Here is a 59,127-nt window from a genome sequence, read left to right as displayed (position 1 = left end):
TAATCAAGAAAGTAACAGCAGTGTGCCATTGACAAAGAGAAGAGGATGCTTTTTCCCAGTTTCAAGAGGATCACACTATGCATTGAACATAGATATTATCTGAAAGTTACACACAAGGACACAAGCTACAAGCAAAGAATTGTATTTGTCATGACTATATATATATATATACCAAACCCCACCATACGGATCTAATCTAAGAATTTCATTCATACCCGATCGATATTCGTTTGAATTTGAAAATGATAGGAGCAATCAATCTTGTTCTAGTGGCAATAAGGATAAGGGTTGAATGCTTTCGACCAAAAAAAGGGTTGAATGCATGACGAATCTTGAGAAACATTACAAAAACGTGAAGCAAATTAAATATAGGGGTGTCATTTACTTACCAAATATGAGCAATGAATATGGTACAAATAATTTTTTCTTTATTTTGATTGATTCACTTAGAATGCTATATTCTTTCTTTGCTATATTAGGAACGAATGAAACCGTTTTTTTTTGGGTGCCGAAGTTAAGAAGGGGAGTTTGGTTTTCTCAGAGATAATAACGTCCGGACGTCTACATAGGAGAATTTATATATATAACTCGATTCATATGGTAAAAGTGTACAACACAAATGATTTCTTATGAGTGTTCAAACTTACATGTTGCACATGGTGTAATTATGGTCAAATGCAAATAATTGTGATAATGGTCTCATAATTGATGGGTTTTAGTTGTCATGCAATGCAAATACATAATTATAGACTCATCTTCTTGCGTGGACCAAAGAGTTCAATCAAGAGACTCCTCCTCCCACAAGTGGATAATATGTGATTACCCAAGTTGATCAATGTAGCTGGTCCTTTCCCCCATAATTAACTAACGTTGTTTCTTGACCTTAGGATACCTTCTCAAATATTTGAGAGGCCCAAGAAAGAAACGAGTGCAAATTTGCTTTATTCAATCTGGACAGAAATTTGGGTGTCGTTTGATGCAACTATGATGCATAAACCAAGCCTATATATATATAGCTTTCAAGACTATAGCCAAAAGGACGAAGATTCTCTTGCATTATCCAAGTGCCTCAGCCAGCAGCCGCGTTGACCCCCATGTGTATGCATGTTGTTGTAATGAGGTCTTCGTGTTCATCCAGCTTACACTTGCATCAAGCTTGGAGAGAAAATAATCAAGAAAGTAACAGCAGTGGGTAGTGGCAGACCTATTAAGGCGCAATGAGATGCAGTTGCACCTCCCCTTACTCGAAAAACCACTGTAGTTGCTTCAAATTGACCCTTTGCTCAGTTGCTAGTGGTACACTCCAGGTGTATAGATTACCTTATTTTCATTTTCAACATTTAAGTAAATGTCTCTGTCCTTTTAATTTTATTTATTTTTATATTACTCTATTTACTTAAGTTTACAATGTAAATAAAGAAGTAGCCCCATTTGGATTCAAATACACACACTAGAAAATCAAATTCTGACCAAATCAAAATATGAAAAATCGGTTTTAGTGCAAAATACGATTTAGGCTAAAGATGATGGCTCATTAAGTCAATATATACTTCATAATAAAATCCCATAAAATCAAGTTTTCTCATTTGATGTGTAAGGAATAAAAGCCACCAAAAATTATCTTGAGAAAATGATTATTCCGAAAAACAATTTTTCATACATAGTCAATATTTTTACATAAAACAATTTTTCATGTATGATATAAATGCATGAAGGGACCTAAGATCAATCTAGGTAAAAAGCTTTAGATGTTCAATCCACAAAGAGTTTTTAGCCTTTCAAAATTGCACCTCCGCTAAAAAATTCCTGGGTCCGCCACAGTGGGCCATTGAACATAGATATTATCTGAAAGTTACACACAACAAGGAACAAGCAAAGAATTGTATTTGTCATGATCACATATATATATCAAACCCCACCATATGAATCTAATCTAAGAATTTCATTCATACCCGATATTCGTTTGAATTTGAAAAGGATAGGAGCAATCAATCCTGTTCTAGTGGCAATAAGGATAAGGGTTGAATGCTTGACGAATCATGAGAAACATCACAAAAACGTGAAGCAAATTAAATCTAGGGGAGTCATTTACTTACCAAATATGAGCAATGAATATGGTACACAAAATTTTTTCTTTATTTTGACTGATTCACTATATTCTTTCTTTGCTATATTAGGAACGAATTAAAACCTTTTTTTTTGGCTGCCAAAGTAAAGAAGGGGAGAGTGGTTTTCTCACACACACTGCCAATGTGCCATGACAGTTTGAATCAGAAATCACTAGTCTACAAATCAATGCCATTTTTTATTGGGTTAGACCCGGTCGACGAAGAAACTCTTCATTTACTCAAATTCTAATTCGTTCTTCCACCATTTTCTTCTAATTGGACAAACCCAACGGCTTATGCACTATGGGCTTGTCAGATTGTAAACAGAAATGTGCCAATATATACAAAATTTGGAATGTTTTTAATATCTCTCAGCTTTGTGTTGGACCCTAAAAATGAATGGGCTCAAATTTATACTGAAAAGGTTACAGCCCAATAACTCATACCCTAGAGCAGAAATGACGTCATTTGAGTCTCCCCCCTCCTCTGCACTCTGAGCTCAGTTGAACTTGAAGCATCAACAACTACAAGTCGTTTCTCTGTGAAATTGGTCTGAGAAGGAGAAAGAGAGAGAGGATGGCTACGGCATCATCATCGTCGTCGTCTGGGATGGTAACAGAGCGGAGAGGAATACCAGGAGCTCAGTTCGTAGAGGACGTGCAGACCTATCTCACTCAGGCAGGCCTCGACGTTAACTCTGCCCTTGCCTTTCTCCAAGAAAGGTATGCCCGTTACGATTTACTTCTTAAACCTTTGAAGTGATTTAATTTAATCGCCGGGTTTTCGATTCATATGTTCTTAATTGATTTCACAAATTCAGAACTTTGCAAATGTTTAGGTAAAAAATGAATCTTTAGGTAACCGCATGTTAAGTTTTTGTTTTAAGGAAGCTTAATTAGATGAGGAGTTAGTTTTGCACAGTAATAATGCTCTTCCAGAAGACATGCCGTTGACATGGATGCTTGTTAATGTTTTTTTATGTATTCCTTTTGTTGGCCAATATTAATTGCAGACTTCAGCAATACAAATTGGTTGAAATGAAGCTTCAAGCTCAACAAAGGGATCTTCAGGTTTTCTCAGCAAATCCCTTTCTTGGATCGTGCACGTTCTTTTCTTTATTATTGATAAATTAGAGTAGCTCCATGTCTTCTTTCAAACAGTAACCAACACCATTGCATCTGAAGTATTTTTTCAGCCCATTTACAGCTTTCGGCTCATACTTATGAAGTTTGATGCTACTTGGCATAGTACCCATATTGGAGTTTGCATTTAAAGATTTTTTACCTATGGGATGGAATTTAGGCTAGGACCCGTATTCGTGCTAATTTGATTCCTTTTCACGATCCTCTTTTAGGCTAAATACTAGATGTGAGAGCAAAATGGTTGTAATGATTCTGTCATCATATTCTCAGTACCTACCTATACATGTCATGGAATTGTTTCACTCATGATGGCACCTGTGACTTAAGTATCTGACAAATTGGATTGCCTCAACTGCATTTCATATCAATTTGTACTGTTTCTCCAACTTTTGGATGCCTATGGTTTAATTTTGGATTATGATTTTTCCTCATGTTGATTATCAGGCAAAGATCCCCGATATTGAGAAGTGCTTAGATGTTGTTGCTACTTTGCAAGCTAAGAAGGGTACCGGTGAGGTTCGTTTTTTGTGGTTTTCAACCCTTAGAAGTATGTTTAATTAGTAAGCACACTGTACCTGGTCTATCTCTATTTGAATGACTTGTTTAGCAGTATGATTTCCCCCCTGCAATGTTCCCCATTTAAGATGTTCAAGCTCCTTCAGAACACTTGCAGTTTTACTCGATTCCTGACTTGAATTTTGCTTGTATATATGAGCAAATTTGAGGCAAAAAATAAATTACGGGCTCATGACTGATGCTTATTTTCTTCTCATATGGCTTATTTATCTTTCTCCATTTCCCTTTTTTGGTTTTCATTGAGGATCTCCCTTACAATATCTATTTCATGACTAAATGACTTAAATCCCTAAATCTTTTTGCCTTTATTCCCTGCAAATAGGTGTTCTTGTGGAACTAACTAATATCTGTGCTATGTAAGGAGAAACTTATAGGTCAATCATACATCTTTGAGGATCTGAGTTGTGTCTCTTATACAAAAGTGCTTTACAGAGAGTGGTGTGCGTGTCTCTGTGTGTGTGTCTTTGGGGGATGGTTTGCCTGGGTGGGTTGTGGGATTGGGAGAGGAATGATGTTTCTGTACTATATGTAACCTTTAGTAAAATCAATATCTCAATATAGTAGGTTCTCCGAGTCTTCCTGAAATCGAAGATAATTATTTCTGAAATTACCGAATGTCTTTGCATTCTGCCTTGCAATTGGGACACTTGGTCATTCTAGCGGTTACAATAAGAACAGTTGAAGCTGTAGTCACGAGTCATCAAACATGAAATTTGGGTTTCTAGTCCTTCCACATGTTAATGATGTCAATCGATCACAAATGCAGCATACACATCAATTCCTGAAATATCAAACTTTTCAGCTTTAAATTAATATTTTAAGGTTTTTATACTTCATTAGAATATTGGTTCGATCAATGCAAGTGTTCTTAATTTGGTAATTTTTTCTTGGCTCTGTATTCGGGTTACAGGCACTTATTACAGATTTTGAGGTATCTGAAGGGATATATTCGCGAGCTAGCATTGAGGATACTGATTCAGTGTGTTTATGGCTGGGAGCGAACGTCATGTTGGAGTATTCTTGTGAAGAGGTATGCCTCTTCTTATAATAGCTGTTATTACTTTTGAGTTAAGGACACGAGCATCATTTTTTGTGTAACATTTTGATGCAGGCTACTGGTCTTCTACGAAGAAATCTAGATAATGCTAAAGCCAGTTTAGAAGTTCTTCTTGCTGATCTGCAGTTCTTGAGGGATCAAGTGACAATAACCCAGGTAATGTCTTTTAATGAATCAGTTTCAGATCATCTGGGTCTTCTATGCATAGAAGCGTGCTATATATCTTGTAATTGTTGATATTAAAGAGTATGAAATTTGAAGGGCTGATGTGTAAGGTCTATAACAGCATGCCAGAGCTTGAAAGCATTCAATTTGTAACTTATTTGCTTTGTTCTCATTGGAAATGTACATCTAACAATCCTAGTCTGTAATGTGCTTGTATTGTTTAGATGTCTCAATTTAGGAACTGTTATATATTCTTATTAGTGGAAGTCCTTGATGCTTTGACTACTATTAATCAGGTAACTATTGCTCGGGTGTACAACTGGGATGTTCATCAGCGCAGACTTCGACAAGCTTCCCCTAAGGACTCATGAATTGAATTTTCACTACCACCCAGTTCGGAGTATGGTTCAATTCTGAATTCTCTCACGACTGAATTGATCGTCATCTTTATGTTTGCAAGAATTGTATGTGCTCTCTTCAAATTCGTGCTTCGAGTTCCATACTCTGTTCTGTCGGAGAACATTTGTTGTGGTAGAAAATGTTATATTACTAGGACCATTTTTGGTACATGATGGATTATTTCAGCTTATCCTGTAACGTGTGGTCTCACTCCAATTTAGGTTGATGGGCGTGTTTTGCTGTGTAATAGATTGGTATTGAATTTTCTTGTTTAAAGTTCCATTTCTTTCTTGTCTAAATCACATCAGTTGTTTAAAATGACCAGTTGGCTGGCACCGGCACTAAGCAAAGCCTACTAATTTAAAGTGTGTTTTAAATTTGAATTTTTGGGATGGAGAAAAAAATGTTTATGGACCCACGGAAGCTTCGATGTGAAAGTAATTTGTCGGTAACTCTAAACCAAATGGGGTGACAAAGGTGTGGATTTGCTTGGGTCTGTGGTGATGTCAGTGCCCATCTTATCCTTCCTCAAAAGGGTCGCAGATCTGGATGCTTTCTCAAGTCAGAAATGGCATGATGTTACACCTTAACGTGTGATCAAGTCAACTAATGAAATGATTTAATTTTTGAAGCAAAACTTAGTTGGTATGTTACCTTTAAACAAGGATAATTTATCTTACTGTTTGTATAATAATATAGAAAAAGTTTTCTTTTCAGCAAACATAATTCAGCTAAGTTAACTAGAATGGATGTGTTTTCTAGTCTGCATCCGAGTTCGAATCTTTCTTCCCGTAATTTAGATTATATTAAAGTAGAATAACATTTGTATAGTATAGATTAAATTGGTGGGTTTGCACTTGATGTGTAGTAGCTTGACACAGTTGAATCATGAAATTGGCAGGCAGAAGTCAGAGTGATGTTCTTATCGACCTTGGTTTTAGCATAATCAAGCATGTCAGTGAACACCGAATGTGAAAAGCATTACCAAGTTAATATATTTAATAAAGAACACTGTTAATGGGAAGTTGGTAACGCGTAAGTAGGTCTCACATACATCAATGTCTAGAAATTGTTCATTCGCTCTGAATGCCATACCTTGCTGAAGGCGATTCGAGTTGGAAACGAGAGATCCAATTTTGAAATTTGTTAAAAGAGTCAGCTGATAGTTTTCTGTTCGTTTGCATATTGTAGTTGAAGTGCCCTTATAATACAAAGTTATAAGAACACTACTAAGACATATTTCAGCAGAGAATAAGAATTTGAAACAGGCTTGGAGATATTTTGGATTACTTAAATTGAAACAGGATCTGAGTCAGCATGATTAAGCAAGCAACGAGAAAACTTTCTTGCCCTAATTATATAAAAAAAACAATTTGTGTGGTCTTGTTGATTAGTTTAGCATAACAACCCAGAGGACCTACATAAATTCCAGCGGGCCACACAGTTAAGCTCCCGTGAACCACCATTACCACGCAAATTAAACATCTCCCAAGTTGGACCTTGAGGATAGTCCAAGTCAAGATTCCATGTCCATGGATGATGAACCAAGCTTTCTTTTTCTTCTTCTTATTTAATCTTTCGTTTACGGCAAATTAAGCATGAAAAGAACCAAGTTGGAAGCATTGGTTCATTTCATGGAGGGTCAATTTTCACGCTTAGTTGACCTTGCAAGGAGAGGGACCCAGATTAAATAAATGATCGTTACCATTGTTGATTTGAATAGTCCACCAACCAACCAACAACAAATCTCACATTCTTTCTTCCTCCCATTAATTCTAACATTCTCCCCCCGCTGCTTAATTATATGTTTGTAAATTGTAATATAGGAAACTAATAAGGGTCCATTTGGACTTAAACACAGGTTGATTCTTTGTTACTCTTGTGTGTGATGATGACTTATGAATGAGGAGGTTTTGACTTCATGAAAATCCGCATTCCAGCACGGGTTATTTTTTTTTCTTTCTCTTGCCCATTTGGGAAAACTAAAAACAAGTTGCAAAGTTAGACCGACGACCAAACTCATTGATGTGGAGACACTCGCCTAATAGTCCCCAACGACATAGCCCGATTTTTGTGCTACTTTTCCTCAATAAAATGCTTTTTGATCGTCTTAGCATCACTACACACACAGTGTGACATATATCTTTCCATACCCTAGTTTTTGTATTTCTCTCTTTTATGGCCAAGACCTTTCACACGTACAGTTTCCTTTCCAGTAACATTTACGTAAATGTTTGATTAAATTTAGTAATTGAGATTTGGTGAACAAGTGTAAAAACAAAGAATAATTAAGTAAGATTGAAGAAGAGCGGGAAAAAGAAAGAGGGGTTTTACGTGGCAAGGGGGAGGGGGAGGGGTAATAATAATATGCAATGCAATCATGGCTGGGAAAGGAGAAGAAAGGAATCACACACCTCATTTGAAACAAGAGGCGTGCACGCAAACCCAGGCGGATTTGTCCTTATTGCCCTGTAATTAAAAGTCCCTTTGTCGTTTTGTTCTAGACGCGTTTTAGCATATACTTATATTTGAATAAACAAAATTGTTGACTTTGACCTCCCATGTGCGGCCAAGATCTTTAAATACAAAAACCTAAAATGAGTCTAAAAATATGATATAAAATTTGGGGTCTCAAAGTGAGTGATTAAAATATTTGCAAAGAGGGATTAGAGTAACTTCAAATTGCCGCAATCATCGTTGGGAGTGTTCACTCTTTCAGACTGTCTAGAAGTATAGATAGACAGTCAACGGCTTGGATTTGGCTCTTCCCCACCCACACTATTAACCTATAATATTTTATCTTGCATTCCTTTTTTTTTTATCATCAGAATAGGTCAGACTGAGAAATTAGGGTTTTTGTAAAAGCTTATTTGCGATCAATAGTTAAGTATTGTATTTCTACTATTCATTAAAATGAAAATTTTCTCATTTTATATGCAAATTTTAAGGAGGGTTTTGTAAGCTCGTGTTCAGGGTTTGGGTAGTGTGTCCGCCTCTTTTCAGTTAAGTCTGGATCTATTTCTAAGGGGGAGGAGGGTTTAGAAAAGTTATTTTTGGGAGCGATTCTCTCCCGGGTTTAGGTATAGGAATGACATGTATGTGTTTTGGTATGGCAATGACATTTTCTCTAAGGGCTTTAACTCTGCTTGATCATTGGTCCCGGAAAAAGGAGATGACTTTGTGGATGTCGGCATCACCAGAATTTATGATATTGTATGGTCAAGGGTCATTAGGTGGACTATCAAGATCTCTAGACAACAGTCTTCTGATGGTGTTGGGGGGGTTTAGAGAGAGAGAGAGAGAGAGAGAGAGAGAGAGAGAGAGAGAGTTCTAAGAAGCTATTGACCTTGTGAAAGGATAAGTTCAGAGTCTACAACTATATATTAATTATTCATAATGATTAATCTAATATATGTGTTTAATAAAAGAAAAATCCCTCAGGATCCTACTTAACTAATCAATATATATAATGAAGGAAGAATAAATGGTAGTTCACTGTATGATTAAAAACAATGGTCTTTCGAGGGATAGGGTAGCCTCCCCGCCCCCTAAATTTATAATAATAATAATAAACAATGGGTTTTCTCAAGAATCTAATTAAGCTCCAAGTCTGGTTTGCTGCGTAATATTGGTGGTCCATTTTCAACATTAATCTAGAAAACGAATCCTAGAATGCGACATGTAAACCAAATAAATATGATTTGGGTTATGCCTAAATGATCAGCATTAGTCATAATAAAACATTTTATTTAAAGCACCACATTGATTTACTTTGATATATTTATATTCTGTCAAATTGGGAATCAAAAGGGCATTAAGAAAATTGTAATTTAATTTCATGGACGTCGACAGACTAACCTAATTAATAAGCTGATTCCAAAACTTGGATTTTGAAATACATATGTTCTGTGACTGTCACAGATAAAACCAATAAAGTTTTTTAATGCATGCACACCACACCCATTCATTTCCATATATATATTCCAAAAAAAATATATATATATAAACTGACGGTTGCCCATATGCATGTCAATAATTCGTCGAATAATCTATCTGCTGTCAGAAAAGAAATATTTGAAGCCATACATACATAGCTTATGAAAAGTTCACACCTTAGCAGCAACTGAAACATATATATATATATATATATATTTGAAGTTTAATAAAGTGGTCGGTGATAAGATATATGTTGGCCGTTTTGATAGAGCCGAACTGGGGCAGTTGGAAGTTATAATTTTAGACTTGGATAGACCGATGCTGCCTAGAGAAAGAAAAGCTAGACAGCCTCAGCCTCACAAGTAAAGTGCATACATAGAGCTGAATCCTCCTCTTATTCAAGGGGCCAACTGCATGCGATATCTGATTCCTTACAAGTAAAGTAGTTGAAGATAATGAAATGAATTCATTTTAATTTGGGCAAACAAAGCTTGTTTACTGTTGCTAATCACATACATACATTCGAGATATAATGAATTATACCTCTATAAATCCATCCTAATTCATAAGAGAATTTATACCTTCTGGAATTCAGGAAAGTAAAATATATGATACATTTGTACGATCAAATGGTAAAAAGTTTAAAAGCCTTTTTCACACTTTTTATGAATACTATTTCAACACGCAAAAGTTCTTATGCATTTGTTAGGAAAATTCTCCTACTACATCTCTCTTTCCAATTAAAGAGAACTTGTATTTGGACCAGTTACTTTATTCTTTTAAGGAGCCAAGTCATACTCTTCTTTTACCGCAATATCTGTCATTCTCCTCCTAATAAATTTGGCCAATTCACATTGTGTCACGAAGGACCTAAAAAAAAAATAACAATACCAATATATAGAGAGAGCATGACATAAAAGTGATGTAATTGGCATCAAATATATTTTTATGCCAACAACCCAGGAAGCACATTTAACTCAAGGATAAGCCACACCCCCAACCCCAGGAAGCTGTTTTGTGTGTTGCAAACAAAAAATGAAATGAAAAGAAAAGGAAAAGATAAAAGGGACTACGCTGTTTTGTGTCCTTGAGCTAACATATATTCAAAGGTTTGACTATTGACCTCTGCGTTTTTTCTTGGAGATTTTCAGATCCCCACACCCGACATATCGCCGGGTACAGCAACAGACTCGGAAACCCCTAAACCCTCTCTCTCTCTCTCTCTCTCTCTCTCTCTCTCTCTCTCTTTTGTCAAAAATTAAATTATGGGTCGCCTTCCCCTCTTCGATATGTCCTAGGGGATAGGGGAGTTTAAGAACACCACGCCCCAATGCATCTCGTGCTCTGCACGCTCTCCAAATAGCAGGATAGATATGGCATGTTTCCTTCCATTCTTATTGAGCTGCATGTGAAAGGAATATAAACACACAAACCAAACCTACTCTTGTAAGTTATTTAGGAATTTACCTCTGCTTTTGTCTCTCACACGCACACGTACTCCCAAACTTACCCACCAAGCAAAACGGAGTCAACTTCAACCCAAAATATACTAGGTTACTTAGGCCATCTTTACTCACAGGACTAAATATAGTCCATAGCTAAAAATTTAGTCCTTCAAAATATTAATTTTTTAAAGAATAGTGCAGGGTTAAATTTTTTTATCTCCAGCCATGCATGGCTATATTTTAGGATTCTTAATATTTTATTATTTTGAGAAAAACTATGGTACAACACTCATACATTCAACAACTATGTATTGTTTAATTTAATTAAACTACTTTTTAGAGACAATATTCCATATATGACAAGATTTCTGATAAGATTTTGTGTCCACGTGGCACGTCTTATCCTGAAAGAATCTTAATAATTTTTCGGGCTATGATTTTCGAGTAACACGTGTTGATTTTTTTTATAATTTTTCTTAAATAACATGAATTGAAACATTTAAAACATTTAAAAAGTATGTGTGAAAACATGAATTGAAAACATTTAAAACATTTTAAAACATTTAAAACATTTAAAACATTTAAAAATTGAAAACATAATTTTTCGGGCTCCAACAGTCATGACCAATAATTTTTTATAATTTTTTCTTAAATAACATGAATTGAAAACATTTAAAAAGGTGACCACACTTAACAAAAAAAAAAATTATGGGTTTCAATGGTCTAACCTCCAACGGTCATGACCATTAATTTTTCTTAAACAACAACATTTAAAAAGGCTTATATATCTATATATCCAGCTGACATCATCGATGACATCAGCACTTTTAATGTTGGCTATTAGATATGCATTTGCACGAGATGATTCGTGCTCTTACTCACACTTGATAATTTATCTTCTTCAACAGTATATGCATGGGGTCCACAAAAAATTTGGCCTAGGCCAAAGCTAGGTTACATGTGACCCGGTTGGAGGGCTAAAGGGCCAAATTTGGCCAAAATTTTATTTATCCCATGGATGAAGATGGTTTTGCATTATTTTAGAGCTATATTTGGGATATAGCCCACAGCTGGAGATGGCCTTAGGGCTCGTTTGGTATCCTACTTTGATCAAATTTTATAAACTCAAAAACAGATGCCCCAAAAACCTGTTTGGCAGGCATGTGTTTAAAAAGCCAAACCCAACAAAAATTCAAAAACACCTTTATTATTAAAAACAAAAAAAGTGAAATTTTATAGTTTTCTCTCTCTCTCTCTCTCTCTCTCTCTCTCTCTCTCTCTCTCTCTCTCTCTCTCTCTCTCTCTCTCTCTCTCTCTCTCTCTCTCTCTCTCTCTCTCTCTCTCTCTCTCTCTCTCTCTCTCTCGCACCACCAAAATTGATTGGGCTCTCTCTCTCTCTCTCTCTCTCTCTCTCTCTCTCTCTCTCTCTCTCTCTCTCTCTCTCTCTCTCTCTCTCTCTCTCTCTCTCTCTCTCTCTCTCGCACCACCAAAATTGATTGGGTTTATGCCTCACATCCTTTGCCTTTTCTTTTGTTAATTTCCATTTGGGGATTAGGGTTTCTGATTTTCTGCTTTTAATTTCAATTTTTTTTAAATCTTAAAAATTGTTTGGAGTTCGATACCAAATAAGTTTTTAGATATTAAAATCACTATTTGAAAACTTATATTTTTAAAAAGAATCATAGTTTTTTAGTTTACTTTTTTTAGTAGGATACCAAACAGGGCCTTAACATCGAACTTCGAACTTCTTTGCGGTGATTAAAATTTTTTTTTTTTGTTGAAATTATTTAATGCTAAGAAGACGAGCATGTAGACAAGCTGTAAATTCAGACATATTAAATACGAGCATGGAGTGTTTTAGTTACCAAACAAACACAAAAGCAAGTTTGGAAACCTTGTTAAGTAAAAGGAGATCTATAATGAGGGTAAATATATTAGCTATTACTCTTTATGGAATGATGTTTTCAGTAGTCGTAATATCTACCTTTTTGCTGCTTGATCCCAAGCCTCAAAGTACCACAACTTTTTATGATCTCTCTTATGTCATAACTTTAGAACTTGGCTAATAAAAAGTTGGCATGGCCCTCCTTGTAACAATTTTGTTAGAAGCATATATACATATATGGAATTGCTTCTGGATAAAGATCTTAAGCCCCTGCGCCCATGGTTTTCAATTAATTTTAAGTTTTTTTTTATAGGAATTAATTTTAAGTTGAATACTCAAATTCTAATAATTTCCGTATGCACCTAGAAGTTGGAATAAACATGAAGTCGTGATTGCGTAATAATAACAAAACTCTAACTAGTCAATATATATGTGGAAATATTTGAGGTAAATTCATTAATGTTTGCATAGTCTAGATGAACATAAACGAAACCCCGATTGTCATACATAATGATTCATGTATGGAAGAAACGAAACGGAAAAGAAATTCCCCAGAAGACTAAGAAAAATATTATAGAAAACGTGACATATCTAATTAAATACTGAAACCTAGATTGATATGGAAAAAGCAAATGTAAAGAAAAATGAAAAAGCTGTATCTAGAGGTACTAGAGGGCGTGTAATGGAAGCAATCGTAGAATATATATATTTACTGAAACCGCGTAAAGTGCAGGTGCTTTCAAATGCCTGATCGGATAAAACTGAACCTTCCGATTTGACACGTGGGATCCCAAAGCATCTGTGTTTTATTTATTTATTTATTGCGATTTTATCGAGATAAATTATTGGAAAAACCCATGTTTATACTATTTTCACCTTGATATTTTAAACAAAAGAATCCAAGAAATCTTAGTATTTGCTTTATTCAGTTTTTTCATGTATTTATTTACGCGTATGGAGGCAGAGGGACCAGCCTTCATTGTCTCACATCGACTTCTGAACAAAGGGGCCCTATGTCGTCGCAAGGCTGGTTTCACGACAATAATAATACATTTCCTTGGAGAATTATTTAGTAATTTCCTTCATGAAATTAAATTGACGATGAAGTTCCTGTAATATTTAATTTTATCTATTAGGACCACATAGTTTGAGATTATGACACTTCTTCAAGCTTTGAGATATGCAAATTAACGTCCGGACGCTTCTAGACGTCTGTATAGGAGAAAATCTGTATATATATCTAAATTATACACGTTTGAATGAAAATAATGTTTCTAGTGATTGAAACAAATGGAAAAGAAAATAGCATGAATGGGCCAGTGATACTCTGAGGAAAAGGATTTAACCTTACCACCAACCAATCCGTGCATTAATCTCTTCAAGAAAAAAGAAAAGAATAGTTTGCGCACAAAAAGTAAAGAAATCTTGGACTTTGTCTTTTAATCAATAAACAAGACAACAAATGGATTCACACCAAAAAAGTACAAGTTTTCTTATTATCATAAATGTCATATAAACTGAGGGAGGAAATTGATGTTCATCGTACAATAACCGTTGTCATCTATATTCTTGACAGTTTTTTTAAAAAAAAATTTAAAATTTGCATTATTTTCTCCAAAAAATCATTTTAGAAATAAGGGTGATAATTAAATAATTTTTTTTCCAAAAGTTTAAGTACGTAAGTTTAGGTTTGATCGCATTTTGATTTGTGGGAAGACCGAAGAGGTGAGAGACACATGGCTCATGTGCCAAATTATAAGTTAAAAATAAAAACGTAAGAATTGATGGCGTGAACCATGAAGACAGAGACATCCATGGAAAATAAAAAGAAAATAGAAAACACATCATTAACGAAAAAGACATGCATAATATTTTTTTTTAAAAAAAATTATTATTTACTTTCATTTCATGGTCCTCACTCCTCACTCACTATAGGTCATTAGGCATGCATCAACCGTTGAGTCCAAATTATTCAAACATGTTAATTCATTCCTAAATTTAAAATTTATATTTTTTTCAAACTTGTTGAAGCAGATGCTCTATAAAATAGAACGAGAAAAGATAGCGAGAAAACAATCCAAAAGCTTTTGGCGTGAAAAGTTAAAAAGGCAAAAGCCGCGAAATAAAATTGAAAAGGGTGAGGGATTGAGAAAAGATATATGCACATGCATGCAGAGAAGCGGGACCTTTTTTAGTAGGCCACGTGTACTTGCAGAGGCCAAAGCCCTCGTCCACATTCCAAATTCCACATTCTACATACAGACACAGACTCAGCCGGTTCACCGGTCAAAAACCCGCGTTAAGCGAGGGTGGCCCCCCACACCGGGCGGGGCCCATCCATGCACAGCAATTAATGCTCGGCACCGTCCCATCGACAGGTTTCCGTACGCTTGAATGATAACCGACACGTGGCGGTCGTCTCCATCTTCTGGGTGGGAAACGCCTCTGAGCCAAGCTGTTCTCCAAAATCCCAGCCCAAGTCCATTCACACTTTCAAAAACATTTCCATTCGTTTTATATATTAAACCAAAAAAAAGAGAGAAAAAAAATATCACTCACTTTCTCTCTATCTACCTTTCTCTTTCTCTTTCTCTTTCTTTCTTTCTCTCTCTCTCTCATCGCTCAGACTTGGAGAACAAGTTCACAAATGAGGAATATGTGCTCTTGATTTAAAAATCCATGGATGGTAGAGAAACAGGAGAGCTAAAGACGACCATCGATCAAATTAGCATGGCGAATTCCACTGTTTTTTCGGATGAGATTATTCCAGGCAGCAACTTTGCTTCTTTTGCATCATCAGGCGGCAGCATATTTGACATGTCTGATAATAATCAGAGAGGCTCTGGGTTCATGGACTTGCTTGGATTTCAAGACTTCAACATGCCCCCTTCTTTATTCGATTTCTCCTCTTCCCAAACGACGTCCTCCTCCTCCTCGATGATGATGGTGATGATGCCACCTCACCACCAACAGCAACAACAACCACCACTTGCCTCTCCGGCTTCCACCCCTACTGCAGTTGCTCTGCCGGAGAGGGAGAGTACGGCGTCGGAGGTGCTGAACGGTAGTACGGCTCCTACGACGCCCAACTCCTCTTCAATCTCTTCGTCGTCCAATGAAGCTGCTGGCAATAAGAATGAGGACCAGACGACGACCAAGGCTCAGGATGAGGAAGCTGATGAGCAGAACCAAGATCCCGAAAAAACCCAGAAACAGTAAGACTAGCTAAGGTTTTATGTTGTCCTTTTGTTTTTGTCCTTTTTTTGGTTTTATGAAAATCAAATGGATGAATCAACTTTTTTGCGTGATGTTGTGTGTGAACTAATTAAGCATATGGGAAGATGATTTTTTCTTCTTTTTTGAAGGGGTCAGTTCATGTTGTTGTTTCCTTTTCTGATTTTGATGAATTTTTATTATTTGTTTTGTTGATGAGATGGAGAAAGTAGTAACAAGTTGCGTTTGCTTTTTGTGTGATTGAATCACAGATTGAAGCCCAAAAAGAAGAACCAAAAAAGGCAAAGAGAGCCGAGATTTGCGTTCATGACCAAGAGTGAGGTTGATAACCTAGATGATGGCTACCGATGGCGCAAGTACGGCCAAAAAGCTGTCAAAAACAGCCCTTATCCCAGGTCAATATCCATACACTACCAAACCCCATCTTCATTCTCATCCTCCTATTCATCTTCAATCAATCATTCATGTACTTATAATAAATACAAAACTTGTATTTCGATGCAAATTTTCTTTGTTAATTTCTTATGGGGCACGCAATAATTACAATTAAAAATGTTAATATCTATATGTTCATGTGTAACAGGAGCTATTATCGTTGCACCACAGCGGCCTGTGGTGTGAAGAAGAGGGTGGAGAGGTCCTCCGACGACCCTTCCACTGTGGTCACAACATACGAAGGCCAGCACACCCATCCAAGCCCCATTACGCCACGTGGCACCATGGGGATTGCACCTTTGCCTGACCAGCCTTCTGCCTTCTCCTCATCTCCTTTTGGTGTTCAACAGTTATTACCTCATCATCATTATCAACAACAACAACAACAACTGCAGCCGCAGTATTCGTATATTTATAGCTCAGCCCCTTCTTTGAATATTAGCTCACCTGGTTATGGGGGTGGTGCTTTTAACCCCTCCTCATTTTCTACTGGTTTACTTCAAGAGAGATATAATTTTGGATCACCTTCTTCTTCTTCCTCTGCGGCTTCTAATTTGCTTAGAGACCATGGACTTCTTCAGGACATCGTGCCACAGATTCGAAAGGAGGCCAAAGAAGAAGATCATCATCATCAATAGATCCCCATCATAATATTGATTGTTTTATGTGTTAAGTGCTGCTGCAGGCTTGGTATGTAATTTTCTAACTGACTAGACTACTACTTAATTGGGTTCATCTTTAGAAAAGAAGAATTCACTTCATCACCATTTTGGATCGAATAGCTAGCTTAGCTAGTGTACCTGCGCTGCGCACCTTTCAGATTTTAATTCGCTTTGTAAAATCACTACTAGCCTTTTGGCCTGTTGGGGGACTGGTTTATTCGTACTTGAGCTTTTCATGTTATTCTTTGTACTTAGAATATATATCTTCATGGAGTTGTTAACTGGCTTTTGTATATAATTTTTCCTTTTTTTTTTGTTTTTGGTTTCTCCTCATTAGCTGTTCATCCGTCTTCATCTACTTCTCTTCTTAGAATCAATTAATCAAGGTGGTAAAGTTGTCACGATCACAACTAGGTTAGGGTTTTAGTATTAATATAAGCGAAGCAATCAGGTTTGGAGGTTTTTACCTTGTATTCCATGTCTACTATTGTAGGACTTTATGGGAAAAAGGTAGAATCTAGAATGAACATGGGAACTTGATCCTATACTTTTCGGTCAGTAATGGTGGGAAACCCTAAAGGTGTAGTATTAGGATGGTTATGAAAACACAGACTAGATCGCAAAGTAAATGCAATTAATACCTTCGAGCATGCATGGATATGGATGATGGATTTGTGATTATATACGTATGTATATGCATCATGAATACACTAACTTTGTTATTTAATGACATTCTCTTCCTCTTTGAGTAATAGATATGGGTTTGTCATTTAAGAATGGAGTGAACTTCTTGGCAAAGAAATAGGATTTGAGAGGATGGTGCGAGATTTTGGTGTGCAATGTGGGTTGCTTTTAGGATTGCTGAAGATAATATGGGGTTTTCTTACCAATTCTAGTTCATCAAGTCCTTGTCCATATCGTGCTGTCTTTGCTAGCCAGGGATGGTATTGAATTCTTGTGCTACTAAAAGCCACACACGACTTAAAGCCACAGTGTTTATGTCTCAGCTATATATATAAGAGAGATGAACTTTAGATGAAAAACTATTTCAATTGCACCATGCATGCATTATCTCAATATTCCTCCGGATGCCGTCGCATGGAGAAAAGTATAGGAAAATATACATATCAAGTGAAGATTTGGGCGTGCCCCGCGTGGTTTCCGATTTTAATTGTTTTTCTTTACTATAAAAAAAGAAGTGAAGATTTGGGTTAGGAAGAGCATGATCTGAAGTTAACCTTTTCTTAGTGGCATTGCTTCAGACACAGCTGGGGAACCGTACGCGTGTAGCAAAACGGATATGTTGAAAAACTTGTAGAGGTCTTGGGAAAAAATGTCTCACTCGTGCTTTTCTATGTGTTCAAACCCAAGAAATCAAACTGGTGAAAGTTTTTGTCAAATTTACTATAGCTTTTATACAATTTTCCAAGTCTTTGAGTTTTGGTTTCATCCGGAATTGGACATTTCTCCCTGGATTTTCTGCACCCATTAGTACATACATCGATTTCATGGGTCAAAAAATATGGATCACATATATGCATGGTTACCATTGAAGACCAGCAACTATATATTCAATGTGTTTGCAATTTCTTAATGTGTAAGATATAGTATGAATTCAATTCCCCCTCCCATCCCCAGTATCGTTCGTATAAAAAAAAAAGATATAGTATGAAATGAAAGAAACATCTTACCAAACCAACCAAATATTATACAGCACGATTATAATTTTTACTGCAGAAAAAAACAGAAACCATATTTAGAAAAGTCGGTTCCTTAATTCCTTCCACATGCAGCAGCACGACAAGCTAAATGCCACCCAGATAATCAGATGCCTAAAGGAACCCCAAAGGTCTGTATATATTGAGAAAAAAAGGCCCCATTGGAGATTCTTTGTGTAAATTGATTCAAACACCACTGGAATATGCTCAAGTCTGATCTCTCAGTTCGATGCCCATTAATTTAATTCACTGCTGCATGCCACCTTTAACCAATTCGAAGAACCTCTCGAATTTGAGCTAATTATTGTGAGTGCGTCTGCACAGTCCAAAATCATGTCACAGGGGACCGATCATATCATATAGCCTTGATGCGTGACATCTTCTATTGATATTGATTTGGAAAAGGAAAACCAAATGCTTTTTTCAAGTTACAATTCGTCAAAAGTAGATCCCCCCCCCCCCTCCCCCTTATGCCAAATTATTGCATAAATATAAATCCATCGTTGTACTTTATTAATTGTTGAAAATAGACAAGGGCAGTGCCAATAGACGATCGATATATTTTCCATCACTTTTATTCTATATAGCAACAAAGAGTTCAGCCTTCACTCCATCTGCACATATGTGAAGCTTGGCTACAGTTACAGTCATGGGCAACCAACCACTCTTTTCGCAAATTTGGGCAGGTCCTAAAAATTAAAAGCCCAAATCCACAACCAAATGAAGAGACCAAATATACAGCCCAAACCTACTACTGCTAGGTAGTGTCATTTGATGTTTCATAGTTGCTTATTCATTGAAACCACTTTACTTCCTCTTAGGATCCCATGAAAGGTCTGGGTTCGAGTCCTAATATCCGTATAGTCCATGTGAGTTTAGTATATTATCGCTTCCCTCAATAGGAAATGTCCTTTAAAAAAAAGGTTATTCTAAACCTGCCTTGAAGGGTTTTGTTTAGCTAAGAAATGTTGCCACGAAATTTTGAAAATATCCAATTGGAATGCATGAGTTCATGTTTCCACTTCATGATATGCTTTTAACGGCAATGGAATGATTATACTTAAATTCGTAGATTTGTTAATTTGTAACCCAGAAGATGGTATTTCCATCATCCCAAAATAATGACATAAATTTTAGGTTCCTAAAATTGCAAAGACCATACTGATCAATAGAAACAACCTACACTGGACGATTGAGGAAACTCTACTGCCTCAGTTAATGCATGATATATCTAAGAATATCAGAGAGAGGCCTGAAAAAAGGGAAAAGCAGCATGAAGAAGAAGCACATGGACCTCTTCTAAAAAGGTTAATTGACTATGTCTTCTTAACTACCCCTCTGCTCATTTAACCTCTTTTACCCTCTCGAAAACCAAACCTCAATGACCAAGTCTGCTTTTTGTTACTGAACAGATTCTCATTCAACTTCTATATAACGCAGAAACTTGTACCATCCTGACTCACTTTTTCACTGCATACCAAGAGAAGAGAGTAGAAGAAAGGATACAAAAATGGCCATGAATAAGTTGGCTCTGTTTTCACTATTGCTGAACCTTGCAATGTTTCTTGCAATCGTTCCGAAAACCACGGGTGAAGGATATGGTGGTGATGATGATTGTGGTGACCTCTTGGGGAGTGATTTGTTCAAAGATATCTGCCCGGAGGCAGAGGCCATAATATTTGCTCGGGTCAGATTGGCAGTGTTTCAGGACACGAGAATGGCAGCCTCTCTGCTTCGTCTCCATTTCCATGACTGCTTTGTTAATGCATGTTATCTCTTGTTTGCACTGTTTATATATGTGTTATGTTGTTATTATTATTATTTGAATGAGCATATAAATAATAATATTAATATGTTGTGTGCTGAATTGTGCAGGGGTGTGATGCTTCTGTGTTACTAGATGACAGTGACAACTTTGTTGGTGAGAAAACGGCAGCACCAAACTCGAACTCTCTGAGAGGTTTTGAAGTGATTGATGCAATAAAACAGGAACTTGAATTTGTTTGCCCTCAAACAGTTTCCTGTGCTGACATTCTGGCAACTGCTGCCAGAGACTCTGTTGTTGTGGTGTGTGCTCTGAGAGTTTAGAATTTAGATATTCTTGCAACTGTTGTTAACATGGGATTCTGACTAATAATTTGAACTTCAATTCGCAGTCCGGTGGACCAAGCTGGGATGTCCAAATGGGAAGGAAGGACAGCTTGACTGCTAGCAAAGCACTAGCAAATAACATCATCCCAGGCCCGAATTCTACCATTGGAAACCTGGTTGCCAAGTTCCAGAACGTAAACCTTAGCTTGAAGGACATGGTTGCACTCTCTGGTACTCTCAACTTTCCTTTATTGATCTCTTGCATTGTTCTTGATTGGAAAACAAAACAAGATCACCATTTTTCTCTTCTTGTTTGGCAGGTGCACACACAATGGGGAAAGCCCGGTGCACCACCTTTGCTGCTCGCCTACAAGACTCCACCAACCCAAATGCCCCGGAGGCGTCTCTGGAGTTCATTCAGTCACTGCAGCAGCTATGCTCGGTATCCGACGGCAGCACACTGGCAAACCTTGACCTGGCAACCCCAGAAACGTTTGATAACCAATACTACGTTAACCTACTTTCTGGGCAGGGTTTGCTTCCATCCGATCAGAATCTCGTGACCAGAGATGAGCAAACGCGTGAACTGGTAGAGACCTATGCACAGGACTTGTCTACCTTCTTCCAAGACTTCAAAGATTCTATGATCAAACTGGGAAGGTTGGGACCAGTTACTGGGACGAAGGGAGAGATTCGTCGGAACTGTCGAAGTGTCAATTAATCTTTTTAGCCTACTGTGGTAACCACTTTCTACAGTGGGACGCAACAGAGGCATATCAATGGTGTACTCAAATTAGGAAGCTTTGTACTGCTAATGGTGATAATGGAAATAACATTCTTAACCAAATGTTTTCCAAATGGTATTTGGTAACAAAGCTACCGTCTTCCCCACCATCATTTGGTAACATAAAAAGGCATGGAGCCCATCAATTATAACTCAAATGATGTGACACCATGGCCACCTTTTCGTTTCAATATAGGCTAAGCTAAATATCTACTCATTATTGTATTTTATGTTATACAAATATATGCTACATCTCATTCAAGGCATTTGGATGCCCAGTACTAATGGTACACGTGCTCAATTCAGTGAGCCAGTAACTGTTGCCAGTAAAATCTCACAAAAAAGAAACTACGGGGCTGAAGAAAACGTTCCCATTACACATCCCACTGAGCATCTTCAAGCTCTAATAAGGACCCTGGCTGCCATCGTCGCGAAAGTTTGATACAGATCCCTCACTCAGCTTCCTCCGAGAATAAATACTTTTGCCAGTGTGCCACCTTAGTCTCTGCTCAACCACTTCATGCCCCTGGAGATTGAACAGAAAAAAAATGTTCACTGATTTTGAAAGGGATAAACAGTAATAAAAGATAGACAATGCTCAGTGCACATGAAGCGAGTCTAGTGTTTCAGTTTGTATGCAAAGCACAATCAAGCTGGGCACAGAAGACCATGAAGCATCTTAAAGGCCCATGCTTCAAAATCAAACATCAACCGCTCTAACGTGGCCCAATAAAAGCGAGTCTTATGACATACAACACAGATGAATTTTTAAGGGCACAATAAAAGCCCCAGGCCCCCAAGAAATCCCTTTCTAGCAACCTCCATTTTAACCCTTACAAACCCCTTTATCTTGCTAGGTCGGCTAGTAAACCAAAAACGGACATCATAATCTCAACCAGAAGAATTTATCAGAACCTGTTCGCTTATTCTTCCACATCCACTCCTGCGCAGCTTGAAGCCCCTGGGAAAGAAACAGAGAACTAAAATTAATGTGATACACAAAATAAACTGAGCAATAAATTTAAAAACTGAATACCTGTTGGAAGCGTGTAGGATCACCAACTGAACTAGTTGTAGGTAATTGTGAATAACCAAATTCCTGGAGACCCAAATGATGAAAAAAACCAATTACAAAACCTAGAAGTATATGGATTGTTTAGCGAGAATCATTATATAATTGCAAATTTCTTGTAAAATGTGAATATCCTGGTAACAGTGAGTGAAATTTACCTGAACATTTTGGTGACCTATAATTCCAGAAGCCTGTGAAGCCTGGTACTGGAATTCCAAATTAATGAGTTATTAACGAAAGAACCAAGTCTTTAATAAGTCGGAAACCATGAGAAAACACTTACCGATGCAGTGAAAGATGGCTGTTGTAAATGCAGGTTAGTTCGAAGATGTGGTTGAAGATGCAGCTGTTGATTATGAGAAACTTGCTGCGCAGAGAGATTTTGAGGGAGTGATGGGGTATGAGCCTGCTGAACTGATGCCTTTTGTTGCTGCTGCTGTTGCTCAAACAATATAAACTCGGCAGGTTTCTCCCACTACAAGTTCATATAAGCAGCATTAGCCACATTGAAGTCAAGAAATAAACCAGAGGTAATGAAAAAAATCCTTACCCTGCTTTCACCAGTAGCATTATTATAATAGTACTTGTATCCATCTGGGGAGGTGTGCTCTGTCCAAATACATTTTGCAGGAGCCGTAGTATGGGTTACAGGAGCAACAGATGTGGCTGAAGGCACATCTGCAGCTGGTGTGGCAGCAGCAGTGCTGGCCACTGTCTGTGGTACAGCCCCAGTCCACTGGGACGGCAGGAGCAAAAATAAAATTCAGCTTATGAGTTTAAGAGTTGATAAAAACAAGGGGGTTTCACTAAAACACCCAAAATGGGGGCTGAAATTATAAAAAAACCCAACACCCAAAACACTTTATAAACACACCCAAAACCCATCATTACACACACTCAAAACCCATTTATAAACACACCCAAAAAATATACAATTGTTGATTTTGGGGTTGATTTTGGGTGTGTTTCTATGTTTAAATAGTGTGTGGGTTTTTTTATAAATACATGCCTAGGATTGGGTTTATTTATAATAATCTATAAAAACAATTAAAAGTAAAAGAACATCACAGACAATTTGCCTTCTACAAATGCAAAGATGGTATAGGGCGAAAGCTTCTAGATTTGACAAATAAGAAAGGAAGCTTAATATCAACAACAGCCTGGTCAAAATGTTTTATCCATTTGACAGGCAACCAACATCCATCAATAGGACATATGCATGCAGGAGCTAAGATCCATCACTTATGAGGCCCAGTTACAGATGCCAGATAAATCCCAAGCCAAAGCTCACTAATGTGAATGTACATTAAGTTCAACTTCCACATCTACTTCTCACTAACTGGTCACATTTTTTTTCAATCTATTTAACATTGCTTCTGCAGTTCTAGAGCCACAGCTCATGCAATTGATTTGTTTAAGCAACTAAGACAAGACCATGAAAGAATAGCTAAAGATTACATCATCATGGTATCACATCTAGCACATCCTATTACCATATATTTCTACAAGATCACAATATTGTAGCATCTAATGTTTGAATACCTGTTGCTGTTTAGTAGCCTGGGAAATCTGATGCAGTGCCAAACCCTGATTTGATGGTTGCATTAGCTGCAACTGTTGTTGGAGCTGGGAGAACGCCTGCCGAGATGATTGAAAGCTTGCCTGCAGAGTTTGTGTCTGTTGTGATAGCATCTGAGCTAACTGAGACGGTGACTGCTGAAGAGGCTGAAGCAGTGGTTGCTGGACAGGAGGAGCAGAAGAAAGCTGCTGCTGATTTGTTGTGGAGGACATGGAGTGGCGTTGTAAGTTAATATTCAAAGGAGCTGGTAGTGTTGTAGCAGAAGATGCATTCTTTGGGACCTCAGGCTGAGGGACAGACAACTGTCCGCCCAAGCCAATAAACTGTTGTGATGGTAATGCTTGACTAAATGGTGTTTGACCAGAAGAATGAGAAAGTTGTGCCTGGCCAAGCTGCCTTACTGTTTGTGTGTGTGAGTATGATGCTGGAGTTTGAGGGTGCTGTTGAAGGTAAGGTGGCAAATGCTGAGGTGACTGAATAGGCTTCTGTACTGGAGATATTTTCTGGCCGACGTGTGGCATAGACTGGTTACAACTCTGAAAAAGATTCAATATGTCATTTTCACTATGAAATACCACGAAAACTGAAAGATCATTGTTTTGATTTTTGAGTCCGAAGTAAATTAAAAGAAAATTTGATCACCTTATACCTGTTGTGATGTTAAAGAAGATGAAACTGGCATCCCAGGAAGAGGACCCTCTGCAGAGCCACCATGGCCACCCTAAATATTTGGGGAGCAAATAATAAGACTTTTAAAAGCATAAAACCACAAATTTATAACTAAAATCATAACAAGAAACTAGCATCATATACAACATGAAAATTATAAATTAAATAAAAAGGAAAAATTCAATGCTGCAGCAGCCATCCTTTCATCGCTTCAGCTGAAGATGACATGACAAGGTCATTGTAATACTATTCAATCAAGACTCCATTTCAATGCCAACAAATCACTTAATTTGCAGCCCAATCATTACAGATAAGTCAAATGCTATATGCCTTTGATGGATGTCTTAAGAGAACGCAAAAGATAACAATAGATAATGGTTTCTCATGGCAAAATGTTGCAGGACAATCATTGAATTATTCTTACCGAATTCAAGGGTAAAGCCATGTCAGCCCTAGGAAGAAAATGGCCCCCAAAGCCACGAATCCCAGCATTGGGGGATGGTCCCAAGTTTGGTGGACTCATTGGATGCCAAGCATGAGTTGGAATTTGGTCGTTCATAGGATCACCAAAGCTAGGGACTGGTCTGTTTGGAGTAAGTTAACAACAAAGTATGTAAATAACTACAGCGAATAAAATGAGAACACAACGCAATAGCTTCACCAAAATATTCAGAGAATGGTGGGGGATTACCTCGCCCCAGGGGCTTGAAATCGAGGACCAAAACCTGGACCTCCGAATGCCGGAACCCTGAACAAGAAAGATGCCAGAAACATTTAGGATTTTTTTTGGGGGGAGGGGAAAGGGGGGGGGGGGGGGGGGCGCGTGGTGTGGTAGTCAACATAGATAGGATGTACAAAAATCTACACTTGCACATGCTGAATATATGAAAGAATCAATTAAACCACTCCAACAAAACAATAACATCAAAATTTACACTTCAAGAAGATTTAACCAGTCACCAGAGAAAATAGTAGAAGCCTTCAGGCAACGGTTAAGAAAAGAAGCCACGAAGAGGAGTAAACCTTGAATCTGTAGACCTAGGCCTTTTAGGATCAGCAAACCGGACAGTGAGTGGTTGATCACATCCCTGAGGCGCAGGAAAAGAAACATATGTGTCTCATATAATTAAATAGCCTTTGATAACACGAAAAAAATTGTAACATAATATTATATTAAAGTTATTTTGCAACAATAGAAATAAATAGATTTAAAATATAAAAAACTCACTCTCATTGTATAGCGCCCATTAAGACCATTTATAGCTGCCAACGCCATATCTCTTTGGGAGTACTTTACAAATCCACATCCTAAAAGATGAATTGTAGTTTATTCAAAGATGTATATATCTAATATAGAGGACTTTCTTTGTGTTTAAAAAATTAAATAGGACTAGAAAACAAACCGCGACTCTGCTTCAATTCATCACGCATGAGGTAAACATCTTCAACTCGACCATATGGTGAAAAAATCTGCAAAGAGAAATCAGCTATTGGTTTTTTCTTTTTCTGATAGCATTTACAACTTCCATAAGTACCACTTACGCTATACCAAAATAAACAGAAGTTAAAAGTAATATGCATTAAGCTGAGAGCACATTATTCTCCGCTGGATTAGAAAAAGTACATATCTTTATGCCAAGGGAAAATGAGTTTTCGTTATAAAGTAAAGAGAAAAGCTTCATTTTGTGTCAAGATGAGAAAAGAACGGTGGAAAATACTAATCCTAGAAGATTACAGATAATTAGGGTACAACATACTTCCTCAACTTCCTTTTCCGTAGCTTGTTTGTTCAGTGATCCCACAAACAATTTGTACTCAACTGCACCTATCATTAAAGGGATGACATCAAAAACGGAAAAACTGTATAAAACAAAAAACAAAAAAACAAAAAAATATTGAACATGCATGTGTTTGCAAACACAAAAAGATGAAATACAAAATTTCCTGCATACCGCCCTGTTCACACACTATGGTCAAGTTGACAAAATATAAAATGGAAGTTAACATAATTAGTTGAGGATCGCTTATAGGGAAGTAGGGGTTTATGAGAGCAGAAAAATAAATCAAGCACATGAGCATTGTCTGTTGAAAGAGGTCATTTTCACTTATCATGTTCTTTCAGAAATGACACCACTATTTGAGATAGTGTATCTAATCTTTTGGAAAAATAAGTGCCTAAAAAGGTTACAGATATTTCATGAATAAAACTTGCGAATACAATGGAACAATCAAACATTCATGCCAAGATGACAATTACCAAGGCGTTCTCGTTCCCCATCAGCATATCTGACTTGGATAGGACCTACTCCCTGGAAAACAAAGTGTGTGAAACAACTACAGGTTAGTTAAAAACAGAACTGAAAATGAAACAGTAAAAAATAAAAACTCACCCCAGGAAGGGTATGTTGATTATGCAGAGCTCTAATGGCCCTATCAGCTTCTTCTGAGGTTGCATATTTTATAAAACAACAGCCTGCATATGCAACTTACACCCTTATAAAAATTCCACAGATAGGCTTTCACATCCACAATAAATTCCCATTAAAAAATTAACATTAAAAACGTCAAACCTTATATTTGCAAGGTAATAAGCTATTAAAACAAACAATTTCAAAAGAAGCAACTAAGAAGTAAAACAATAAATCACACTCTATGTATTCCTTAGTGTGAGCACAACACAAGAAGGGAGAGCATCTGTTAGAAGAATCTTCTGAATACCCATAACCTTAAGCCACACATATAGCAACAACCCAAAACTTGGAAGGACTCCATGGTTTGGCTGCAAACAAGATTTCCATCTTAATAATGTCGCTGGCTCATTCACAAGGGCATATTGATTGAACCGAGAGAGCATTAGCTAGATGGAAAAACTACAACACAAGGCTTCATACATTTTTCCATACGCTTCTCATATACCAAATTTGGCTCATAACAGTAGGAAGCTTGAGGAGACAAAAGAAACCATAACATCCAAACATAAGGCAAAAATTCAACCTTGATTTCAGGATCTTTGCCTCTAATTGGAATAAAATCACAAACATACACATCAAACCAATATATCTATATTCCATTGAAATACACCATTTCTCAACAGTTTTGTGGATCACAGAGATAGATGAATATATATCCCGTGCATATCACTTTACATAACATCCCTAGAAAGAAATCCCCTGAAAAAACAGCCAACCACACATGCCAGCTCATACTAGCTTGGCTGCCTCACTAGTAAGCACTTTCATCAGACCCACCATGTCAAATCTAAATAAATTTCAACGAATCAGCAAAAAGTTGAATTCAGAAGTGAATTTCAATGCTTATACAACATTCTATTGAGTCATTATAAGCAGAGTCTGTAAAGGCCCCTGCTTAGTCTACCGAAAACTATCTACCCATGTCTTGGCCCCTGCTTAGTCTACCAGAAACATTTACCAACGTAAAGGCCCTGCTGCTTAGTGTACAATACTACAATGAACTAACAGACATGGTCGGAAACACGTCAACAAACCACATCGAGAAAGAATAAGACATGAACTCTCCTTAGGAATAGTTTAGAACAATCAATCACAGGTCTCAACATACACATGTGTCCATACGATGACGGATCGTGATGATACCTACAATTATGAAGCAGCATCTGGGGAACTTAGAGGCTACATATATCATCTTCAGAAGCCGAACTATTGAAATTAAATGTTACATCAAATAAACTTGCATAAAAGCTAGTTGAGTATTGCCCTGTTTCTATGATGTTGGATTAAGTCCAACCTCCCAGGTCAGGTAACCAGTCAAATCTCTCAGACAAGCCAACAAGGAGATACGCCTTGCAATAGTAAAAGGTGATAAGATCATTCCAGCAAAACTATAATCGTATGAAAAAACAACTCATTATTTACCATGAAGAAAAGCTTTGTTCAATCATACCACCAATCCCACAGAAAGAGAGTTCATCTACACCTTAAATAAAGAAATATACCAGCCAGCCTACGCACCATGACTAAATTCATCACCAAATACATGATAAATTTTCACATTGTCAATAAGTTGACATATCCAGTGCAAATCTTGACATGAAGTACCACATAAATAAAAACTAAAAAATAAAAAAAAGGCTGATTGATGCCCATTCACATAGCTGGAAATTTGCAAATTCAAAATACTCATGCATTCACCCACACTTTAAATAACATAAACAGAAAACAAAAACTTTCGACTTATAATAACCATAGCATCGAAAAGTGTACAAGATTTGGTGCAATATTCCAGGGCCTAAATCTTCACAAGTTTGTTTTTGGACACTTGCGAATATATGAGAGAAGTAAAACTTCAACATAACAGAGAAGCCGCTATGAGGAAATTATAGAGGTTACTGACTGGCGAAGATTCAAACATACGAAATACTTGGTCAGTGACCCCTATCGTATGAGATCATCGGTCACGAGATCAGCTCAGGCGTAGTAAACCCCCTACTTGAGAAGGAATTCCATAACCTAAGCAACTCAGTTGAACTTCACACTGAGATACCTCAAGTCTCCATTTAGTTCTACACAGAAAAAGAAAGCACTGCGAACAAAGACAAATTAATATAAACATCCACAAGGACAATCAAAATACTTTCCCTAGTAAGTTCACATATCACAACCACTCAATTAAGAGGACCAGTTACAACACACAATCACATTTTCCTTATGGTCGCACATCAGCATCACAAAGAGGCAAATGGGTCAAATTTTCAACATAACACATCTAAATCGAGTCGGAGTCTATGCTCTAAAAGAAAGGAAGCATTAGCCCTGAATACAACCATCCTGAGACCGTGTAGCAGAAAAAAGTGAGCTAGTTCCGCAGCGTAGTCAAGCAAAAACAGACTTACCTACTTACTTAAACATGTAAACAAAGAGGGGGCCATACAATCACCATACAGAAATTTCCATCCACGAGCACGTCGCAATAATATCCAAAACTCAGATAGTGAAAGACATAAAACCAAAAAACTCATGCAAACCATCACACACAACAATCATCCATCTCTCACTAACCATCCAACTTCACATCTATCACATTCAGTCAATCTCATAAAGTGACACGTGGCATTCCAAGTCATTCAAACAAACCACTCCCGTGTTCACCAAGATTAGAACAGACCAAAGAGATCCTCCAAATTACATTGTGATTAATACTATTGAAAAGCAATAATCCATGTATTTTTTGAGTCATTTTTCTGTACAATAGTAGCACTTCTTAACATCCTAACATAAACAATCTAAAGTTATGGCAACAGAGGCCCCACTGCTGCAGCCGCTATCAGAAGGGCAGGACCTAAGTGTCTTCCAAGATTCCAACTGCTATTCGGAAACTGGTTTTTAGTTGGTTTACATGTCTTGCCTTCTTCTTCTTTGAGAGGACGGACATGAAAAAAGGGTTGCAAGCAAAACCAACAAGTGTGAAACTTGTTGCAAAAACAAACTGAGATGAAAGATGAGCTTTCTCTTGCTCCCATCTGGCTCTCAGAGTACCTGAAATAAGATATTACAGATCACAAATATATCATAGAAATAAGCACACACACATACCTTGCTGCTGTCCTGTTTTCCTATCTTTTATCAGAGCAACCTCTATCACTTCTCCATGTTCTTCAAACAAAGGGCGAATCTGACATTAGGTAAAAGTAACATACATAAACACCATGAAGTAAATGTTTCAAGTTGATGTAGCACCATTTCTTAATAATAAAAAGTCCAACATCAACATATATCAGGCATTTGTATACTGTAAAAATTAGAATGACTTACATCTTCCTCAGTTGTTGTCCTGGGAACTGATCCAACAAAAAGTTTAGCAAAACTTCCTCTACCAAAACGATCTGAAAGGTATTCAAACTCATGAGTAATGCAGAAAGTAAATACGGCGTACACAAAACACGAGGTTACAACCCATTAGCCAAAAATAAAAACATACTTGCAGCAAGATTTATGGCAAAATCAAACATTAATTGCTATTGACATCAATCCGTCCAAGAATTAAGCACCTTGAAATTACGTAATTAACTTGGCTGAAGCACAACAGAATATTAATGCAACCCAATTTCACCAACGCTGTAAAAAATAATTTTCATTTTCACCTACTTCTAAAGTGTTTAGAGACTCGTAAAGGCAACATGCAATTTTAACAATAAATATCAAACAAATAAACAACAACGCACCTGGAGAGCCTCCACGAGAAAAGCCTCGTTTCTGACCCGAGAGAGGAGGCGGGTCCTGGTGGTTGGGGCCAAACCCTCCACCACCGGCACCCCCCAATGGCCGGAACCCGCCGGGAGAGTGACGTGGCGGGCTGTCGAAGGCACGGTGGGGAGGAGGACCACCACGACCACCGCGATAGCTGGGAGGGCTACGGCGAGGGTGGTGAGTTTGATAGTTCATGGGTGCATCGGAGAAGCGAGAAGGATGACGGAAGGGGTTGGAGTCCTCGTGGTCGTCGTCGTCGTCGTTGTTGTCGCCATAGCGGTCTACTCTGTACCTATCCAGCTTTGCGAAGTTTGAATACCCTAACCCTAACCCTAGAGGCAAACCTGGGCTTAGAATTTTGGAGTTGGAGGTTGAAGACAAGTGAAGTCTTCGTCGTGAGTTGTGAGCACGAGTAAAACTGAGAAGCAGAGAAAGCAATTGCTGTTGCTGCGTCGAGGCGTTCGAGTCAGAAAAAACATAATAAATGATTGGGAGGGAGGTCCGAGTCTGGCCGGGTCGGGACGAACGTTCGCAATAGATCCGACTTGACCCCTAATGGGATCCAAACGAACGGGCCAACGGTGTGTGATTGGGCCTCTAACGGTGGGCTCCCCTTCGCCTATACTTGTGAAATTTCCAATTTTACCCTCAGTAATATTTTACCTCTCTTTTTCTTGCATTCACAAAAACTAAAAGAAGTCAAAAGCCAAAAAAAAAAAAAAAATCTCTCACCATGCACGTCCCCAAGTAATCCCTGACAACTCCCACTGCACCAATCACACCAACATCAGATATATACAACCATCATCTTCGGAGATTGCCACTAAATCCAAAATCTTTTTAGTTTGCATATTTGTATGATTTTTATGTTTGCATCAACCAATTTGGTATAGATATGTGTACTGATTTGAGAAGTTATAAAATGTATATTATCTCCTCAAAAAGACTATGTTTACTAAATAGGAGCCTAGGATACGTGCTTGGAATATTTTGGGCATTTCTACTTATTACCGATTAGTTTTGAATTTTAAGCGTCGATGAATTAAATACTTACCTAATTATTTAAAAGATTTGACTTACCAATGGGGTTTTAATTCTCCTCTAAGAAAATCTGGCTGGCCTTTTGACATTCAGTTGCTTTTGCTATAAAAAGATGGGAAATTAAATTGTTATTCTTGGATGAGATTGGATTGGACCCTCTCTAATATATACAATAAAGGTTCATGTATGGTGGTAGGTACACACACATACGTTGATAACTTTTATTTGTTTTGGTAATTAGAGCGTACAAAGAAACTTAACTTAGCAATACATATCCATTTACCATTAATTGTTTTCACACCAGGAGTTTAGAGATAATCATATCCAAAATCTCTATAAAAATGGAGCTTGCAACCTAAACCTCTCATTTCTCAAACCCTTCTTGTTTTACCAACATGAAGAACTCAACATCTCTCCTTCAACTTGTTTGTTGTACCCTACTTGTCTTTCTTCTTCCAGTAGCCCTCTGCAGCAGAGTTGTCTTCCCAACAGACGCCAATCTCATCGACCAAACCTGCAAACAGACACCAAACTATGCTCTCTGCGTCTCTTCTCTTAAATCGGACCCTCGGAGCTCCACCGCAGACGTATCGGGCTTAGGCGTCATACTGGTGGATATATTGAAGGCCAAGTCGACCGATACTCTGAACAAAATCAATGCTATGCTTAAGCAGAGCCCTGGAGACCAGGCCTTGAAATCTTGCGCTCGGTTTTACAACACGGTTGTAGAAGCTTTGGTGCCTGAAGCGCACCAGGGTTTTAGCTTAGGCAACCCCAAGTTTGCAGAGCAAGGCATGAACGACGCTGCCGGTGAGGTCGAGACGTGTGAAGATGGTTTCTCTGGCAAGTCTCCTCTGACGGATAAGAACAAGGCTGTGCATGATATTGCGGTTGTGGCTGCAGCAATTGCCAGGACATTGCTTTGAAGTATTTGTTCAGATTGTTATGGTGTTTTGAATCATGTTACCTTGATAAAATTAATAAATCGTATTATTATAATTTTGTTTATTTACCATCCAATTTTACATTTCCAGAATATATTGAAGGCAGAGGGTCTAAATAGATATTGTAAAAAAAAAAATGAAACTAATAAAGGTCATTAACAACGTCGAGAAGAAGGCTAACAAAATTTCGTGCCACTAATTCTTGTTCCAATCAAGTGTTTTGGCATTTGTATAGACGATGAAAAATAGCCCTAAAGCAGTCCTCCGTATTTTGAAAGCTAACACAGATTTTCGTTTTCCTGTGGGTGTCCGGAAAGATCTTAATTCTTTGGTTGCAAAATGTTGGTGGAGTAAAGGAAATAAAAGAGGGATCCATTGGAAAAAAAAAAAGGGAAAGCATCTGTAGGCACAAGGTGGATGGTGGCCTTGGTTTCAATAATTTTGAATGCTTCAATCAAGCTGTAAGTAAACAGGTTTGGCGGCTGCTGCAAACCCAGGATTCCATTGTTTTTCGTATGCTTAAGGTGAGTTACTTCCCTAACTCAGATTCATGCGTGCTACTATTGGTTCAACTCCTTCTTTTGTTTGGAGTTCTATTTTGTGGGGAAGAAATTTTTTAGATGCAAACTTTTATTGGCGTGTGGGTGATGGTAAGATGATTGATGTTTACAAGGATAAATGGATACCTAAACCATCTACTTTTAAACTATATTCACCTCCTTCTCTGCCAGAGGGTTCTAAGGTTTGTGAATTTATTTAAAGCATCCTTTTGAGTTGCAATCCACGTACAGATCAGTAGATTTAGTTCTTTATTAAAAATATAAAATATTTTGTTCAATTCGGTTATCAAGTTGCTGTGTATAAGAAAACTAGTGATCTTAATAGTGGTGTTGGTAGTTCCAATGGTGCTCAAATGGCATTGTATTGGGAATTGATTTGGAGCCTCCATATTCCAAATAAAATTAAGCATTTGTTGTGGGGTGCCTCTCATGATATCCTTCCCACTTGTGTCAATTTGGTGAGCAAGAAAGTAATCCCAAAAGGTATTTGTTTTTGTTGTGGCAAGTCCAATGAATCTCTTATCCATGCTTTATGGGAGTGCAAACTAAGCAAGAAAGTATGGAGGCTTTCTATGTTGGGATTTGTTGTTGTTGAGCAGTGGCATATGTTGAGCTTCATTGATTTCTTTGAGAAAGCTAAAATAGTTTTGCCTTTTATTGAGTTAGAGCAATTTGCTTACATTTGGTGGATGCTGTGGAAAGCTAGAAATGATAATCTTCATGGTCAAGGTGTGCATAATCCTACCCATCTTCTTGAGAGGATTTTTGAGCTTTATGAAGAATCTCATAAATCTCAAGAACAACCACGTGCTTGTAGGGTTAATCAGAATGAGATTTGGAGCTGTCTCCTTGAAGGTTTCTACAAGCTCAATGTTGATGGAGCTACTGACAGCGCAACAAGGTTGCGTAGTATAGGTGCAGTTGTTCGAAATGATTTTGGAGTTTTTATGGGTGCCCTAGCCATGCAAAACCCTCGTGGGGCTTCCATTCTAGCTACAAAATTGCAAGTGATTTATAGAGGAGTTTTATTTGTTACAAGTGCTAGTTTTTCCCTCTCCTCATAGAAATTGACTCTTCTGAGGTTGTTATGATGATTAATTCAGGGGATACTATTTAGGCTACTGTCGGCAACATTGTGGATGATGTGAGAGACTTGCTCATGTAGTTTTCTTTAAAGAAAGTCCAATTTTGACCTAGGGAGTGTAACAAAGTAGCTCATGTTATTGCCCGTTTTGCTTCACACAAACAAGGTCCTTATTATTGTTAGAAGAATGCCATGTGTGGCTAATGAATTGTATTATTGATGACCTTATTGTAACCAAGGTCTAAAATATCGGTGGTATCGGAAATATCGGAAGTCCAAAAACACGGAAATATCGATGGAAATATCGGGATATTATCCGTATCGGTAAAAATTGAATAAAAACCACGGAAATTGTAAGAAAAACTTGGAAATTTTTATTGAAACTTTGCAGGATGTTTATTTAGTCAATTATCTATTACTTTATCACAAAAAATTGGAAGGAAATGCATTGCATAATGAATTTAACTGATTTAAGTTGATTATATAGCGAGCTAGCAAACACTGTAAGTGTAGAAAATATGTAGTAATTAATTAAAGAAGATTAAACACACCATAATCATTTATATATAATGAATTACTACAATATTTTACACTTTATACATTGCATTGTAAGATACATAAGTGACTTAGTACCACATAGAAAAAATTCCTATTAAAGTTAAAACTCAATAGTGAATAATAATACAACTCAATATTAAAAGAAAAGAAAACGTCTGTTAAATACTTTGAGTAACAATATTATAAACCAATTTTAAGAAAAGGATATTCAAATCTTACACCTACATCAATTTTGTGATAACACATTTGAAAAATAAATTAGAATACAACAATATTGTTTTTACTTTACTTTATTTAAAAAATAAAAAATAAAAGCAAATGGGTGGAAACTCGAATCATCATGAAATTGTCTTTTGATTTTACTCCTTACCTGCTTAATGGGAGGCTATATATTTCACATGAAAGAATTGCCAAAAAAGGAGGACACGTTACACGTATATATAATTGCTTCTAGTTTTGTCAGAGTCCGAGCCATGTGGCACAAGCACGAGCAAAAAGGGCGTTTATTCAATTAATGGGCGTTTATTTTTTTTTTTTTTTTTTTTTTTTGGGTGAAAACCAAGGTATCCCCCGCGCGATTGCGGGGACTAACCCTCGAGGTACTGTCGGGCGCAAAGCGGGGACCTCTCCCAACAAAGTCTGCTCTATTCGCAAGAGCCTGGGATCGAACCCAGGACCTCTTGTTTAAAGGGCGTTTATTCAATTAATGGGCATTTTTTTTTTATTTTTTTTTATTTTTTTTTGGTGAAAACCAAGGTATCCCCCGCGCGATTGCGGGGACTAACCCTCGAGGTACTGTCGGGCGCAAAGCGGGGACCTCTCCCAACAAAGTCTGCTCTATTCGCAAGCGCCTGGGATCGAACCCAGGACCTCTTGTTTAAAGGATCCAAGCCCCTTCCACTTGGACCAACTCATGTTGGTTAATGGGTGTTTATTCAATTACTCCTTAACTATGATAATTTAATTCAATTCACACCGCATTTTTCTCAAGTTACACGTGGAGTTGTGTGATTGGCCAAAAAAAGAGGAAGTGTGAGACTGCTTGCAGCAGATCCCGCACAAATTATTTTTGTTTTCTCTACTTCGATCCTCGCATAGCACCACAACCATCTATCTTCTGTTTTCTCTACTTCGATCCTCTCACTCTCAGTCGATCAGCCACCGCGCCTCTCTCTTTCGCCGACCACCGCGAGCCAGATTCGCTTTCTCCTCCAAAGCCCCAACGACGCCAACTCTGACTCTGTGCTCCGAGAGCTCTCTCAACCATCGCGAGAATATCGATATTATCGAGATATTATAACCGTTTTGTGTTGACGTTGCTCGATAATATCGGGATCGATATGTCGGTGCTATTTTCGGCGACAATTTCGATATTTGGACGAAAAATGCTTGGTTTGTTCCCAGATTATCGGCTTCCAAAAAAAATGAAATTATCGCCGATATTTCGGCGATAATGTCGATTTTTTAGACACTGATTGTAACCAATGCTTTTAGTTAATGAAATTTACTTATTTTCTATATTTATAAAAAAAAATAAAATAATAATTGTTGGCGCTAAATCTTGAATAGATAGAGATGAGTGCAACTTACAAGTGGGATGGACGATCAAGAGATCGATTGGGTGTTGGATGCCGATTCTTCCTGTCCTTGGATGCTGATCCTGAATAGAAGATAAGCGAAGCTCGTGAGGTCTATGGAACCGGTGTGGAACCAGCCTAAGACTCTCCGATGCTCAAGTAAGATTGTTTTTAAGAGCTCTTGCTGTTGACCATATAGAAGTATAAAAGTCAAGCTGAAAAGTCTTACCCCTGTATTGTAGTGGGAGGGGCATACTTATAGAGGGCATTTAGTATGCTCTTAGCGCTCATTTTCGATGTGGGACTCGTGGGAGGGCCCTATGAGGTTGACACGAGTCCTTAGATATTTCAGGCGGGTGCTTCGAGGTTGATTCTGCAGAATCGGTAGGGGATACCGATTGTAGGCTGTGTTGGGCCCTGTAATGATCTTTTGCTGCTTTGAGACAATATCATCAGTAGCCTATGCCGATTGTCCGAGGCCTTGGGTGCTTGGGCGAGTTTATGAGATCCACGTGTCGTTGTACGAGTGGAGGGTCAGATATGGTACAAACAATAATAACACGGATTTTTAAAGAAAAACGGAAATAAACAATAAGAGACAAATTTGGAAGATGATTGCCAAGTTATTTTTTTTTTATTCCTTATGAAAAAGTATGAAATGAAAAGATTGATCCATAGATATGGTGGTGGTTTTGCAAAAATAGGTGAAAAAAAGAGGCGAAAATAGAGATGGGCGCGATTTAGGGATGTAGGCATTAAATTGCACACCGATGGGCGCGATTCAGATTGGTTCAGTTTTAGTTAGCGATGTAGTTCGATTATTTTCGACCAAAAGAAATCGAACAATTGTTGATACATATATCAAAAGGAATTTGAAACTTCATAACGGTTAAACAATAGTTGATAAATCTTCCATCACTTAAAAATGAAACATTTTGGTTGCCTATTTAAGTGCTTGTTCCCTTTTTCTCTTCAAACGGTGTTAATTATAGTTTCATCGTCCTGACTATCAATTAGAATAATTTTTTATGTCGAATTATGAATGCATGGTCATGAAAATATTCATTAAAGAAGCACAAATCTTGGCAAAAAAAAGAAAAAGAAGAAGCACAAATATGGTTAAAGGCCCAAAATTGAAACCCAAACAGGAGCAGAGAGTTGAGGCCACACAAAATACAACAAACCCAAATAAAAGGCCCAAATTCAAAGAGTATAGTGTTGTCGACGTTCGTCGTTTGATGATCATTCTCAGTCCGTTAAACCCTAATATCCCAAATAAGCCGAATTATCCTGCTTCAAAACCTCGAATTTCAATCTCTGATATTCATTTTCTTCTCACGAATTAGTGTCATATTCAACTCATATATATCAAAGTCCACTCACAGTCCTCTCATTTCCCTTTCGCGCAGCCCACACTCCCAGTCCTCCCTTCCATAAACCCCGCATAAGCGGTGCAGCCCTACTCTGAACGCCGACCACGACGCGCCGACCCAGCAACTCTCCTTCACTCAAATGGACATTGATTCTGATTTCCATAAAATGAATATCAAACCACAAGAAGAAGGCGATACAACGATACCCATGGACTCTGAAGGCTCTTCTACCGTTCAGGTACTCATTCTCACCATGCACCAGGGTTTTGCTTTTCAAGCTCTCAATATGTTAAATACAAAACCTAAAACTGAACCACTTATTGGGTTTTATTTTATTTTCCTTTTATTGGGTATTGAATATTTTTAGCACAATATCAAATTAGTCGTACTTTTATTTTCTGTTTTTGTTTTTCCTTTTGTTTCCTGTATTGTTTTTCATTAAGCTGGAGTGTTTGATTTTGTTCTGAAGAATGACAAGGGTAAAGAAAATGAGGAACTTACTAACTCAATGAAGAAACTGCAAGTTGAGGAGTCATCTTCGGGGCAGGCAGGGTCCAGCTTCAAGAAAAAACCAGTTATTATAATTGTTGTGGGCATGGCAGGTAATTTTATCAAGTTTAATCTGATTTTGTTCTGTTCATTATAGCAATAGGGTTGTATTAATGATACATTTCTTTTCCAGTTTTGTGAAGAATTATGCTATTGTTGACTGCTTGAAATCGAACTGTTTTGTGGATTTTCTTAGGGAGTGGTAAAACAACCTTTCTTCATCGGTTGGTTTCCCACACACGTGAGTCCAACATACGTGGCTATGTGATGAATCTCGACCCAGCTGTGATGACTCTCCCATTCGGTGCAAACATTGACATAAGGGATACTGTTCGCTACAAGGAGGTGATGAAACAGTTCAATCTTGGACCAAACGGGGGAATTTTGACCTCACTCAACTTGTTTGCTACCAAGTTTGATGAGGTAAAAAATTTGCTGTGAATCTTTGCCTTAAATCATTTCATACTGTATAATGTTTGGAATGCCCTGTGGATGAGACATGATGCCATTTTTTACCATCGTAAGTAAATGTTATAATCATTCAGAAGAGTTTTGTATAAATTGCATGTAGCTTTTGTTTGTGGCAACTTCATTCAATTTGTTTTCAACATGCATTGCATTATTGGGCTTAGTAATGGTTCTATCCTTTTGATTGGTTTGCACATGTACAGTAGTGTTGGCTTCGTATTGGTTCTATCCATTTGTTGCGCTCTTAATGTGTTCTTTTAGCTCATGCTTTGTGCCTTCTTTTTATTTTCCCTCATTTATTCAAAATGAAATTATCACAAAATTCTCCAATTTCAGGTTGTCTCAGTCATTGAGAAGCGCGCAGATCAACTTGATTATGTTCTTGTGGATACTCCTGGTCAGATTGAGATATTCACTTGGTCCGCTTCTGGTGCTATCATCACAGAAGCATTTGCTTCAACATTTCCTACTGTGATCGCTTACGTGGTAGATACACCTCGTTCAGCTAGCCCAGTCACTTTTATGAGCAATATGCTTTACGCTTGCAGTATCCTTTACAAGACAAGGTTGCCTCTTGTGTTGGCATTCAACAAGACTGACGTGGCCCAACATCAGTTTGCTTTGGAGGTATGCTTTATATATGTGTGTGAATGCATGTAGAGCAAAGTATATAAACATGTATAAGCATTTAAGAGACACGCACACACATTCTGGAATATGCTTGAATATGGTGGGTCTGGAAGCTTTTAGGGTAAAGCCAAGTTTTGTAAGGTTAAGCTGACCAACCTGGAGTTACCCACCAAGCTAGCTATAGATGGTTCCAGAAATATACTGAAAGGGACCAGTGGTAGAATCAGTCTCAAACTTGGATGGTTTATAGGTATTCATTTGGCTGTGGACTTAATAAATCTTCAACTGTGTTGCATAAGGTGTTGATGCTTCATAGGATGCATGAGCGCATCCCAAGTTTAAATTACAAAACCGCTGTAGAGAATGGGGAAACAATGTTTATAAGGAGCAGTTTGTCATGCCAAACTCTAGTAGTAACAGTGAGCAGAACAAAAATCAATGTGAAGAATTATATAACTGATTCCATTGCCAAGAACTCTACTTTGCAAATTAGCCTGATTTCATGTGACATTTTTATTCTAGAGTTGGAATACCTTTTCTAATTCGTATATGTCCAGACTGTAGTAGTTTGATGAAATATGTATATTGAAGTATTGTAGTTGAATGTATTTGTGAATCAACTTATTTTGGAATATTTGATTTCTTCTTCGTAACCATTTTGATTGTGATGAATGTTTCAACTTTCTCCTTCACCCTCTTAGGTTCCAAAATTTTCTCCATTATCAGTGTGAAGTGAAATATGTAATATGCATTCTTTGGTTTTTTATATTCATTGTCTTAAAACCTTCTGTTCGTTCAGTGGATGGAGGATTTTGAGGCATTTCAAGCAGCAGTGAGTACAGATAGTTCATACAGTTCAACTTTAGCTCAGAGCCTCTCTCTTGTGTTGGATGAATTCTATAAGAACTTGCGGTCTGTTGGAGTGTCTGCGGTTTCTGGTGCTGGAATGAAGGATTTCTTTAAGGCCATTGAAGCAAGTGTTGAGGAGTACATGGGCAACTATAAGTATTGCCTGAACTTAATGAACCTACCTTTCTTCACTTTGTACTACAGTGCCACTGAATGGGGATGTTTATGGTATATCATGATTTATGTTTATAATTGATCTGGTTTTCATAATTTTGCCGCTTCTTGTTACTTGTGTAGGGCTGATCTGGAAAAGAGACGTGCAGAGAAGGAACGTTTAGAGGAGGAACACAGAAAGGAGAACATGGAGAAGTTGAGGAAAGATATGGAGAAATCCGGGGGAGAGACTGTGATATTGAGCACTGGTTTGAAGGACAAAGATGAGAGGGGCAAAGCCATGATGGATGAGGACGAGGAAGAAGAAGTTGAAGAAGAAGAGGAAGATGAGATGTTTACTGAAGATGAGGATGCTATAGACGAAGATGAAGATGAAGAGGTTGGCAGGTTCACCTTTTAGTGATGCTTCGTTAATGGCAGATGTTTTTGGAACAAGACTTTGTGTAAGTATTAACTAACTAGTTACCAAGATTTTGATACTCGTTGGAAGCTAACATTAAAAATATATATATATTCTCTCTCTTTTTCTTTGGGATAGATAGTTTGGTAACCCGTAGATTTGTTACATACACGAGTCATTAAAAGTTAAGCAAAGCCAGAAACCAGTAGAGATTCGATTCGGTTTTGCTTTATTATACATACATGAGTCATTGAAAGTTAACCAATGTAAAAAACAAGTTGAGAATTACCAACCAAAAAAGAAAAACAAATTAACAAGTCCTTTCTCATAAAAAAAGTAAAACAAAAATTAACAAATACAATAACTACTGAATAGAAAAAAAAAAACAACTACCATGTAATTAACAAACAAACAACTAAGCAAACAATTAAAACCTAGTCCTGAACAAACATAACATGCATGCATTGCCACCATGTGATGAGCTTTTTCAGTCATTTATCTTTTCTGTCTCTTATGTTCTCCGAAGTCAGAATCCCACACAACTCCAACTCCTTGTAAAGGGCCTTGTCAAGACATTTGAGGTCCTTGTCATGAGATTCGAGTAGAAAAGCCGAAGCAGGGTGGTTCGTAGACTTGAGTTGGTTCCCTAGATCCTCAAATCTGCTTTTCATTTCCAAAAGCTCTGTAGCCCTCGCATAAAGCCGGGCTGTTAGAGGGTCGATCGACGGCCTCAAATTCAACCAGCCATACCGCAATTTAGTTGGCGCCGGGGCTATCAGTCTCTCCAAAACAGTGAGGAGCCACGCGTAACCTGCAAGATTAATCGCCATGTTAGAAAAGCAATACTCAATTAGCGATTTAAACCAACATAAAGGACTTAAAATTTTGATCTATAAAATTAAAACATGACATATACTTACGAACTAGAAGATATATCAACGTTAAACTCGTCCGCAACATTGATATGTGAAAGCACAAAATTGGAGACACTAAAATCACCATCCATGACACCGAAATCTCGCAATAAACCGCCAGTATCAGAGCCCCTGTTATTAATAGCAGTAGGCTTAAAACCCTGCTGCTGCTGCTGCTGCCAGTTTGAGCACCAAAAGCTTCAGAATCCATTGTTGAATATAGAATTAATCGCTCTAATTGAGTTTATTTTTTCTTGTTTGAATATGCAACTCTTTAGCCCTCTATATATAACACTTAGGTGTGCTACCAAAGTGAGGAGTCTGAAGATTGAAAGGATTAAGCAATTCATATGAAGATCAAAAACCAAAATCGAGGATTCCTAGTTTAATATGAATAAAAATTGAAATTTCTTTTTTCTGTTTTTTTTTTTGGTCAGTTTAAATATTAAAAGAATTTTCTTAAATGATGTTCGATGGTGAAACATTATTAGCAGGGGAGTAATATGAACACAACCGGCATAATCCTCCTCGTTAAGGATTATGTTTCTAAATCCTAGTATGAACACAATTAGTATTCATGAGTGAGTCGAAATCATCCTCGTTAAGAAAGACATTCCCAGATTATGTTCCTAAATCCTGACTATAGGTGGCTAAGACATTTGGCATAATATCCGTATATGAGATATCTCTGTCAGAATCAGGGGCGGAGCTACCTTTAGGCCAGATGACCCCTCCAATGTTTTCTAAGTTTTCACCAATCAAGGCAATGTATTATAAAATATTAAAAGGGATTTTGCATGTTTGAAGTTAATGACCACCCTAATAAATTCATTTTTGAGTACTAATGTGAAGTTATATTGGCTTTTCTTTGCTGATTTTTATATCTTTCTCTTTTGGCTACAGAGCTTAACGTATTTCAAAATAAGTTTAATACATGTGAAATTTTTGTTGATGCTCAAAATGGTTGGGCCAAGATTGAGTCCAACTTAGTGATGAGGTGTGATGAATGATGGGTGAAGGTTTGGACCTTCAGCATGTATGTGAGGACTTGGCCAATTTATGAGTATACAAAAGACAAGATATATGTGGTTCACCCTTAATGAATGGGCTACGTCCACAGAGAAGATGTTCTCATTATGATATTGTTTACATTTGTACAAGGGGATTAGACCCAAAGATAACTGGAAGAAGGCCTAGGGCCTAAGGTACAAAGTTAGGAGTCTGGAGCCCAGGTGTCAAGTCCCCGGGTCTGGAGACCCAGGACTCGGAGGCCAGACTAATAGGAGAGTCCTGAAGAGGGAACCCAGCTCAGTTTCGGATCCTCTCTTAAGTGGAGAGTGGTATGCTTTTATAGGTGAGAGGGAGCCTTCACTTCTTGTTGTTTTCCGATGTGGGACTCCTCTTGCTTTGCTTAGAGTTCCTTCTAGTCTTCTAGTTGCTTGGTCAGTTATGGTGTCAACAGTAGTCCCCCAAGTTCGCGAGTAAGAAGATACTTCTTGCTTGGGGATTTGTAATTTTAAGTGCACTGGCCGAGCAACACCGTAGTTTGTCTTCCAAGTTGTATAGTGCACTATCCCCAGTCCCCCAAGTCCCCGGGTAAGAAGGACTTTGGAGGGAGAGAAGTTGCAACAAAAACTGAAGTGGTTTGCAAGTCTCAAAAAATAAAAAAAAATTTCTCTTTTTTTTTTTTTTTTGTGTGGCTAGGTCAGCCAAGTAGGCACCTCCCCCCAATTTCCTTCTGCATGCTGCCTACCGTTCGGCAGGTGCAAAATTATTTTTATTTTTATTTTTTATTTTTTATTTTTTTTTGTGGCTAAGTCAGCCAAGTAGGCACCTCCCCCAATTTCCTTCTGCATGCTGCCTACCGTTCGGCAGGTGCAATTTTTTTTTTTTTTTTTTTTTTTTTTTTTTTTTTTTTGTTGGTGGCTGGGTCAGCCATTTGCTTCGGTAAGGGAGCAAAGCTTGAGGGTTTAGCTTCCTTGCCGAACGGTAGGGAGCGTGGAGAGAAAAATAGAGTCCCACACGGGCTTGGCTTTTGAGGCTTCGGCATGGAATTGGGGCCAACATCAAGAGCTGGCCTCTTAATGTTTCAACAGGAGAGCCGGGCATTTTAGGAAGAGCCGGGTCATGTGGGTTTAGCCTGGGCATTTAGCAAGGGCTGGGCCGCAAGGGTTTTGGCAAGGAGTCTAGTTATAGTTTGGGCTGGCATGAGTGTCCAGAGGCTGGGAGTTTTGGAATTTGGAAGGAGGCTAGGCTTCGCAAGGAGCTAAGCTGCAGATTTGGCTAGGCCTGAGTGTTGGGCTAGGCGGGGGACCAAGGTGCCGATCAGTAAGGGCCATCTATGGCTTTTATTGAGCCTGTTTTGCTCAAGATAGGGCTAGGCAAGGGCTAGGCCTAAGTACTCAGCTTGGCCTTAGGAGTTTGTTTTGGAGCTGAGCCTTCGGAAGGGGGCTAGGTCCCTTGGATACTGACATAATTTTGGAGTTGGGATGGCGAAGGCGATACAAAGCTTTGCATGTTGCAAGGTAATGTTCCTAGGCTCGGGGTGCCGAATGTGGGCTTAGGCATGGGGGGTGCTGAAGGCATGTTGCAAGAGATGGGTTTAGGCACGGGGGTGCCGAAGGCAAAGGGGATGCTAAAGGCACAAGGGTGCCGAAGGCAGAGTGGTTTGCCAAACGCACAAGCTCGCATGTCACAAGGCATTGTGCCTAGGCACGGGGGTGCCGAAGGTGAGCTTAGGCATGGGGGCGCCGAAGGTGAGCTTAGGCACGGAGGTGCCAAAGGTGGGCTTAGGCACGGGGGTGCCAAAGGTGGGCTTAGGCACGGGGGTGCCAAAGGTGGGCTTAGGCAAAAGGGTGCCGAAGGTGAAGCTAGGCACGAGGGTGCCGAAGGCAAATGAGATGCCAAAGGTGACACAAAGCTTGCATGTGGCAAGGCAATGTGCCTAGGCACGGGGGTGCCGAAGGTGAGCTTAGGCATGGGGGCGCCGAGGGTGAGCTTAGGCACAGGGGTGCCAAAGGTGGGCTTAGGCAAAGGGATGCCAAAGCTTGGATGTTGCAAAGCATGGAGGTGCCAAAGGTGGGCCTAGGCACGGGGGTGCCAAAGGCGAAACAAGCTTGCATGTGGCAAGGGGAAGAGCTAGGCACGAGGATGCCGAAGGCACAAGACTTGCATGTCGCAATATAAAATGCCGAAGGGCATGGGGTGCCGAAGGTGCCAAGCTTGCATGTCGCAAGAGGAAGTGGCTAGGCACGAGGGTGCCGAAGGCATGAGACTTGCTTGTCGCAATATAAAATGCCGGAGGGCATGGGGTGCCGAAGGTGCCAAGCTTGCATGTCGCAAGAGGAAGTGGCTAGGCACGAGGGTGCCGAAGGCATAAGACTTGCTTGTCGCAATAATGCCGGAGGGCATGGGGTGCCGAAGGTGCTAAGCTTGCATGTCGCAAGAGGAAGTAGCTGGGCATGAGGATGCCGAAGGCATAAGACTTGCATGTCGCAATAATGCCAGAGGGCATGGGGTGCCGAAGGTGCCAAGCTTGCATGTCGCAAGAGGAAGTGGCTGGGCATGAGGATGCCGAAGGCATAAGACTTGCATGTCGCAATAATGCCAGAGGGCATGGGGTGCCGAAGGTGCCAAGCTTGCATGTCGCAAGAGGAAGTAGCTGGGCATGAGGATGCCGAAGGCATAAGACTTGCATGTCGCAATAATGCCAGAGGGCATGGGGTGCCGAAGGTGCCAAGCTTGCATGTCGCAAGGCGATGTGGCTTGGGCACGAGGGTGCCGAAGGGAAGGAATGCATATGTACAATTTTTATTATTATTTAAAGAATTTGGGTACCTTGTGGACATTTGAGCTTGTGGCATGTCCTTGGAGCTGGGCCTTCAAAGCTTCGGCAAGGGCTTGTCCTTCGGCGAGAAGAATGAGGGGCTTGATCTCGCAAGTTTCCAAGTTCTTGGTTGGTGGGCCTCATGAGCTGGGCTTTGGCGAAGGCCTGGGGTTTGTGCTCTGTGGAGCTGGGCTTCAGCGGGGGCTGGGGGCTTCCAGATTTGGCGAGGGTGTCTTGGGGAGCACTTTACGAGCTGGGTCCATGGGGGTCCGAGTGTTCGTTTAGTAGAAAGGCCAAGGTGGCGCGGAGGTGTGTTTGAAACTTCAGCAATGGAGTTCTATGCGATGTTGGGCTTGAGCAATGGCCTTGGGGCCGGGTTCCAAAGCTGGGCTTCAGCAAGCCTCCTTGACCCAGGTGGTGGCTAGGGTTTTGAGGGTAGATTCAGATTTTTAGAGGCTGGGTCCTTCCGTTTTTGAAACGTAGCTGGAGCCTTTTTGTAGCTGGGCCCTTGTGCTTTTATAGCTAGGGTCTTTATACCTTCGGTAAGGGAGTCCAAAGATTGGAGATAAGGGCCAGGGTTTGGGGAGAGGAGGTGCAAGTCCCCTATTAGCTTAAGACCTGCAGTCACCTTTTAGCTTGAGGGGCTGGGTCAGCCAAAAATTGGTAAGTCACTCCTTCACCTTCTGCATGCTCCTTGCCGTTCGGCAAGGAAGCTAGGCTCTAAAATATTTATTTATTTATTTTTTTTGGTGGAAGCTCGGAGCTGGGTCCGTGGTTCAGCTCGGAGGAGGTGCCGATCGGCAAGAGATATTCGCAGGTATTTTGGTGAGGGGCTGATCTGTCTTCGGCGAGGAGTGGGTCTAGGTGCCTAGTTTTTGCATCGAGTTGGAGCTGGGTCCGTGGTGCCGTTCAGCATTTGTTCGTGGATGGGGGTTCATCCAATCTAGGACCGTCTAGGGTCTGGGTCCTTGACTGACGGCAAGGAAGTGATTGGAGCCTTTCGATCCTTCTGAAGTGTGGGCAAAGTTTTTAGCTGGTCCTTCAAGGCGTTCGCGATTTCTCTTGGCTTCAATTGGTGCCGTGAGGTTTCAAATGCTTTTGCAAGAGCTGGGGTGTCTTTGGCAAGAGCTTTTGAAAGATAGATAGATGGCTGCAAGGGTTTTTGCGAGGAGAAGACTCAAGTTCGTTCGACAAGCTCCGACTGATAGACCTTCGGAGCTAAGGCTGGGGTCTCTTGTACTGTTGTAAAGAACCTGGGTCAGCCAAGCAAGGGTATCGTGACCATTTTTCCTTCTGCACGGCTCTTGCCGTTCGGCAAGGGTATGGTGGGGTGCCGAAGGCAGCGCACGCTGAATGATGGAGCTTGTGGGACAAGCTCAAGTCCCCATATTTTTACTCTTCAAAGAAGTGTCGGTCGGTACTTTGAACTGAGATGTTGGGTTGGCCCTGCAAGCCATGCAAAGTATAGCCACACTGATTGGCTTTTTCTTAAAATATTGTCTTCTGCAATTTGTTGCCCTGGCATTCAAGGTGGCTCCAGTAAGGCCTTGCCTAACGGCAGCCTAGGTGATGTTGATTGTATGGGTGCCGAAGAGCACTGGAGAAGGGAAGAACGACAGAAGCCTTTTGTGTCAATTCCCACAGACGGCGCCAAACTGTTGATGCTCAAAATGGTTGGGCCAAGATTGAGTCCAACTTAGTGATGAGGTGTGATGAATGATGGGTGAAGGTTTGGACCTTCAGCATGTATGTGAGGACTTGGCCAATTTATGAGTATACAAAAGACAAGATATATGTGGTTCACCCTTAATGAATGGGCTACGTCCACAGAGAAGATGTTCTCATTATGATATTGTTTACATTTGTACAAGGGGATTAGACCCAAAGATAACTGGAAGAAGGCCTAGGGCCTAAGGTACAAAGTTAGGAGTCTGGAGCCCAGGTGTCAAGTCCCCGGGTCTGGAGACCCAGGACTCGGAGGCCAGACTAATAGGAGAGTCCTGAAGAGGGAACCCAGCTCAGTTTCGGATCCTCTCTTAAGTGGAGAGTGGTATGCTTTTATAGGTGAGAGGGAGCCTTCACTTCTTGTTGTTTTCCGATGTGGGACTCCTCTTGCTTTGCTTAGAGTTCCTTCTAGTCTTCTAGTTGCTTGGTCAGTTATGGTGTCAACAATTTTCTTCTGCAATCTTTATTTTTTTTCTTCTTGCTCTGGATGTTTAGTACATGTTAATTTTTTGGCCCCCCCAAAAATTTGAATCTTGGCTCCGCCCCTGGTCAGAATAGCTGTCGTACCTAACATAATCCAAAAGATATGAAGATTGTCTAAAACAAAATTCGTTAATCAACGGGTTTAAAAATAAATAAAGAACCTTTAGTTTAGCAATTCGTAGCCTGTATATCCAAATAAAATGAAAAAGTTAGTTTCGGTACACAATAAAGACCACTAAGTTTCGGTTTATCAATTAATAAATGAGAATGATATATTTAGGTATATACCCATTCTTAGAACTAATGATATAGATGAACCATACACCATTTAATTTCTATAAACAAACCAACAACAACAACAACCAAAACAAAAAAAAAACATCTGGCTCCTGGTACACTATTTGGTGGTTCCTATAGCTCAGTTATTTTCAAAGTAGCACTATGCACTTGCAAATGATAATGAGTGAATTGATTTGATGGTCATGATTACTGTTTTTGAATTACTTATTAGGGTCGGGGGACGCCACTCCTGGTACCTGTTTTAATATTGCATGCATGCTCTCACTCGTCATATAAATCAATATTGCATGCATGCTCTCATCACTTTAGGTTTTCATCTTCATGACAAATTAGGGATCCTTTTAATCTCCTTCACACTCCTCACTTTGATAGGAATCTAAGTCCTAAACCAACTTATTTTATTTCCTCTGCTGCGTTGTGTGTGTGTGTATATATATATATATATATATATATAGGGCTAAAGAGTTGCATATTCAAGAAGAAGAAGAAAACAGTTATTGTCATTGTAGAATTCAATAGTAGTGATTGTGAAGCTGACAACAGCATCAGCAGCAGGGTTTTAAGCCTTCTTCTGCTATATTAATCCCAGGGGCTCCTATACTGGTTGTTTGTTTTCAGATTTCTTTTGTTGAAGGAGGTGATGATGTCCTTGGTGGTTTTAGAGATGTCGTTCTTGAAGGTGGTGATGATGTCCTTGGTGGTGATTTGGGTGTCTCTAATTTTCTGCCTTAGCCTATTGCAAATCTTTCTAACGCCGGTGTATGTTGAAGGTTGTAAGTGTGTTATGCTTTAATATTGTTTAGATCTAATTGTGTTTGTTTACATCATTAATTGATTTCTTTTTTTCTAACGATTAATCTTGCAGGGTTCTTGCGGCTCCTCTGGCTTTTGATCAGATTGAGGCTCAAGCATGACTCGTCAGAAGGTTTCTTTGCTAAATTTAACACATGGCTCGTTGAATTTGAGGCCGAGCTGAACAAAGGGGATGACAAGAACACAGTTATTGTAACAGCCAGCGAATCAACAACAATGGAATTTGAAGCTGAAATTTGAAGTCTAAGATGTTGTTAGTTTGATGTTCCAGAGCTTTAGGTTTTCTTTTTCTTGTTTATCTAGGATACTATGTTGCTTAAGCTCATCTATCATTGTAATAAACACAAAAATATTAGAATTCAAGTTTTTTCAGAATAAACAGGAGAGAGATGGAGCATCAATGTTACTAAATGGAGAACCTGACAACCTCTTCAACTTCTCCTTCGTTCTCATAACATCCTCCTCTTTATTGAACATCTCAGCTTCTCATCCTGATCATCCATCAAGATGGAACTTCTCAAACAAACTTGTTCTCAATCTGTATGTTTGTAGGGTCACCTGACCTGATGAACCTTCAGAATTGTTATTGTTTTTGCCTAGTTAGAATTGTTATTGTTATTCAAAGGGAATTTTTGTCCTTGGCCCGTGACGTTGAGCATCCACAGTGGGGTCCTTAAATCACCTTCTTAGACAAATTTTAGGGAGGAATTGGAAAAATTCAACTCCAACCATGCTCCCTATCAACCTCCTAAATATGGAGACTTCTAATAGCTCCTAATATGAGGAGAGAGAAAAGACTCATAGTGATTCCTTATAATTTAATGCTGCTTTGTTTTATGCATAGTTTAAACTTTTAGTTAATGCTATCTAATTTTTAATATTATTTTTTATAGAGACGAGCCAATCATATTGAATTATAAAATAACTATTGTATTTATGACTCCTTAAACTAGGGAGTATGATTGGAAGTTCAAATTTTATATAGAATTCCTAAAATAAATTTGGTGTATTTTCAGTTAAATTTTAACGAAAAAGTAGGGAGCATGATTGTAGATGGTTAGACAAGGAAACTTTGTCTACAAATATGCGGCTACAACAACGAGGATCAGCAGCTCCTTCATCTCCCCCCCAAATGGTGCGCATGGCTTGCGCACCCCCAGGTGAGGCATGCTGCCCTCCCACTTGCACACGGCTTGCTCTCTCTTATACACAAGCTGTTCACTTCTCTGTAGTCCCACGGCAAGTCTCCTAGTTACTCACATGCAAGCTTTCACAATTAAAAAAAAAAAAACTGTTGGTGATACAACAATGAGCATTACACTAATAATTTAATTCAACAATTAAATTAAACTATAAACAAAATCGCGAATTTAAATAAGACAGTAAAATACAAACTGACTGGTTTTCCATATAGAGGCTTGCATTTTGGAATGTCCTTGAAACAGAATTTCGCCCCTACTCAGTGCTTGTAGTTCTGCAAGCGTCTGCTCCACCAGAATACAACTATATTAAAACAAAGTCCTAGCACTAAGGCTTTGATTTCTAGCGAATTATGTATGTTTATCTCTCAGGCTACAGGAATATATGACTTAGAATGAAATTTGCGTTTTTGATGTCTGATCGGTTCATAATTGTATATCATTTTGTACCCTTCTAGCTTATGATTTGGTTATGTTTTTGAGTTAAACTTGTGCTTTTAATCCTTTTTGTGTTTATCTTTCAGTTCATTGAGCTTTAGGTAACAATGATGGCTTTGGATATGAAATGATGTAATCCATGCATGTTAAAGCCTGATTTGGATAAAGGGAAGAAGTGCTTAAAGACAAACTCATTTTGGCTACAGCCCCCTGCCAGTCCAGTTCCGTAGGTCATATTGCAAGCTTTGTTTCAGCAACCTACACAGCTCGGATGAGGCAGCATTCTTCATGAAAGTTGTTCCAATGGGTGTGTACTATAACATATCCAAAATGCAGCCCCATTGGATAAATATGGAGTCTGTTACCTAGCAAACACAGAGCCATGCTCAGGATGGATTTTATCAGCGCGCAAAATGAGTTAGCAATTTGTTTTGGCCTTAACTTCCTCCTCCGACCTTGGATTGGCCCAAATGATATATGGCTGGAAAGAAGACATTCTGAACTTCAAGTTTGAGTGCTTAAAGTCTTAATTTGCTTAAGGGAAGCCCAATTCGTAAGCCCTTGAAGTTGCTGGTCATGCTGACCTCAGGATGAGCTATTATTTCTGGTTGGAAGCTTGGTCATGGTGACATGAAGATGAGCTAGGGCTGCTGGTGGGATTTATTAGTGAAGTGCATCAACCATTTCAGATTTTATAATGGAAGTGTTGTATGCATTAGTGAAGTGCATCAACCATTTCAGATTTTATAAAACAAGTGTTGTATGCATTAGCCATACTTAATTCAGATTTTCAGCTTCCTTAGGCCTATATATAGTGAGGTTTCCCAAGCTTGTAAACACACCCCAAGGGGGGGAGCTCTCAAACACTTCTCTAGAGCTCCCTTCCCTTCTCTCCCTCAAATTCTCTTAGTTTCATTTTCTAGTTTTCAATTGATTGTAACAAAAATCCTTTTACTAAATTTTCCTTTAAGTCTTTCCAAGTTCTACTTTAATTTTCATCATTATGTAAATTCTTTTCTTTAGTCTCAAGTTTGATTAGTTTCCAAGTTTCAATTATGGTTCATGTTCTTATTCATTATGCTTATAAGTTAATATGCTAGTTTGAATGATTGATCACCATTAAGGCTTGCATGTTAGCTATCTTGGTTTGAATTAAGAGTATACACCATGCTTTAATTCGAATTGAACTATGAATAGGAAGAGTATGTATGGACATTCGACAACAGGGATTAGATACATGCTTGGTTGTTTAAATTGTTCTTCTATGCTTAATGGGTTCCTAATGCTTAATTTTAGGTTAGACAACAAATGATCAAATTAGAGAATTAGGAACACAAGGTTATGACCACACACCATGGCTTAATCATACATTAGCTAGAATCAATCCGTTAATCTAATTGAACTTGGGAACTTATCTACTTGAGTTAGTTATTTTCTTTCTTCCTTGTTTTATTTATTTCCTTTCTTTTTCATTTCTGTTTTGTGTAGGGAAAATGAATTGAATCATTCAATTACCAATCCTCGTGGGATCGACCTCGCACTTACATACGCTATACTACCGAACGGCTCGTGCACTTGCGAGTATCACAAGTTGAGGATGCAACTGAATCCATTTTGGTGCAGCTGTATCTACGCAACAATGTCCTTTAAACAGAACCAGGGGTCCTGTTTATGTAGAGGGCTGATACCTGTTGGAACAGGTATATATAACGGTCAAACTCAACTTCATCATCAATGAGGTTAGCTTATAACTCTCATCTTACTACAATACAATTTTTGCAAACTGCACAATATACTAACTTCCTAATTTCCAGTTACTTCAGACAAGTGACAGATAAACTTTAAGCAACTAATTAATTAGAGATGCGCTAGCTAGCTCTTGAGTTTAATTATTCTTGCATTTAGTTCATTCCCGGTTTAGTGCATCCCAAGTAAGTACTGACATTATTCTTTGTTTGATGCAGGTCTGATGGATAAAGGGCAGAAGACAATCTGCTAGTGATGAATCTTATGTTATTTGTTTTTGGGAATCACTTGACATTTAGGTTGAACTTAAATATGTAGCATTTTGTTTTTGAGACATCTTGTGAATTTGTTGGAAGAATGTTAGATATATGGATTCCATTTAGGTACCAACAATAATTTTTCACCTTAATTGAGTAAGATTCTTCTAGATAGCAAACCAACTTATTACTGATCCATTTGCAGTTGTTTTCACTTTTCTGGATGAGACCTCGATTTCGAATTCCACTATAGGGTAAAAGGACAATTATTCCACCCTCGAGGTCACTAAAACAAAGCGACCGGTCGCTAGGATCTGGGCGACCGGTCGCCACTGGACATATTGGGTTTTTGTCGTTGCTGGAGAAAGGCGACCGGTCGTTTTTGGGCAGAGTGTTTCACGACCGGGCGTTTCTGGCTGGCGACCGGTCGTTTCTGGGCAAAGTGTTTCACGACCGGGCGTTTCTGGATGGCGACCGGTCGCTTCAGGGCAGAGTGTTTCACGATCGGTCGTTTCTGGCTGGCGACCGTTCGCTTCAGGGCAATCTTCAGGGTAATCTTGAATTTTTTCTTCCTTCTCTTCACTCAACCTCTCCCCCTGAAGAGAAGGGAGCTTGGAAGCTTCAAAGTAGGATAAATCCTCATGGAATGTGGCATCCATAGTGACAAAGGGCTTATGAGTAGGAGGATGGTAACACTTGTATCCTTTTTGATTTGATCCATACCCAATAAACACACATCGAATGGCACAAGGGTCCAGCTTACTCCTTTGATGAGATGGAACATGAGCATATACAACACAACCAAATATGCGAGGAGGCAGCTTGAGGACGGTAGGAAGAGAGACGTGACGAGCCAAGGTGTCCAGTGGAGTCTGAAAATCCAAAACACTACTAGGCACCCGATTAATTACATAGACTGCAGAGAGAAGAGCATATCCCCATAAGTAGTGAGGGACCGATTTATCTAGCATGTATGCACAAGCAACCTCAAGTAATTGTCGATTCTTTCGTTCGGCAACACCATTTTGTTGTGGAGTAAAAGAGGTGGAGGTTTGATGAATGATGCCGTGGTCCCGGAAGAATTGAGCCAAGACATTGTTCACATATTCCCCACTATTATCGGACCGGAATACTTTAATGGAGGCTTGGAATTGTGTGATGATCATAGCATGAAACTCACAGATTTTAGCAGAAACATCACTTTTATGAGCTAGAAACCAAGTCATGCGAGTGCAGTCATCAATAAATGTAACAAACCATCTCTTGCCATTGGAAGAAGCTTTAGCAGGACCCCAAACATCAAAGTGAACCAAATCAAAAGGAAATTATGTTTTATTATCACTTAAGGGAAATACGGTTCGATGGCTTTTGGCCAATACACAGGTTTCACACCGAAACTGGGGATTATCTAAACCACGAAACAAAGACGGAAACAAACGTTGAAGATAACCAAAGGATGGATGTCCTAGGCGACAATGCCAGAGCCAAATCTGGTGTTGATTACGAGCTTGTGAGTTAGAACCATGAGTATGAGCTGCCCTTGGTGGTGAAGAGACCGTCAAGGAATACAACCCCCCTCTCCGTTTACCATGCCCAATCGTCACGTGAGTCGTGAGGTCCTAAAAAGTACAATGGGAAGGATAGAATGTGGCATAACAATTATGTGAATCAAGCAATTTCCCAACAGACAACAAATTACAATTAATAGAGGGAACAAGTAGTGTATGAGGTAAAGATAAGGAAGGGGAAAGTGAGATAGTTCCTTCTCCAATAACATTAGAAGGAACCCCATTGGCACTAGTGATGTAAGGATGACGAGACTTAGGAGATAATGTGGAGAAAATAGTGGAGTCAAAAGTCATATGATCAGTGGCATCAGTGTCAATTATCCATGTAGTGGGCCGTGTACCTGATTCGGAGTCGGAGAGTGAGGTGGTGATCTTGGTGGGGTCGGCTGTGGAGTTGGTTGAGTCGTTGGTGTCACCCATGAGGTAAATAGGTAAAGAGATGTAGCGGAAGATAGCTTAGAACTTCAGCAAATAAAAGCAAAAAGGGCTTGTGATCAAAGCCAATTTTGAGGCAAGGCAAAGTATGAGATAGGAACAAAGGTTATAACAGCAAAGTATGAGCAAAGGTAAGTAGAGATTAGGTAAGAACAAGGTTATGCAGAGGCAAAAACTGTTTACTCTGATACCATGCCAAAGATAGTGTAATAAGAAAGGTTTGAAGCCTTTCAACCTTATTTCTTTCATTCCTTAATTGAACATCTATACAAGTGTGTGTGTATATCAGTTAGTTACACTACTACAAACAACAAACTAAACAAAACAATATGGAAACATGAAAGTGTGTTACCAGCACTTTGTGTTTCCCTAAAACATGGAAATGGGTTTCTAGGTGGCAGACATGCTTTTCCATGATTTGTGCCAAGCTGTCCAAAGCTCCCCCTCAAGTCATTGACTAACAGACCTGAAGGATAAAAATGACACCGAATGCAACAAATTTTATACACTGTACGACATTCAATATCCAAGTCACCAATTGCGAAATCCTGTTCAGCGAACCAGACCCATTCAAGAATGGGCAGCAAAGATTAATAAGCTGCTGAACGCAATTGATAACTTCTCTCAATGCTTTGAGAAATTTGCCTCTACTGAGAAGCAAATCCACCAACGATGTTCCGATTGATTGCTGAGGCAGCCCCATATTCTGAATGTGACAAACTAGGCGAGAAATGTAGTCAGAAGAGGCGACTTCTTGTGATGGTGGCATTAACACTTCTTCTATCTCGGTCGATTCACCTCCTCCTTTAGAGGGTGCGATTGGTGATGATGGTGTTGAAATTTCTAGCAGAGTTTCTTGACGTTCTTGATCACGGTCCATACTTTCAAGGTTGGGGTAGAAAGACGGGTTGGGGGGATTGAGAAGAAAGACGGGTTGGGATGAGAAGAAAGATCGGTGAGGTGTCTGTGAATTGGGTTCCCTGAGGTGGGAATTGGTGGGGGTGGAAGTTGGATTATCGGAATGGGAGAGAAGAACTGAGGCTGGTAGAAAATGAGTATAGAATTTTCTGGTTTTAAATACCCAACTCGGATCAGGTGAGAACACTAAAATGAGAACACTATATGAGGATCAATCTTAGCCATCCAAAGTCATCTGAACGGCTAAAGAGAAAAAGCAAGCTTAATGTAGAAATGGGTACGCTGCACTTACCCCTCAGGCCACATGTCCTGCGGCGCCTTTTCCAATCGCGCCTTTTTTCCTTCCTTCCTCCGCTTTTACCAAAGAAACCCTAAAATCTTCAGTAGAAATGGGGGAAATATCAAACCCCATATCTTTCCCCTTCTCCCACATGTTTGTATCTTTCTTCCTTCTATTAATTCTTTCTTGAAATTTCCACCTCAAAATCTTACAAACCAAAAACTCCCAGATTCTATCCCCTTCATCGTCCTCATTCCCTTCACCTTCTTCACGTCAATTCCCACCTTACTCTTCCAGTGGACTTTTCAATCTCCATGAACTACATCCCTCTCTTCTCATCTATCTTTCAATCTACTGCCCATTGATCGGTTCATAATTGTATATCATTTTGTACCCTTCTAGCTTATGATTTGGTTATGTTTTTGAGTTAAACTTGTGCTTTTAATCCTTTTTGTGTTTATCTTTCAGTTCATTGAGCTTTAGGTAATAATGAGGGCTTTGGATAGTAAATGATGCAATCCATGCATGTTAGGGCCTAATTTGGATGAATGGATGAAGAGCTTAAAGACAAACTCAATTTTGGCTACAGTCCCCTGCCAGCCCAGTTTCGTAGGTCATATTGCAAGCTTTGTTTCAGCAATCTACATAGCTCGGATGAGGCCACATTCTTCATGAAAGTTGTTCCAATGGGTGTATACTATAACATATCCGAAATTCAGCCCCATTGGATAATTGTGGAGTCTGTTACCTAGCAAACACAGAGCCATGCTCAGGATGGATTTTATCAGCGCGCAAAATGAGTTAGCAATTTGTTTTGGCCTTAACTTCCTCCTCCGACCTTGGATTGGCCCAAATGATATATGGCTGGAAAGAAGACATTCTGAACTTCAAGTTTGAGTGCTTAAAGTCTTAATTTGCTTAAGGGAAGCCCAATTCGTAAGCCCTTGAAGTTGCTGGTCATGCTGACCTCAGGATGAGCTATTATTTCTGGTTGGAAGCTTGGTCATGGTGACATGAAGATGAGCTAGGGCTGCTGGTGGGATTTATTAGTGAAGTGCATCAACCATTTTAGATTTTATAAAACAAGTGTTGTATGCATTAGCCATACTTAATTCAGATTTTCAGCTTCCTTAGGCCTATATATAGTGAGGTTTCCCAAGCTTGTAAACACACCCCAAGGGGGGGAGCTCTCAAACACTTCTCTAGAGCTCCCTTCCCTTCTCTCCCTCAAATTCTCTTAGTTTCTCTTTCTAGTTTTCAATTGTTGTAATGAAATCTTTTGTGTTGAAATTTTCCTTAAGTTTTTCTTAGTTCCACTTTACTTTTCATTATGTAAATTCTTTTCTTTAGTCTCAAGTTTGATTAGTTTCCAAGTTTCAATTATGGTTCATGTTCTTATTCATTATGCTTATAAGTTAATATGCTAGTTTGAATGATTGATCACCATTAAGGCTTGCATGTTAGCTATCTTGGTTTGAATTAAGAGTATACACCATGCTTTAATTCGAATTGAACTATGAATAAGAAGAGTATGTATGGACATTCGACAACAGGGATTAGATACATGCTTGGTTGTTTAAATTGTTCTTCTATGCTTAATGGGTTCCTAATGCTTAATTTTAGGTTAGACAACAAATGATCAAATTAGGGAATTAGGAACACAAGGTTATGACCAAACACCATGGCTTAATCATATTTTAGCTAGAATCAATCAGTTAATCTAATTGAACTTGGGAACTTATCTACTTGAGTTAGTTATTTTCTTTCTTTCTTGTTTTATTTATTTCCTTTCTTTTTCATTTCTGTTTTGTGTAGGGAAATGAATTGGATCATTCAATCACCAATCCTCGTGGGATCGACCTCGCACTTACATATGCTATACTACCTAACGGCTCGTGCACTTGCGAGTATCACAAGTTGAGGATGCAACTGAATCCTTTTTGGTGCAGCTGTATCTACACAACAAGTTTTTGGCGCCGTTGCCGGGGATTGGCAACATAGTTTGGTTCTATTTCTTTTCCCTTGTTTTATTTTTATTTTTCAGTTTCATGTTTTTCTAGACAATTTCTTGTTTTAAAGTTAATGCCATTGATGGACAAGTTGTGTTTGTAGTCCAACAGAAAAGGACAATTGCCCAACAAGCAAGAGAACTGGGTTTAAGTCCCAGCTTACACAACCCATTGGTGCTTGTTACTTTGAAGCATGGAATTAGATGTTTGTGGCCAAGATCCCTAATCTTGATGTTTTAGTTTAGTTTATCCTTTTCATTTAAGTTATGGTTTCCTAATCCAATAAATCTAAAAATCTGTTTCAAGTTTCCTTGTCTTTCTTTAAGCATTTCTGAAGTAGCTCAATAAGAAAGAGGGAGAGAGAGGAGACAACCCAATCCATAGAGACATGGAGTATGGAGTAGCGGAGAAGTCGACCTCCAGCTGCTATGGCCAACCACTCTCCAGCTAATCGCTTCAAGGGGGAGCATTTCAATCCTTTCTCTTCTTTGAATTCTGTTTATTTTCGTAGTTGTTTTTGCCTTTTGGTCCGCGTTGAGTTCTTTGTTTTTCTATGCTGAATCCAACCATATAAAGAACGTAAAATTTGGACTTACGGTTGGAAAGTTATAGCCTAAAAACTGAACAGAGGTCGAAGCTGAAAAACATAGAAACGAATCTGTCCAAATGGTGATAAACGGGTGATAGAAAGTGCTGTTTGTTTTTTTTCTTTGGTTTCTTGGTTTGTTTCCTTTAGTACAACAATTTATGTTGTTTGTTTGAATTTGTTTACAGTACTTAGTTCATTTTTGTTTGTGGTTTGTTGTTTCATTTTATCTTAATGTGTTT

The 59,127-nt window shown here is 38.8% G+C and overlaps 6 protein-coding genes across 8 annotated transcripts; 5 read left to right on the top strand and 1 right to left on the bottom strand.

Annotated features, from left to right (window-relative positions):
• Positions 1-2,570: 2,570 nt before the first annotated feature.
• On the top strand, positions 2,571-5,749 carry PFD3 (prefoldin 3). Its single transcript, XM_021953103.2, has 6 exons — positions 2,571-2,830; positions 3,121-3,178; positions 3,695-3,766; positions 4,737-4,856; positions 4,938-5,039; positions 5,345-5,749. The coding sequence occupies exons 1-6, from the start codon at positions 2,685-2,687 to the stop codon at positions 5,417-5,419; spliced, it is 573 nt and encodes a 190-aa protein (XP_021808795.1). The 5' UTR covers positions 2,571-2,684; the 3' UTR covers positions 5,420-5,749.
• A 9,486-nt stretch (positions 5,750-15,235) lies between these two features.
• Positions 15,236-17,359, top strand: WRKY48 (WRKY DNA-binding protein 48). Its single transcript, XM_021953163.2, has 3 exons — positions 15,236-15,928; positions 16,199-16,342; positions 16,531-17,359. Exons 1-3 carry the CDS (start codon positions 15,393-15,395, stop codon positions 17,018-17,020), a joined length of 1,170 nt encoding a protein of 389 aa, XP_021808855.1. The 5' UTR covers positions 15,236-15,392; the 3' UTR covers positions 17,021-17,359.
• Positions 17,360-20,189: 2,830 nt separating this feature from the next.
• LOC110752031 (peroxidase superfamily protein) lies at positions 20,190-21,711 on the top strand. Its single transcript, XM_021952616.2, has 4 exons — positions 20,190-20,527; positions 20,638-20,829; positions 20,919-21,084; positions 21,174-21,711. Exons 1-4 carry the CDS (start codon positions 20,273-20,275, stop codon positions 21,572-21,574), a joined length of 1,014 nt encoding a protein of 337 aa, XP_021808308.1. The 5' UTR covers positions 20,190-20,272; the 3' UTR covers positions 21,575-21,711.
• Positions 21,712-21,816: 105 nt separating this feature from the next.
• On the bottom strand, positions 21,817-31,651 carry FCA (flowering time control protein FCA). 3 transcript variants are annotated; one of them, XM_088251713.1, is made up of 19 exons: positions 31,157-31,651; positions 30,747-30,817; positions 30,528-30,606; positions 27,348-27,430; positions 27,215-27,266; positions 26,715-26,782; positions 26,361-26,427; positions 26,186-26,265; positions 25,981-26,045; positions 25,649-25,705; positions 25,382-25,541; positions 24,938-25,009; positions 24,252-24,824; positions 23,260-23,445; positions 22,993-23,184; positions 22,868-22,915; positions 22,674-22,736; positions 22,553-22,617; positions 21,817-22,163 (listed from the first exon to the last, which is right to left on the bottom strand). In XM_088251713.1, exons 1-18 carry the CDS (start codon positions 31,374-31,376, stop codon positions 22,561-22,563), a joined length of 2,193 nt encoding a protein of 730 aa, XP_088107839.1. In that variant the 5' UTR covers positions 31,377-31,651; the 3' UTR covers positions 21,817-22,163; positions 22,553-22,560. The 3 variants fall into 3 exon arrangements, with proteins under 3 accessions (XP_088107839.1, XP_088107904.1, XP_088107863.1); XM_088251778.1 differs by having other exon boundaries at positions 26,715-26,776; XM_088251737.1 differs by having other exon boundaries at positions 22,553-22,598; positions 31,157-31,650.
• Positions 31,652-32,538: 887 nt separating this feature from the next.
• LOC110751646 (cell wall / vacuolar inhibitor of fructosidase 1-like) lies at positions 32,539-33,230 on the top strand. Its single transcript, XM_021952151.2, has one exon. The coding sequence runs from the start codon at positions 32,618-32,620 to the stop codon at positions 33,146-33,148; it is 531 nt and encodes a 176-aa protein (XP_021807843.1). The 5' UTR covers positions 32,539-32,617; the 3' UTR covers positions 33,149-33,230.
• Positions 33,231-38,182: 4,952 nt separating this feature from the next.
• Positions 38,183-41,525, top strand: QQT2 (P-loop containing nucleoside triphosphate hydrolases superfamily protein). The gene is made up of 6 exons (XM_021952912.2): positions 38,183-38,556; positions 38,788-38,920; positions 39,064-39,290; positions 39,672-39,962; positions 40,765-40,970; positions 41,112-41,525. The coding sequence occupies exons 1-6, from the start codon at positions 38,458-38,460 to the stop codon at positions 41,386-41,388; spliced, it is 1,233 nt and encodes a 410-aa protein (XP_021808604.1). The 5' UTR covers positions 38,183-38,457; the 3' UTR covers positions 41,389-41,525.
• The last annotated feature ends 17,602 nt before the right edge of the window (positions 41,526-59,127 follow it).

This window comes from Prunus avium, chromosome 1, assembly GCF_965620075.1.
Source record: "Prunus avium chromosome 1, drPruAviu1.hap1.1, whole genome shotgun sequence".
Taxonomy (NCBI): Eukaryota; Viridiplantae; Streptophyta; class Magnoliopsida; order Rosales; family Rosaceae; genus Prunus; species Prunus avium.
This window is presented reverse-complemented; position numbering and strand designations above follow the sequence as displayed.

Bases quoted from the DNA above. Each gene is read 5' to 3' on its own strand.
- PFD3 (XM_021953103.2), top strand. From the start codon at position 2,685: ATGGCTACGGCATCATCATCGTCGTCGTCTGGGATGGTAACAGAGCGG. The intron at 3,179-3,694 runs GTTTTCTCAGCA...GTTGATTATCAG, and splicing joins CTCAACAAAGGGATCTTCAG to GCAAAGATCCCCGATATTGA. The intron at 5,040-5,344 runs GTAATGTCTTTT...ACTATTAATCAG, and splicing joins ATCAAGTGACAATAACCCAG to GTAACTATTGCTCGGGTGTA.
- FCA (XM_088251713.1), bottom strand. From the start codon at position 31,376: ATGAACTATCAAACTCACCACCCTCGCCGTAGCCCTCCCAGCTATCGC. The intron at 27,431-30,527 runs GTATGTGTGTGT...TTGCATATGCAG, and splicing joins GAAAACAGGACAGCAGCAAG to GCTGTTGTTTTATAAAATAT. The intron at 26,428-26,714 runs GTATGTTGTACC...TTCTCTTTGCAG, and splicing joins CGGAAAAGGAAGTTGAGGAA to ATTTTTTCACCATATGGTCG.
- LOC110751646 (XM_021952151.2), top strand. From the start codon at position 32,618: ATGAAGAACTCAACATCTCTCCTTCAACTTGTTTGTTGTACCCTACTT.
- QQT2 (XM_021952912.2), top strand. From the start codon at position 38,458: ATGGACATTGATTCTGATTTCCATAAAATGAATATCAAACCACAAGAA. The intron at 39,291-39,671 runs GTAAAAAATTTG...CTCCAATTTCAG, and splicing joins TTGCTACCAAGTTTGATGAG to GTTGTCTCAGTCATTGAGAA. The intron at 39,963-40,764 runs GTATGCTTTATA...CTGTTCGTTCAG, and splicing joins AACATCAGTTTGCTTTGGAG to TGGATGGAGGATTTTGAGGC.
- LOC110752031 (XM_021952616.2), top strand. From the start codon at position 20,273: ATGGCCATGAATAAGTTGGCTCTGTTTTCACTATTGCTGAACCTTGCA. The intron at 20,830-20,918 runs GTGTGTGCTCTG...TTCAATTCGCAG, and splicing joins CCAGAGACTCTGTTGTTGTG to TCCGGTGGACCAAGCTGGGA. The intron at 21,085-21,173 runs GTACTCTCAACT...CTTGTTTGGCAG, and splicing joins GGACATGGTTGCACTCTCTG to GTGCACACACAATGGGGAAA.
- WRKY48 (XM_021953163.2), top strand. From the start codon at position 15,393: ATGGATGGTAGAGAAACAGGAGAGCTAAAGACGACCATCGATCAAATT. The intron at 15,929-16,198 runs GTAAGACTAGCT...ATTGAATCACAG, and splicing joins CCCGAAAAAACCCAGAAACA to ATTGAAGCCCAAAAAGAAGA. The intron at 16,343-16,530 runs GTCAATATCCAT...CATGTGTAACAG, and splicing joins AAAAACAGCCCTTATCCCAG to GAGCTATTATCGTTGCACCA.